We start from the raw sequence: 72,089 nt of genomic DNA, 5'->3' as shown, positions 1-72,089 counted from the left end.
CTTATCCTTGACTGCTGAACTGCAGACCTCTCCAGAAGAAGATGAGAGAGTTGACAGCAATGTGAATAGTACGGAGAACAAAAACTAATTAAATCTTGTCCCCTGGTTCCCTCAATGCCCACGTGGAGGTTGAAGGTCCTAGGTCTACCTCTCTCTCTTTATAAATCACGTGCTAATGTCCAAAGGCTGGATTGGGTGCTGGCTTGTGTCAAATGAAGCTGGAGTAACCCAAAGTGCCGGTACCAGCTCTGGCAACTCCAGCCTCCATGGGCTTGTAGTAGATCAGCAACCCTGGGGGTCCATTTAAATGGGTGGTGCTGAATGTGAATGGAACAAGCAATAACCAAAAAGCATTTGGTGCTGACTGGGAAGTTGTTTCATTAGCAATAAGGGAGGCAGCAAGCTGACGGAGTTGTGAGAAAGGGAACTTTACTAAACATACTCTGCTGTCTAACCCCTTTCAGGAGCAACCCCTACGTTCTCGTCTCTATGGTTCTAGGCTCACCCCAATACCAGCCCCTCCAGAAAACTGACCTGCTTTCTCCAGATCTATTCATTGTTCTACAGAACAGGATGCTGCCAGCATGACTAGTCAATATATTAATTCATTGCAGTCCCTGCCAATGAGGCCCCACAGCCTAACGCTCATCTCCTTTGTAGAACTCAGAAAGGATAACAGGTCTGAAAACACTGCCTGCCTTCCAGTGGACGGGCAGTGGTCCTCTCTCACTCGAATGTGGTGTGTAGTTTGTACTCCCTGTGTTAGCAGGAGTGACTTGGAGCCCCAAGATTGTTGGGGACAGATTTTTGTGTGCATTGTAACTGCTCTGTCCCCAGTCCACTGCATCGTTAGGTAGCTCATAATATTAAAAGTGCTTGCGGGAGAGTTTGGGCACAAAGAGCGCAATATAAAATAAAGCTGTATTCCTGCTGAACTGAAGAATTTTCATAGCAAATTCAGATCACTTCTATCATGTATCCGGATCTAAAAAAAAACCCTCCAGCAGGCCGCTTCACTTGGAAAATATCACATCACATTACAGTCTGCTATCCCCAGCTATAAATCATCTTTTGAGACTACCTGACTGAAATTTGGATAGCATCCATCTGTCAAACTCCATGTCTCCGGCCAAACACCCTCAAGTGTCCTTCTCCAATACTCACATTAACAGCTCAATTAATTATGAGTTAGCCAGATCAAACAGTTCAGTCTCAACCTTGGCAGCTGTCTGATTTTAGATATCCTACCCATGTAAACTTTACAAAGTCAAGCAAGTTCAAATCCCAGAGGGCTCGGATCAATACCACATTAAGATGCTGAGCCTATCTAGGCTCGAGAGAAGAAACAGAGAGCCTGCTATTTGTCAAGCCATTGACAGTAAAATAAAAATAAAATAAATAATGGTTCCCCAGATATTATCTGCTTCAGCCAATACTAGAGGACTGCAACCAGTGAGTTTGTCAGTACTGTGAAATGGTATGATTGCAAAATTATTGGGAGACAAGAGAAGATAGCTGATGATGCATGATGGATGTGTGAATTTTGAATGGCTACTCTCCGGGCCCTTACTGATTTCATTACAATGGCCACACTGGGTCAGACCAAAGGTCCATCCAGCCCGGTGTCCTGTCTTCCAACAGCGACCAATGCCAGGTGCCCCAGAGGGAATGAACAGAACAGGTAATCATCAAGTGATCCATCCCGTCGCCCATTCCCAGCTTCTGGAAGCTGAGGGCATGAAGCACATTGCTGAGGTGCTCAGCACCTCATAATATAGGGCCTTTTATAATAGGCATGGGATTTGCAAAGGAGCCTAGAGGAGTTAGGCACCCAACTCTGTTCAGCTCCTTTTAAATCCCAGCCTCGCTGTAGAGAGGTTCCACCAGGATGTAATGGGGTCTTCAAACCCTATACTGAGCAGATGCAGAAGGGGAAGGGGAGCCTCTCCTGCCTGCAGGCAATCAGTCTGACCATACCCCCATGCAGCTGCCACCACTGCTAGTCCTGGAGGCAGACACCTTCCACTGCAACCAATAAGGGAAACAAGGCCTGCTATAAGAGGAGAGAGCTCCGAGAAAGAGGGGAGGTAGAAAGGCGGAGACAGTGAAGGGGCAACACCATTGCACTAGGCTGCCTCCAGAAACAAGGTCCAAAAGGATCAAAGCAGACCCCTGGGCCAAATTAGAGGCCAGGGGCCAAGAATTGCCTTGATCTGGGACTAACCAAAGGAAACCAGACAGGGAGCAGTAGAGAACCCCTGCAAGACCACATCAGGGACTGCTGACCCAGGAGTTACCTGATATGGTGATTTCTACAGCCTATACCCCCTAAGCAACATTTTCAGTGCCATTAATCTTTGACAGCTGGTACTCACAAACGCTTCACTGAGCAAACAAACATACCATCTAGCTCCTCACCGCCTTCCCATATCCTTCCCAGGCTGAAGGTGGTGGACAGAGGCACAATGTTCTGTTGCTCCAAGTACATATTCAATAGCAAAGATCACATGGCAGAGAACTTCAGTAACTTATCTTATCACAGGCCTACCCAGATTCTTATTTCTCGTTCTGGCTCTAGGACAGTGCCTTCAGAATCATGATAATCCTCGCACTGTTGGCATGTGGAAAATCTGCATGCTAGAGAATGAAGCCTTTGCGGCCTGCCCTTTATCATGCGTAGAGATAGGCCCAATAAGACCTGGGGGTGGGGTGGGAGGTGGTTGACAGAATGTGCAGGGCCAGCCTTAGTGAAAATGTCGCCCTTTAAGGACTGCTCCTCGAGCAGCGGGCAGCCACTTGGCAGTCAGAAAGCAGCAGGTAGAGTGATAGCAGTGCGGTAGGTGTCATGGTGCTGGGAGGGCAGAGAGGGGACACTTGTGAGCTCCTGACTCCCTCCCCGCAGCCCGTTTTATCCTCCCTCCCTGCCTCCTGGGTGGGCACAGCCCTTCCGCAACCTCTTGACCATGGCACTGCCCTCACACCTGACCACGGCGCCCATGTCATGGCACTCACCCTAAGGCCGGCTCTGCACATGAGAATGCTAAGCCAGATCAGGAGCAGAGGAGTGGAGCCTGTGATGGACCCAGCCAAACCAGTGCTTCCCAACAGCCCTCAAATTCACAGTGTGCAAAATCTAAGTTTGAAACTTGGGCTTTCCTTCCTGTTCATGATTTTTAAGTGATTTTCATCAATGCAAATGGTAAGCACCAGTGCCAGGGGTATTTTTCAGTTTTTGTGACAAGGACTTTTATATAAAAAATGTGTGCAGGACTGGTTAACAGATGCCTTAGTAAGAACCGTACTTACCATTTACGGCAAATAACACTTCCCATCACTTTACAGACAAAATCATCTATCTTCCCGACACTCTTATGAGATGAGGAAGTATTAGCTCCATTACACATTACTGGCCAGATTTTACAGCCTTATGAATACTGCCTAATACTCATTCGTGCTCATAGCTCTATTAAATATCATGGAATAACTCTCAGGCAAAAACACAACTCAGTGTTTATAAGCCTGCAAAATCTGACCCTATATTATCATCATTTTACATGTGAGCAAACTAAAGCTGGGACTGTCATAGGACCCTAAGGGAGACAGGCACTCAGTTCCCATTGAATTTGGGCATCAGACTCAGCCTAAAACAGTCAAAATTTCCAAACATGTGCCAAAAGACAGGTGCCTACGTCCATATTCAGCAGAGCTGGTTAGAAAATTGGAGCGGTGGGAGGAGTCTGCAGACATTTTCCAACTTTTTTATTTCATTTTCTTTTGGAATTAAAAAATGAAGAAATAAGTATCTGTTTTTATAGAGTGTTTTTCCTCTATAAATGTCAAAGGCCCAGATCTTCCAATTGTTCTTTGCAGCATTGTAGTGGTGTTGGTCCCGGGAGATGAGAGAGACAAAGTGGGTGAGGTAATATATTTTATTGGACCAGCTTCTGTTGGTGAAACAGACAAGTGTTTGAGCTTCTCTCTTTCTAATCTCTCACCCATCTCATCTCTTGCAGATCCTCAAAAAGTATTTAAGCTCCTGACTTCCACTGAAATGAAATCAATGGCAGTTTAGATCCTAAAGACTTTCGAGGATCTGGTCCATAATGCTTTACAAAGGAGGTCAGCATACTTATCCCCATTTTACAGATGGGAAACTGAGGCACAGAGACTGGAAAGGATTTGTTCTAGGTTGCCCAGCAAGCCAGTGACAGGGCTGAAACAGAATTAAGGTCTCGAGTCACAGTCCAGTGATCTATCCATTAAGTCACACTGCCTCCAAATATTTCTGGTAAAAAACAAAACAAAGCCCAACATGCTGTAATATCTAAACACTTAAATACTTGATTGGGGTTAGATATCCCAGCAGATAGGAAAACATTACTAACCCAATTTTACAGAGATGCTCAAAGAAGTTAAGTGATTTTTCTAAGGTTACATAGGGAGTCTGTCAGAATTATGAACTGAAGCCAGACTATCTGAATTCCAATCCAGTGCTTTAACCACAAGGCCTGCCTTCCTTACAGTTCCATTGACTTTAATGGGACTGCTTAACTTTAAGCATGTACATAGGTGCTTTGCTGAATAAGAGGCTGAAAATTTACCACCACTGTCATTGGTTATAAATTGTTGTTATTTTTTTTAAAATCAGAAGTTAAACAGAGCAGGGGGAGCAAGGACACACACAATGAGGATGAAATTTTCAAAAAAAAGTCTAAGGGAATTTGATGCTCACATCCCATTGAAATTCAGAGAGAAACTGGCTGCCCAATTCCCTTAGGCTCATCTGAAAATCCCAGATCATTTGATTTCTCTGTATGTGAAATAAATTATCTGACAAATCACTTTTTCCCTTATTTGTCCAGCTATAGAATGGTGCAAAAATGTTTGATAACTAATTTGCCAAAATACAAATACAATAATACAATATTTGGGGCAAATTATGAACTGTGTTCACAAAAATACATGGCTAATTTTTATGTATTTGCATGCTTAATTTGTATGCACAATTGACATGATTGCATGCACAATTATGGTAATTGTGTATACCTGAGCTGTTCTGGCACAGCTGTTCAGCTCCTTATTTTATTGCAAATGTGCACCAGGAGTGAAAATGTGAGTTGATTCTTATTTACTCTAACAGGTTTACCTTTCCCTAAATTTCAATCTGCTCTTATATCTGTTAGTAAATCTACATTTCTGATACAAACCCAGTAATCCCATTGGGAAAGTCAATTTCCGCTCCCATTTGAAATTAAGTCAAGCAAAATGCAAACAAAAGAAAATAAATTTTCTATTGAAATTCGTTTTCCCTGCTTTACTTGTTTGCTTCATAATGTATTATCTGGTATGTTCTTTCACTAAAAACCTCTGTCTCATGCACAAGGGCTTTCTGTATGGCTGAAAGCACTATGGTAATTGTTTTCCTCTTCCATTATTATTTATCTTTTATAAACAGGTGTTAAGTCTGATACCTTTCAAGGGCAGTTTTTTCTTATTGAGGGCTCAGTTTCAGAACAAGGGAAAGTTTAAGAGGCCTTTAATTTATATAATTTCTTTAAAACACATGATAGTTAAATATATTTCACATAGAATGAGTGGGTTGACTAAGTATTTAAACCAAGTACAACAGATATGTTACCTACTGGATGCTTCAGAGTTCCCTGAATGTAGTTTGCTCAGAAGATCCTAACTCTTTATCTCTCTGTTCCAAAGCACATAACTCTGGAGGTCATGTAGGGCTTTCTATAAGGTTTTGGAGCACAGAAGTCAAATTATATAGGGATGAAGATGAATTACTAATAATTCAGACAAATCAAAGGACGCTTGGCACTTTTTGAACAAGTAAGTGTAGAGCCAGTCAGGAAATGATTCCCCATGAAATTGTCAAAATTTTATTTCATTTTTGGGGTGATTTAGACAAAATAGTCTCAAAATCTGAAAAACAAATTTTAAAAATATTTTTTTTTCCATTTTGAAGGGGTTTTTTTAATATAAATCTGAAAATTTTGGTAGCAAATGGATTTTTTCCCTTTCACTAACTCTCACTTTCTGTTAAAAGAGACGCTTAAATGGTGTGTGGTTTCTCCACGCGCTCCTGGCTGATGTAGCTATGTCAACCTAACTTTAAGTGTAGACCAATCCATAGTCTCGGTCTTCATGATTAATATCTTACTAAAGAAAAAAAATGCTTGGTCTACACTTAAAATATATTCCGTATAGCTCGGGCCCTCCCAAATTCACGGCCATGAAAAACGCGTCAGACCGTGAAATCTGGTCTCCACCCATGAAATCTGGTCTTTTTTGTGCTTTTACCCTATATTATATAGATTTCAAGGGGGACACCAGTGTTTTTCAAACTGGGGGTCCTGACCCAACAGGGAGTTGCAAGGGGGTTGGAAGGTTATTTTAGGGGGGTCCCAGTATTACCACCCTTACTTCTGTGCTGCCTTCAGAGCCGGGCGGCTTCAGAGCAGCGGCTGCTGGACGGAGGCCCGGCTCTGAAGGCAGCGCCCTGCCAGCAGCACTGCAGAAGTCAGGGTGGCAATACCAGACCACGCCACCCTTAGTTCTGCGCTGCTACCTTCAGAGCTGGGCGGCCGGCGAGTGGGGGCTGATGACTGAGGCCCCAGCTCTGCAGGCAACAGCCCAGAAGTAAGGGTGGCAATACCACACCAGGCCACCTTTACTTCTTTGCTGCTGCTGGCGTTGGCTCTGCCTTCAGAACAGAGATCCCGGCCAGCAGCTGCCGCTCCCCAACTGCCCAGCTCTGAAGGCAGGGCCACCACCAGCAGCAGTGCAGAGGTAAGGGTAGCAGTACCGCAACCCCCCCTACAATAATCTTGTGACACCCCCTCCCCCAACTCCTTTTTGAGTCAGGACCCCTACAATTACAACATTGTGAAATTTTAGATTTAAATAGCTGAAATCATGAAATTTATGATTTTTAAAACCCTATGACTGTGAAATTGACCAGAATGGACCGTGAATTTAGTAGGGCCCTGCGTATAGATATGGCAGTCAGAGGGGTGAAACAAACAACACAGACCCCCTAGCGACATAGCTATTCCAGCAACACCCCCCCGCCCCCATGTAGACTCAGCTATCTCAATAGAAGAGTGATTCTGTCAGCCCAGCTAACGTTGTTTGGGGAGGTGGTGTTCCAATACCAGCAGAAAACCTAATTCTGTCAGTGTAAACTGTGTCTAGACGAGGGAACAATACCGATGCCGACGCTGGCTACATCTACACTACAGAGCCGAAGAAAGAAATAAAATCTTCATGAGAGACTGTGGAGGCAGAGAGTGAGATGATCTGTTTTGAAAATACATAAAAACTCTGCCACCCCCAGCTGACCGTCAGGGTTCCTACCTTTAAGGGCACAGTACACACACAGCAGAATCACAGCTGGACAAGGCCATACCAAAAAAGGGGTTTACTGGACTAAAATGCTTTTCCAGGAGTCTTCTTCAACTGACCCCAAGAGGTGATAAGCCAAGAATTCAGAAGTGAAACTGACTGTACACACAGTGCTGTCAAATGCACAAAGCAATCAAATTGGGGCGGGGGGTGGGAAACAGAGAAGGATGTTTTTCCCCACTTCAAATCTGTTTCTGTGATGGTAAACGTCAAGGTCATCTGTAACAAAGTAGGTCACTTGAAAAAGACACTTCCGTCTGAAATGTTTGGACATTGTGTTCTCTTTACACATTTTCTTTCTGCTTCATGCACGTTTTGTTACACAGTTCTAATCCTTGATGCATTGGAATTTTCAGCAATCAGATTTATAGTTACTCGTTGGAACAGGTATCTTCTTTTTGTTCTCTGTTCATCAAGCATCTAGCCAAAGGGGTTCTGGTCCAGGAGTGGGGTGCCTGGGTGCGACTACAATACAAATAAATAAATAATCTGATGCACTACTGATTTCTGAAAAGAGAAGATTAGAATTTTTGGAAATGTTGAGCATCTGGAACTTCCAATGCTCTCAGTGGGAATTATGGGTGCTTATTCCTTTTGGGGGGTGGGGGTGGAAAATCACCTTGTTTTGTAACCAATTCACAATATAAATTGACTACTGCTAGAAGGAATCCAGTGGAAACAGTGTGGAGAACATGCTCTGAGTAACAGAAAATATTTGGTAATTTAAAAAAAATGTATATTTTATTTTTCTTACCAAATGAAGACATCTGTTCATTAGCACTCACGCCAAAAACTAATTGTGCTCATCTGAAATTAATCTACTTTATGGATACTATTTTATCTGACAGTAAGGTACAAATATATGTTAAAGTCCTCCAAGGAACAAACGTACTCTAATGAATGACAAGGAATTTAAAAGGATCAGAATGTAAAAGACTGTCCTGATCTTGAAATATAAAGTGCCCCCAAAACAAACATACATCATAGAAGTTTGGCTATAGAAATATGAGAATTAGTCAAAAGAATGATTTGTGTTGTTACAATCTATGCTAGAATTACTGTGCATCTGCCACACTGGAGAACAACATATTCTTTTTTCTTAGAATCATAGAATCATAGAATATCAGGGTTGGAAGGGACCTCAGGAGGTCATCTAGTCCAACCCCGGGCTCAAAGCAGGACCAATCCCCAATTAAATCATCCCAGCCAGGGCTTTGTCAAGCCTGACCTTAAAAACTTCTATGGAAGGAGATTCCACCACCTCCCTAGCTAACGCATTCGAGTGTTTCACCGCCCTCCTAGTGAAAAAGTTTTTCCTAATATCCAACCTAAACCTCCCCAACTGCAACTTGAGACCATTACTCCTCGTTCTGTCTTCTGACACCACTGAGAACAGTCTAGATCCAGCCTCTTTGGAACCCCTTTCAGGTAGTTGAAAGCAGCTATCAAATCCCCCCTCATTCTTCTCTTCCACAGACTAAACAATTCCAGTTCCCTCAGCCTCTCCTCATAAGTCATGTGTTCCAGTCCCCTAATCATTTTTCTTGCCCTCCGTTGGACTCTTTCCAATTTTTCCACATCCTTCTTGTAGTGTGGGGCCCAAAACTGGACACAGTACTCCAGATGAGGCCTCACCAATGTCAAATAGAGGGGAACGATCATGTCCCTCCATCTGCTGGCAATGCCCCTACTTATACATCCCAAAATGCCATTGGCCTTCTTGGCAACAAGGGCACACTGTTGACTCATATCCAGCTTCTCGTCCACTGTAACCCTTAGGTCCTTTTCTGCAGAACTGCTGCCTAGCCATTGGGTCCCTAATCTGTAGCGGTGCATGGAATTCTTCCATCCTAAGTGCAGGACTCTGCACTTGTCCTTGTTGAATCTCATCAGATTTCTTTTGGCCCAATCCTCCAATTTGTCTAGGTCCCTCTGTATCCTATCCCTACCCTCCAGCGTATCTACCTCGCCTCCCAGTTTAGTGTAATCTGCAAACTTGCTGAGGGTGCAATCCACACCATCTTCCAGATCATTTATGAAGATACTGAACAAAACCGGCCCGAGGACTGACCTTTGATACCAGCTGCCAAGTAGACGTGGAGCCATTGATCAGTATGCATTGAGCCCGACAATCTAGCCAACTTTCTATCCACCTTATAGTCCATTCATCCAGCCCATACTTCTTTAACTTGCTGACAAGAATACTGTGGGAGACCATGTCAAAAGTTTTGCTAAAGTTAAGGAACAACACATCCACTGCTTTCCCCTCATCCACAGAGCCAGTTATCTCATCATAGAAGGCCCTTGGTGAATCCATGCTGACTGTTCCTGATCACTTTCCTCTCCTCTAGGTGCTTCAGAATTGATTCCTTGAGGACCTGCTCCATGATTTTTCCAGGGACTGAGGTGAGGCTGACTGGCCTGTAATTCCCAGGATCCTCCTTCTTCCCTTTTTTAAAGATGGGCACTACATTAGCCTTTTTCCAGTAGTCCGGGACTTCCCCCGATCACCATGAGTTTTCAAAGATAATGGCCAATGGCTCTGCAATCACATCCGCCAACTCCTTTAGCACTCTCGGATGCAGCGCATCCGGCCCCATGGACTTGTGCTCGTCCAGCTTTTCTAAATAGTCCCAAACCACTTCTTTCTCCACAGAGGGCTGGTCACCTCCTCCCCATGCTGTGCTGCCCAGTGCAGCAGTCTGGGAGCTGACCTTGTTCGTGAAGACAGAGGCAAAAAAAGCATTGAGTACATTAGCTTTTTCCACATCCTCTGTCATGAGGTTGCCTCCCTCATTCAGTAAGGGGCCCACACTTTCCTTGACTTTCTTCTTGTTGCTAACATACCTGAAGAAACCCTTCTTGTTACTCTTAACATCTCTTGCTAGCTGCAACTCCAGGTGTGATTTAGCCTTCCTGATTTCACTCCTGCATGCCCAAGCAATATTTTTATACTCTTCCCTGGTCATCTGTCCAATTTGTAACCTTCTTTTTTGTGTTTAAGATCAGCAAGGATTTCACTGTTCAGCCAAGCTAGTCACCTGCCATATTTACTATTCTTTCTACACATCGAGATGGTTTGTCCCTGTAACCTCAATAAGGATTCTTTAAAATACAGCCAACTCTCCTGGACTCCTTTCCCCCTCATGTTATTCTCCCAGGGGATCCTGCCCATCAGTTCCCTGAAGGAGTCAAAGTCTGCTTTTCTGAATCCAGGGTCCGTATTCTGCTGCTCTCCTTTCTTCCCTGTGTCAGGATCCTGAACTCGACCATCTCACTGCCTCCCAGGTTCCCATCCACTTTTGCTTCCCCTACTAATTCTTCCCGGTTTGTGAGCAGCAGGTCAAGAACAGCTCTGCCCCTAGTTGGTTCCTCCAGCACTTGCACCAGGAAATTGTCCCCTACACTTTCCAAAAGCTTCCTGGATTGTCTGTGCACCGCTGTATTGCTCTCCCAGCAGATATCAGGGTGATTGAAGTCTCCCATGAGAACCAGGGCCTGCCATCTAGTAACTTCCGTGAGCTGCCGGAAGAAAGCCTTGTCCACCTCATCCCCCTGGTCTGGTGGTCTATAGCAGACTCCCACCACGACATCACCCTTGTTGCTCACACTTCTAAACTTAATCCAGAGACTCTCAGGTTTTTCTGCAGTTTCATACTTGAGCTGTGAGCATACTGCTCCCTTATATACAATGCAACTCCCCCATCTTTTCTGCCCTGCCTGTCCTTCCTGAACAGTTTATATCCATCCATGACAGTACTCCAGTCATGTGAGTTACCCCACCAAGTCTCTGTTATTCCAATCACATCATAATTCCTTGACTGTACCAGGACTTCCAGTTCTCCCTGCTTGTTTCCCAGGCTTCCTGCATTTGTGTATAGGCACTTGAGATAACTCACTGATCGTCCCTCTTTCTCAGTATGAGGCAGGAGCCCTGCCCTCTCAAGCGCTCCTGCTCGTGCTTCCTCCCGGTATCTCACTTCCCCACTTACTCAGGGCTTTGGTCTCCTTCCCCCGTGAACCTAGTTTAAAGCCCTCCTCACTAGGTTAGCCAGCCTGCTTGCGAAGATGCTCTTCCCTCTCTTCGTTAGATGGAGCCCGTCTCTGCCTAGCACTCCTCCTTCTTGGAACACCATCCCATGGTCAAAGAATCCAAAGCCTTCTCTCTGACACCACCTGCGCAGCCATTCGTTGACTTCCATGATTTGACGGTCTCTACCCAGGCCTTTTCCTTCCACGGGGAGGATGGACGAGAAGACCACTTGCACTTCCATGAAGAAGATTGATGCCTTCTTGACCAAAGTCATTACCCTCTGATAAAAGGTGGCTTATACCTAATCAGTCATTGTAAATAATATAATTGTTCTGGTTCCTAGTGGGCAGTTGTCTGCATCATAACCATCTGATGGTCTCATCAAAGAGGTCAAGGAATGGATGAATCCAGAGACTAAGGCTACGTCTACACTACAGCTCTGGCGATTGATGCACTAGTGGTCGATTTAGCGGGTCTAGTGAAGACCTGCCAAATCGACCGCAGATCGCATGCCGGTCAATGCCAGTACTCCATCCCAAACAAGAAGAGTATGGTAAATCTACAGGAGAGCATCTCCCGTCGACCCAGCATGATGCAGGCACCGTTGTAAGTTGACCTAAGTTATGTCGACTCCAGCTACGTTATTCACGTAACTGGAGTAGCATAACTTAGGGCGACTTACTGCACTAGTGCAGTCATAGCCTCAGATGTCTTGTCCAAAAAATCACAATGCAAAATATGTTATTTATTATTCTCCTGTTTAAAAATCTTTAGTCATCCAATCAGGAAGCAGAAACAATATCATGTCACCACTCATCAGGAATTGGGGATGGAAAACAGATGAGGTAAACAGTTCCTGTACAACATGTGGTCTGAAAATGAGTCCTCCAAACTATTCAAAAATAATTACAAATAACAAAACACATTCAAAGCAAAGGGGGTTGATTTGTGACCAGTTAACTAAAAAAGGCACTAAATTGCTCATATTATTTCTAATGAGTAGTTTGGCTGGCTCTAATTCTGAACACTTGTGGTTATCGTAGACTTCATAGCACATTTTGCAAGAACAGAAGAGCCAGCCAACGTATGCATCATAGCCAAATTACAATTTGGGTAGCTTCATCCTCATATCTGCTCCATGCAGTTTAATTGCTTACAGTGGGCCAGATCCTCAGCTGGTATAAATCAGCTTATCTCCATTAGAGACAATGGACCTACCCCAATTTACACCGAGGTTCTAACCCACTTTTGTTTGCTTTCTTTGATGAATATAAACCACACAGTTGCAACTGGCTTTGCCTCTACATTACCCCATCGTGGCCTGTCAGGGCATGACTCACCCAGTCACAGGTCTCTGCTGGTAGGTAACATCTCTTGCAAAGTCAGAGGTAGTGCTTCTTTACTCCTCTAGCCAAGGCAGACTTCAGTCCTACCCTTCCCAGGTTGTTAAGGCCCAAAAGTAATCAGGAACAAAAAACCCCAGAACTCAAAACAGGGTCATCCAATGACTCTGTGGTGGGACCCCACCCTTCTATTCAGGGCTTGTCTTCAAACTGATCCCTGCGCGTCAGGTCATCCCTTCTTGCAGGAGGCTCATTTAACCAACAAGCTAGCTCAGTCTCTCGGCTGCAACCAGGTTTCTCTCACATCAAGAGAAGAGCCCTGCTCTCCTTCCTGGGTAGCCCCAAACTGGTCTAGGTCTCATCCTTTTAACTCCTCTCTCTGCATCTGACATTTGCTGCTGGTGTAACTGGGTGGTATCCCTCACTGGCAATTATACATTACATTATTTAGGAGGGGCAGTTCCGATTTATTTAAAGTAAAATATCATTTCTTCCATTCTGTACTTCCAGAAAGGTCAACGTATTTGAAGTGGGTTGAATGGTGTCCCCCATTTTTGTCCTTATATATCTCTATTAGTAGCCTTGTAATGTTGGTTAAAGAGCGTCTAGATGTTACCACAGAGGTGGGCTGTGTTCACACGAGATGGAAGAAACTATGATACCGCTTCTTCTTCGCTAAGAACAATATTCCTGTTCCAAATCAGGTGTGGAAATGGCAGACCCCTTAGTTCCTGTGGCTCATGGTTGTTAAGCAATTCACAATTCCAAGTAGATTCATAGATTCCAAGGCCAGAAGGAACCACTGTGATCATCTAGTCTGATTTCTTGTATAACACAAGCCATGGAAACTTCCAAAACATAATTCTTAGAGCATAACTTTTAGGAAAAAACATCCAATATTTTGATTTAAAAATGGTCAGTGATTGAGAATCCACCACACCCTTGGTAAGTAGTTCCAATGGTTAATTACTCTCACTGTTAAAAATGTGTGCCTTATTTCCAGTCTGAATTTTTCTAGCTTCAACTTCCAGCCATTGAATAGTGTTATACCTTTCTCTGCTAGATTGAAGTGCCTATTATTAAATATTGTTCCCCATGTAAGTACTTATAGACTATAGTCAAGTCACCCTTACCCTTCTCTTTGTTAAGCTAAATATATCAAGCTCCTTAAGTCTATTGCTAGAAGACAAATATTCTAATGCTTTGCTAATTCTCATGGCTCTTTTCTGTATCATCTCTAATTTTTCAATGTCCTTTTTGAATTGTGGACACAAGAACTGGACATCATATTCCAGCAGTGACAAATACAGAAGTAAAATAGCCTCTCTAGTCTTACCTGAGATTCCCCTTTTTATGCATCCAAGGATTGCATTAGCCTTTTTGGCCACAGCATCATACTGGGAAGTTTGTGTTTAGCTGATTATCCACCATGACTCCCTCATATTTTTAGTTGCTACTTCTGAGGATAGAGTCCCCTATCCTATAAGGATGGCCTAACTAGTTTCATTTAAAAATATTAAAAGAGCATGGGTAAGTGAGAACAACAGGATGTAAGAACAGCATGGGCTTTTCTGTTGGACATGAGGGGATTTAATGGCTATTTCTGACTTGGCTTCCTCAGAACTCTAAATTACTATTCATTGAAACTAAGGGCTTGTCTACACTTACATTTTATAGCACTTTAACTTGCTGGTTCAGGGGTGTGAAAAATCACTCCCATGAGCACAGCAAGTCTGCGCGCTTTAAAGCGCTAGTGTAGACAGGCTCTGAGAGCTGGGAGCAGTGCTTGGAGCTAATCCCCTCGTGGAGGTGGATTACCAGGGAGCGCTGGGAGACTTCTCTCCCAGCGCTTGCATGCGACCACACTCGCACTTCAAAGCGCAGCTGTGGGAGCATTCCCATGGCAGTGCTTCTAAGTTTCCAGTGTAGCCATGCCCTAAAAAGATGTCTGCATTGCAACTGGTGGTGTTCTGTGTTGGTGAAATGGCTGGACACTAGGCATCCCGGAGGTGTGTGTCATCCCTCTTTCATCTTTATGGAAATTTCCCCCAGGAGCTTATGGAGAAAAGGTCACACAGACCAAGAACTTCTCTGTCACCAACAGATCCTGGATATTCTTCTCAACCCCTCTGTGGTAGCCCTGTTAACACCGAGTTTCAAATATGTTCTTTGTCAGAAATGTTTCCGATGGTTCATACCATGTTATACATGGAAAATAGTTAGGGTTAGGTAGATCGTATGCCATGATCCCTGCTTCAACAGTTTAATAAGTGAATCCCATACAACTTACGTTATTCACTTTTATCAAGACCCACCACATTATCATCTATTAACAATACAATTCTCTATTCATTTTTGTCGTGCTGGTGAAAGGGGTTGGATTGACGGCCCTGGAGACTGGACTCTTGTGTTTATCCCCATAGCAGGTACAACACAGTTAACCACACCAGCACACACTTCCCACCAACCCACACCTTCCAGTGGATCTTTGCACCTCCGCTGCTGCCTCCAGCTACCCATCTGCCACCCATAACAACGTCTGAATGCTCCATAAAACTGAACTAAACGAAGAAAGAGCCTAACAAGTGGGCTAGATTTTTCCCTCCTCCCTAGAGTTCTAGGATTCAGTTGCTAAACATGTGCGCGCGCTTATCCTCTTCTTATAATCTTTTTTCTAGCAGTGTCATTGCAGCTGTTGTGTGACTATCCTGCTCAGAATGTGGCAAGGTCTGGGGTTATTCTCTCCACCTCTGGGAGTTCCACAATCTTTTGGGCAGTTGTCAAGAAGACTGTTCTCCCCCTGTTCTCATGACCTTGACCCCTGAGGGTGACATTTTCATTGTTCCTGTGGAATGTCACTGTTGCAACCATTCAAAAAAAAAACTATATAAAAAGTCTCCAGACACGGCAGCTTTTATGCATGGTTTTCTTTTAATCTAGAGAAAGACTGAGGTTCCCATTTAAATGCTGGTGCCTCACACTTACCATGTAAAGGTCCCACCTGAATCCATGGTTTAGAATGGCAGAGTTTAAAACTTGCAGACAGTACGGAGGGAGGGAGAGAGAGAGAAAATAAGTAACAGAGTCAGCAACACACAGATACATCTATATTCTGCCACAGGGGCATGAATGTGGGACATGGCCTGGAGCTAAAAACATATCAAGTTATGCTGAAATATATTTCTACTACCTAAGCTGTCCTCCATCATCACACAGTGTGTTGGCTGAGATTGTTTGCCTACCAGAACCCAACAAACATAGCCACATCTAAGACATAAAAGATGCATTTCAGACTTTCAGAAAGCGCTGTGCAGGGTGACTTTGTGGCCTTCTCAAAATATTCTTGGCAAAGAAGGGAAGGGAGTAATAAGAAAATTGGTAAAATGTCCCCCAAAGCTACCAGAAATGTTATTATTATTCTCAAATATGTGCTATGTACTTTAGAGAATAGTGAAAAGACAAAGTCCATGTCCGCGTGGAGGTTTCATATTGGTTGCGATTTGCCCTCCAAACATCCATTGGTTCAATTTTGTATAAGAAGCTTATCTGAACCACCTACGTCTGCAAAGGTTCCAACTCTAAAGCCTTTCTTGATGCTTTTCAGTGCCTGCCCTTCCCACTGTGTGGGTAATGCTATGAGAATAGAGGTGATGGGCAAAGCAACAGGCAAAACAAGCAGACCACAATTTTTCTGAATCTCAAGAAAAAAATCAGTTCTAATTCAACTTTGGGCTGAGTATATATATATAGTGACAAAGTTCCTCCTCTGCTTTGGTGGGTCCTGTGCTTACTGGCGGATTTTTTTGCCTCAGAGGTTCACGGCAGGCCACAGTTTGGCCACTTTCATGGCTCAAATCTGCCGTCGACTCAGTTAGCCTCATCACGGGCCAGCATGGGGAAAGGAAGAACGACAATCCCCGCAGTCTCTGCTGATCCACCTAGTCGATCGGGGAACAGGCCAGAGACCTTCCCCTCTGGTGGAACCCACAGTCCAGTTCAACTCCTCCGATATCAAGTAGGGAGTTTGGGGGATGGAGGGAACCCAGGCCCACCCTCTACTCCGGGTTCCAGCCCAGGGCCCTGTGGCTCACAACTGTCTACAGTGGCTCCTGTAACACCTGCGTGACAGCTACAACTCCCTGAGCTACTTCCCCATGGCCTCCTCCCAACACCTTCTTTATTCTCAGCGGAGGACCTTCCTCCCGATGTCTGATAATGCTTGTACTTCTCAGTCTTCCAGCTGTTCGCCTTCTCACTCTCAGCTTCTTGCACCTCTTGCTCCCAGCTCTTCGCATGCACCACAAACTGAAGTAAGCTCCTTTTTAAACCCAGGTGCCCTGATTAGCCTGCCTTAATTGATTCTAGCAGCTTCTTAATTGGCTGCAGGTGTTCTAATCAGCCTGTCTGCCTTAATTGTTTCCAGAAAGTTCCTGATTGTTCTGGAACCTTCCCTGTTACCTTACCCAAGGAAAAGGGACCTACTTAACCTGGGACTAATATATCTGCCTTCTATCACTCTCCTGTAGCCATCTGGCCTAACCCTGTCATAATATATATATAATCTCCAAGCTGGTTCTTTGACTCTCTCTCTCTCTCTCTCTCTATATATATATATATAAAATTTCCAAGTTGGTTCTTCCATTCCATATGGATAGCATTAGGCCTGGCATAAAGTCAAGCAATACCACAGCATAATAAGGACTTGAAGAGTACAGAACAAGTATTAGGAGCCTTAAACATGATAAAACTGGAGAGAGGTGTCTAGCCCAGTTCAACAGTTGCGTGAAAAAAACCAGCATAATTCCTAAATTCCGCAAGGAAACAGTAAACTTTCATCCACCCAAAGGAACACCCTAACATAAAACCTGTCGGGACAGCCTCCTCCATCCTCTACCCTGGAGACTTGCAGTAGGCTCCAAAGTCATGTTTGCTACAGCCTTTGCATAGTCCACATGGGAAATCATAAATGGAAATCAACAAAGGCTAAAAACAACCCACCGCTGTGTCAATCCCCAGTTTTTGAAAAGATGCAGGAAATAGCCCCAGAAGGATGGGAAAACAAAAAAGCTGTGGGGAAAGATTCAAATAGGTTTCTTAATCATGTCCTCTTAATCCTACTTGGCAGCTGCCCATTTTCCAGAAACAAAAGTCATAGGAGAGCATGCATGCCACTCATTCCAGTGGCAACTACCCCCATTAAAAGAAGTAAAATTCCTGAGAGTCCCAAAAGGAAACGGAGAGAAAAATAAACATGAACAAGACATCAGTACTTGTGAGGCAGAGGGAATGCAACTAGAGTGGGATATTTGGAAAAAAAAATTATAGGGGACTTAGCCTCCGAACTTTAGCATCCTGTTGAGAACCAGGATAGAAGGGAATGGTCCTGTGTTTTTGGTTTCCTCCCCCTCCCCCTCCCCACTTCCCTAATGGAGTCAAAAGCATAATATCAGACACAGAGGAAAGAACAGATGGTGAAAGAAATACAGGAGAAGAGAGAGATGCAGAAGGATCCGCCCCTTCAAAAATATAGATAAGAATAATGGACCACATTATGAACACTCCTGAGTTCAGGTACAAGGAAAAGCATGGGTGTAAAGCACCAGTGCTTAGTGGTGTAGCTATGCTGGTGAATCACAGAACATACAGGTATGGACCCGGCCCCATTTACACCCCAAGGCCGTGACTCATCCCTTTCCTAGGCACAATCCCTTTCCTAGGCTAACCCTCCCTTTGGTTAGATCACAAACTATTATCTAGCCCAACGAGGAACTGATGGACACCCACATTAAAGTACTAACACCCATTTACTTCAAGCATCAATGTGGTGGTTACTGATGTGTTACGCCTGACAGGCATTGGCACATTTGGTTTTAGAACTCGAATGTGTTCTGCACTCACACACTTTTTAATCAGAGGCAGGGATTCTACTCAGTGTTCATAGGGTGACCAGATGTCCCAGTTTTATAGGGACAGTACTGATTTTTGGAGTCTTTTTCTTATATAGGCTCCTATTACCCCCACCCCCACCCCCAGCCCCGTCCCAATTTTTCACATTTCCTATCTGGTCACCCTACAGTTCTACATGCTGCACATCCACCCAACTGCCGTGTCTCTTAAGAAACGCTACTTCCTGTGGCCTATCTTTTCTTGTTAGGTACTTGACACAAGGAGATGACAGCAGGGTGTGTGGGAGAGGCAGTCAGAGAGAGACTCTAGAACAATAGGGTAAGTCTTTGTTTTTAAGGTTCTCTCTTTTGGTTTGTAAATTCCATTTCAGGAGGATTTAGCCCTTGTTCAGAGCTGCTGTAACAGGAATTTTAAAGACATATTCCAGTTCATATGTGCCAAATATCTGACCCCCCCCCCAAAACTTTTTTGGTAATTTAAACAAATGACCTCCCTGGCTCCTAGGTATTATCCAAATGTGCACTGGTTATTCCTCTTCGATGCATGATACTGAGCTTATCTATTTTATAAGCCTAAATAGTTGAGTCAACCCTTCTGGGATTCAAACCTGTTGGTCTAAGGATTCTTGGTGTTTTAACCACTCCCCCTCCCCAGCTTTGTATCACAATCATAGTGCAGTATTGGCAGTAGGAAAATGAAGGATTACAGTTTGTAATTTCCTATCTCAATCCTTCCATCTGATTTCATGACTATCAGAAAAGCTAGTTTCCTGGGGAAGTGGGCTCAAGTCACAGATATTGAAATCTGAACTGCCCCAAGGCTTTGGTTTGTTCAGATTAGGTTTCACAATTCAGGCCTATTGTAGTAATGGGTCTAAACTACAATGTTTGGTGGTAGATCTGGATGTAAGCGTCCCCAAGATTTGGTATGGGAATGTTGCCCAGTATTCAACAAAGAAACTTTAGCTCCTAGAGGACATTGGTTAACACTAGGGTGTATATTGGAAATTCTTCTTGAATAATCCAGGCAGAAAGCATGTCCTAGCTCCTGATTACCTTTTAAGAAGGATTTATGAACTGCAACTGGTGCTATTTTGCTTTGTAGCACTACAGACAGATAAACAGATTATTGGAGCAGGTAAACATCAGACTACAAATAAGACTATTACCCCGCACTTTTCAGGCATTTCTCATACATCTTATCACATGCTAATTTCCTAAATGATTTCTGTTTAAAATGCGCACCTTCCTGTTTGATGACACGTGATTGAGGTTATCATAGTGCTGTGACATCATGACTTTTCTGCATCAGCAGATGATGTCACAGAGAGACACGATTATGAATTCACCATGGGATCAAACCACAACAAGCTGAACTGCAAAGCAGAAAGCCCTTGTTCCAATACAAATGTGTGAAACATGATGCTAGCAAAGGACACAAGGTAACAAACATGTCCGACACATTTATTTCCAGACACTTATTCAAGTATGCAGCAGCATGAAGGTTTCCTTTAAAAAAAAATCTATCTTGAAGTCACGAATGGAACAGTTCAGACAGGATGCACAGTCTAGTGTTACTGATTAGCTGTATATTATGGGATCTTGCTACTCGGATAAAAAGTTAGTGAATTTTAATCCCATTTACAACGATAAACTGCCTAAGTGGTATCTTCCTTGGAAGTCTGAATTATTGCTTGTAGGGAGCCTGATAAGTGTATCTTCTAAAATTGCTTCTTTCAGAGGCAAGTACAACTTAGTAAGTGCAAAATAGCAGCTTTATTTCCCAGAAAAGGATTTATATCCAGGGATGATTTATTACCTCAGAAATTACTCCCGTGAGAGCATCAAAGGGACTGTGTGAAGGTTCTCAAGAAAGGCTGTCAATCTTGAGGATATATCTCACTGACCTCTCTGTTAGGCACAGAACAGCAGGGTTGCCTTTCAATTTATTATGGGGCTCCAAATCAGACAGGGACCTTGAGCTGCCATGGGCAGGTGAAGCAAATCAGACCTTTGGTTGTATCTCTTTTGGCTTCTCCTGCTGGAGTGGGGAGGTTGGGTCCTCCACTCTTATTTCTGGAAGGGGGTGATCAGGCAATGAGGGGGAGCTGGAGCTGGAGCTGGCCTGTGATTTGCTAAGTTTCGGCAGAACTCCCAGACAATCCCTTGTGTTGCCTGGCCTTTAAGATGTGCGACACAAGAGACAAAACAGTTTTGCAACTTGTACTCATGCCAGAAATCCAGCGGACATTGTGGGGGCTATTTAAGTGGGTTAGGACTGCAGAAGTGGGGTTAAGAAGGGGAAGACATAACAGGATATGACGTACTTGGAAGTGAATTGTTGGGATAAAGAGCACGAAGGAGAAGACTAATGTCTCTCTCGGACGTCAAATTCATACAGGAATAGCCATTAAATTATTTATCATTTCATCCTCCCTAATCTACCATCACAGGATGTTCTGCTAATGTTGGTGGAGTGCTTTCTCACAAGGCCACCCATCTTTACCCGGAGCACAATGTTTTTACATTTCCTGATACACCACTTAAAGATGGAGATGTCTGAACTGCAATACAGAATTTATTAGTAAATGCGATCGTTTGGCACCTTCATTCCAACCTGCCTTGCAAAAAATTTCCACACCCACTCATCTTGGATGAGTAATTTTTTTTGGATGGGGGAGCAAAGTATCATTAGTTTTGTCCATTATAATCCACTATCATTGCAAAAGGAAAGTGAGTAGATTTTGTGCCTGGGCTGTTAAGTTTTCAACAGTTTTTCAAGGCTGAATGAACCACAAGGCCAGCTCCTTTAACTCTTAACCCATGTTTAGCAGTACAGTGAAAGAAAGTGCTGTAAAGCAGATTCAGGGTGATCAGAATCTGGTCTAGAGTTTCTCAGCTAGAAGAAATTAAAAGTGATATGTTAATATATAGATTGAACCAGTTCAGATAACATAGCAATCTTAGCATTTACCCAAAACACAGTCTCAGCTGGAAACTGTTTTAGGGGTTTCTTTTTTTGGGGGGGGTGTTAAACTTCCAACTTTCATCCTGACGTATAAGTATCAAAATTAGAACAATCCAATGTTTATTATTCTGTATTAATAGGAGCATTCATTATGCGCCAGGCACGTTCCAAACATTCCAGGTGATCAGTCTGTATTCTAAGGAGGTCACAGAAAAGTAGACAGAGGTTAGGGGATGGGGAACAACCATGGGCAATTTTACAACTCAGCTCGATTCACTAGGAACAGCACTTGGAAGTGGGTCTTTAGAGAATGATCGTACCATGCCTACAGCGATAGGAGAGTTTTGCCTCTGACGATAGGGGAAGTTACAAAAGACTGTGACAGTTTGTTTGGTTTCAATAAGTACCAACAAGCTTCGATGCTGATCTGAATCTTGCTCAGGTTTATCCAAACCCCTTTGGTCTAGAAAATGGGCTGGAAATCTTATCAGTGCTGTCTAGGATTATTATGTAGGGTGGGATCCTCAAATGTATTCAAGTCCCCAAACCCCAGATTTAGTCCCATTTTTGGCTCCACTATGGTCCATAGAACTCCTGCCAAACCCTGTAGGTACCTGAACTAATGTGGTACCCAAGCTTTCAGGGTAAAAGTCCCCTTGCTACCTGTGTTCCTGCCTCTGGGTATGGGCACTGCTGCCTCATCTTAGGTGTCCGGACACCTACCTCCTGCCTAAACCCCAGAGTGATTCATGAACTGGGGAAGACAGAAGGATGATTGCCTGAGTTGCGTGTGGGGCCCAATCTGGTAGGCAGCCCCTCAGCATGTTGATTAGATTGGATCCATTTCAATATCCAGCTGGAGGTGGTAGAGTTACCCACCTTGTAATTTTTTAGCCCGGCAGTTAGAGCCTGGGGTGTGGGAGAGCCAGGTTCATTTCCCCCCTTTCTGCCAGAAGTCGTACAAGCAATGGAACAGGGGTCTACCACCTCTCAGGGTAGTGTACTAACCTCTGATCTCTGGGACATTCTGTGCTGGGGCTCCCTCAATCCCTTGTCATTCAGCCATAGAGCGAGCATGAGAGAGCATGTGAGAATGACTCTGTAGCCCAGTGGTGGGGTGGGAGACCCTGGGTCCAGTCCCCCATCTCCTGTCACTCTTGTTATTTATCCACAGTGGAACAGCTTCAGCAGGAGAGACTATGGGTGCCTCACATGAGAATATCCCCGATGTCAGGGGTTAGTGTGCTCTCCTGAGAGGGGGGAGACCCCGGTTCAAATCCTTGTTTCCCCTCTGGCAGAGAGGGGGGAAATGAACTTGGATCTACATCTTTTAGGATGCATTCCTGTTAAATTTGACATTGTTGCATGGCTGTTCCTGCCAAACTTTACAATAGTATAAATAAATCTTAATTTAAAAACTAGACAGAAAGAAACTCTCAAGCGAATGTGACATCAGATTGCAGAATATATTTTGTAAGAAATCTGTAAGAAAAAGGAGCCTCTCAGAAAAGAATTTAGACCCTATTTTTGGCCAGAAGAGAGAGGATTATGGTCACATAATCAAGCTTTCTGAGGTAATCCCTACATTGCTTTATGCTGCTGATGTTGTCGATGTTGTCAAGTGTTGCGCATAAGTGAAAAAATAAACTGATCTCCCAAATCCCAGGCAAGTGATCTAACCACTAGGCTAAAAGTTAGAAAGTGGGTACCATCTCCTCCTCTTCCAGTCAGTGTGTGTGGAGCAAGGCAGGCAGCTAACTCCTTCCTGCAAGAAACAGCTTAGGTGCCAAAGCCACCATACTCCAGGTGCCAAGGTCCCATTTGTGGCTGGCTAAGCAGAGCTAGGTGCCTCTCTGTGCCCTGACTTAGGCACCTATCTCTGTGAAAGGGCCGGGCTTTAGCACATCTACTGGTTGGCCTACATGGCTCCCCGCCTAGCATGCTGGCTTTTATGGATCACATTATAAGGGGACTACCTCTCCCCATCCATTGGATAGGGAGCCTGGGCACCTAACTCAGGCTTTGTGGATCACCATGTTATTTAGGTGTTTTAAGTGTGTCTCCAGTATTCCCTGCCTAGACTACAGTTCAGTGGAATTGTGCCTGTCTCAAGGTCTGGATTAGAACTGGTAGAAAAACCCAAAGAATGTCACTGAAAAAATTCCAGATTGTGAGAGTTTTATTATTTTGGAGGGAGAAGGGGCAGGGGGAATTGAACATTTTTGAGGGTGGATCACCATGTTATTTAGGTGTTTTAAGTGTGTCTCCAGTATTCCCCGGAGATGCTGAGCGGGGAATACCACCCTTATGCTTGCTACCAGACATATAGTGCTTACACCATTAGGAGTTTCATTGACTTCAATGAATTACTAATGATGATAACCACAACATTCAATGGGTAGGTATCTGTAGTATCAGGCCCAGACATTGGAAGGTCCTTGGAGGAGGGACAATGCCCTACCCTTGCTCTGTATGGCAGTTCGCACACCCTTGGCTCCCTACAAATAATAAGCAAAGACTGTTCCCAGGAGACTCCCAGCCCATTTTCTAGACCAAATAGGTTCATATAAACTTGAGCTAGCTTCAAAACTACCTGAGGACATGTCACTGCTTGGTGGAACAAAAACAAATCCTCAACATCTTTTTAAGTTCTATTACTATGGGCAAAATTCCCTCCTATCTACAGTGTGCATTGTACTACCTCCCTGAGTTGTTCCACAAGACACCTCTTCAAGACCCACTGCTCTATGCCACCTGCTGCCTCTGGCTGCATAGGTGGTATGGAGACAGGGAAGTGGCATCTAAAGGTAGGAAGGAGCAGGGGCTGAGCACATGGAAGCTGATCCTCAGCTGGCAGAGTGGCCTCTATGGGAATGATGCTGCCCGAGTAATTTAGAGCAGCCCTTAGGGCACTTTAAGTTAAACCACAGCCCCAAATGGCCTTTGATAGCCACATGATCAGAGGAGAAGAAAAGTGACTTAGAGACACCTTTCCTCTCTCCCACCCTTACTTCTAGTGAAGTATCTAAATAAATTAATTTGCAAAGTATGTGTGTGGGGCGGGACCCTTTACTCCCATTGACTTCAGTAAGAGCACAGACTGCAGCGTTAGGCTCAGAAAAGTGGACTCCTGTAGACTAAGAAGTTCTTAAGTGCTCCTATTACCTCAGGCATCACCAAAAACCTGCCCAGCAGGCGGATTGGATGTTCACGCTCAGGCCACTTTTGTCTCTTCTTCCTCCAGAAACGCTTGGTGGGTTTTCATCATCCTGCCAAGTGTTAGGAGCAGATGCAGCTCTATTCCCTGGATGCTGAAACCATCATCTTTGCCAAGAGGAGAAAGTCTGCTGAGGTCTGGGAATTGCATTGGCCCATTTCAATAATTGATGCTGATGTACAAAAAGTCTGGCCTGGCTCCTGTCAGAAAGACAGCAAGGAGGCATGCTTAATTTCATTGCTCCTGGAATAGAGTGGAGCATCACTAACCACTTTTGCTGATTGTGTCCATCTTCAAGTTGTTTTACAAAGATTGCAAGTATGTGGTTATGTTCTTCAAAAAGGATTTGATGTCTTTTTGAAATTTTTCTCCCTTTCACCCTGCCCAAAGGGTACACTTGGCTTTCTAGGAGCCATAGAGTGGTATAAACTTGGACTGCATAGGCAGACATGCTACCCATGTTGCAGTGCTTACTCAGCACAAACTACCTCCTCAGACCTCTAGGACTTGGTCCTTTTGGGACAAACAATGGTTCCTTCCCCCTCAGGATGAGAGAGTTTACTGGGCTACATTCTCCTCTTGCTTACACAGACGTTACCAGGAGTAAATCCGTGGAAGTCAGGACACTTTTACAGGTGTACATGAGAAGAGAACAAGGTCTTCTGCATCCATGCAGGCTGCAAGCATCAGCGCCCTGGTTGCCATTATGGCTCTAGGAAGTTGCTTCCCTCACTTGTGGTTAACTCAGACAGGGTGAAATTGAGCCCTGTGGAGAGCATCCTTCCAACACCTGTGCCTCACTTAAACTCTGAGGGCATGAAAAAATTATTCCTCCCTGCCTCCCTTCCAGCACCCATTCCCTGGTGATTCAGCAGGCAGTGAGAATTTTATCACACTGACTTAATTGCACAATCAGGTTTGATAGGGATCTGCAAGCCTACAAATGCACGAAGAATCCAGGGTGGAGGGAAAAATGAAAGAATCTCTGAGAAAGCCATTAAAAGAGAATGTGAAAGTGTCTAATTGAACTGAGTACTCTCAATTCACGTGAAAGAGCAGAGGGTAAAAGGTCCTGTTAGTTTTATTTTGTAACAGTCTGATTTGTCCTTTATATATAAGAATGTCATCGGGTTTCAAAGGGATAATGCCATTTACATCTCCCGGAATACTGATGCCTAGTATTTATTATGGATGAGAGGCTGTTCCACTAGGATAGGTTTCTTGAAAGGTGAGCGATCATTTTGCTCTCACAAGAGGCTCAATTCATCCCAATGCATGGAGGGTTGGAAAAGAGGAGGGGGTTATAAGGCAGTGGTAGGTTCAGTGATTAAACCCTCCAACACACATCTTCTGTATTTAAGTATACATTAAGTCCAAATGTATGGAAGGTGAGTTGGGCTCTGCTCACCAATATTTTGAGAACATGGTCACATCCTGGTAGGTACCCATGTCATTACAGAATAGTCACTAAGCCCTAGGGGTGGAGTTTGCTCCTGTGTCATGGTTTTCCATTAGAACTAGGCCATGGCAGCCTTCAGTTCCACTTCAGCTGTCAGAATAGGGTTTAAGTCGGACAGAAGTGGACCACAGACCTTGTCCACAACTGAGCAGGGTGGTGATTCTGCAAATATAAATCCTGCTTCATTAAGTGAAAGGAAACCATCTCATCTCATTTGAATCCTGGCTACCTGAGAGATTAGCTTTGTCTCCATATACTACCATGAGGACTAAAGTAATCTGAGGTGTTCAAGTTGGCTATCACTTCCTAGTATAAAGAGGAGTGTGTTGGTGGCAATGTGTTCTTGGCAAGGAATCATTCGCTCCAGAATAAGTTTCCATCCCTAGCTTGTCAGGGTGCAGATTTGGAAAACTTCAAGACATGCTGCAAGATGCAACCTGTTTGCCCTAGATTTTCCTGAGAGAGCTGATTTTGAAAGGGTAGATGCAGAGCTAGAATATGGCTGTTGATGTCTGGGGCTGGAAAGACACTGTAGCAGGCCTGTGTGGTTTTCTTTCAGATTTATGAAAAAAGAAAAGGAGTACTTGTGGCACTTTAGAGACTAATCAGTCTCTAAGTACTCCTTTTCTTTTTGCGAATACAGACTAACACGGCTGTTACTCTGAAACCTTTCAGATTTATGGGCATGGGCCGGGGCCATAAGTGGTTTTATATAAAAATTGTGCAATATACTAAGACAACAACTGGCTGAAAAACATTCTGAAGTTCAAATATTAGATTTTCATCCAAAACGACCACCCTCAAAAAGGTTCAATTCCCCCTGCCCCTCCCAAATAATAAAACTCACAATCTGAAATTTTTTCAGTGTCATTCTTTGGGTTTTTTTACCAGTTCTAATCCAGACCTTGAGCCGGGCACAATTCCACTGAACCGTAGTCTAGGCAGGGAATACTGGAGACACACTTAAAATATAAGGAGTGAGAAGAGTACACTCTGCAAAGTGCATGACGTGTCCTTAATACTTAATTCACTTAATAGGTGAATAAAATTCAATGCAGCCTTATACTACAGCTGCAGTATGCCTCTTTTCAAAAGTACCTTATTTGCATCTATTACAGCACTATTCAGACATACAAAAGGACCAGAGTGATGGAGTCCCAGGATACCCAAAATCAAATCCATTTTTTATGGCTGAATTTAGCAAGCTATTAAAAGACTGTCTTAGCTGGCTGCTACATTGCTAGGAAAGTTTTTTAAAAGGACAGGTTCTAGGCAAGGTCTTATCAAACCCCTGCATGTTAAAGCATTACCTGATCCTCACCCTTTCTTCCAAAACACTGTAGCATAAATTACATAGGAATGCCCAGTTCACTATGTTATAGTAAGCAAGAAATCCAAGCAATTTGTTCCAGATTTTAATCTAACCTTAGTAATTCCACTGGCCCAAATACTTAGCAACTGCAAATGGGTGCCTCTCCATTGACTTCAATGGAGATTTCCCCCTTTAGATCCAAAGAGAATTTGGTCCACAGACTTTAATGTCGTTACTCCTGATTTGCACTTATGTCAATGAGATCAGACCCACTTAATATGTCCAAGTAGGAAAGTAAGATGGTTATAAAAAGCTGTGATGAGCAATATCGGAACAAAGGGATGAATCTGAAATCAATAATGAAAATTTATCCCAACTGCAATGAAGCGGTGCCAATTACAGCTAGCTAAAGAGTCTTTCAATACATAAATTATCTTCAATACTAATATTTTTGGTTCTTGATATTTTTATGGAGGATTCGTTGTAAGGTACGAACCTGCCAAATAAGCAGCACTTTTAACAATATATATTACAACAGTTTTATAAAGTCTGCTCACTAATGTGAGATTCTGCCCAGATGAATTATGCTCCCTAACAAATTTACCTTTTAAAATGTTGGCATATTACATAAATGATTGAAAATGGTTAAAAGGTATCCCTTTTCTTAATGCAAAGTCTATTAGCCCGTGGAACTCACTACAACAGGATGTAATTTAAGCAAATGCCTCAGAAAGATTTTTTTTTTTTAAAAAAGGGAAGGATTAGACGTGAGGAATAAGAATTGAAAATTAAGTGCAACCCGAAATGAAATACCATCACAAAGCAATTAATCCTCATCTGTCAGTATATAAACTAGCCACAAGTAAGGGGTCAAGAAGGATTTCCTCCCCACGGAATAAATAGCCACGTGCAAGATGCAGGTTGTGTCACTTCTCTCTCATGCATGCAGCATTGGCCACCCTCAGAGACAGGATCAGATGAACTGTTGGTCTGTTCTTTTGTGGCAATTCCTATTTTATTGTGGAACATGAGAAGAATGTGATAATGGCTAATTGACTCTGGGTGACTCCACCATCATAAAAGCTCTCTGTGCAAGCTGATGAATTAGGGTTTGGTATGAGTAATATCTTGGTATGACTAAGCACTGAAGACAACTCAACAGTTTATCCTTCTGCAGAAGCAAGCTTAAACCACCATGTACTAGGCTTCTGATAGTCTTTTTCTGGAGAGAAGCCCCTATCTGATACTGCTGTGTGTATCAGGAGTAATAGGCCTATCCCTCAGGAGTCTGACCTCCCACCGTGAAAGCTGGAGAGAGATCAGTGTTTGTGGGAGATACATGATGAAATCCTGGCTCCACTGAAGTCAATGGGAGTTTTGCCATGGGCTTCAGTAACATAGGCGCCAACTCCATGGGTGCTCCACCCATGGAAAAAAGATTTGCGGGTGCTTAGCACCCACAGGCAGCCAGCTACCCCCTCCCCCCCACCAGATAGGGTGACCAGATGCTAAATACAAAATATTGGGACCGTCACATGGGGAGCGCCTTTTCAATTGTTACACTCACCCGGCACGTTCAGCGGTGGGAAATAAATCTTGCCGCCGAAAAAAGAAGTACCTGCAGCCGAAATGCTGCCGAAGTCCGTCAGCGACTGAAAGACCCGCCGCTGAAGACCTGGATGTGCCGGGTGAGTGTAACAATTAAAGGGGCGCGCCCCCTGCCTGTCACCGCCACCTAAGGGGGAAAAAAAAAAACGCTCCCGAAACAAAATATCAAGACAAATGGCGTCCCGACCATTGGTGGCATTGTGGCATTCTTGACAAACTGCTCAATATCGAGACGTCTGGTCACCCTACTGCCAGCAGCCCTGCTGATCAACTTCCTCCCATCCCTCCCAGCGCTTCCTGCCTGTGGCAGATCAGCTGTGGAGGGAGGAGAAGGAGCGGGGATGGGGTGCGCTCCAGGGAGAGGGTGGAAAGAGGCAGGGAAGAGACAGGGTGGGAGCAAGAAGAGGCGTGGTGGAGGTGTGGCCTTGGGAGAAGGGGTGGAGTGGGGGCGGAGACTGTGGCAGAGATCAAGCACCCCCTGGCCAAGATTTCACAGCTGGGCTCTAATCCTACTCCCTATTCAGAGGGCTGAGGAGATAAAGGGGCATCTCTTTTCCTTCAAGCATTAACATCAAGCTGGGAAGGAACTCTGTTCTTGATGGAAGCAGCACTATGTCCTGCCTTAGTCAGGAGATGGCTATGCCTGACTCTTCGGATCCCATGATGTCAATGCACAGCTCCAGGAAACAAGGACTCAGCAGAAACAGCAGATATCACAAAGCAAGAACTCATATCTGGGTTGAAGCCTTAGAGTCAGCAGTTGTGTGGAAGCCTCCAATGGCATGGACTTTCTGAGATATGCAGCAATGTATGCTGTAAGCCATGAATCAGATATTTGTGTCTGGGCCTCCCCCAGGTCCCTAATATTTTGTTTTCTTGGAAGAGGCTTACGGGTGATCGTGTGTAACTTTTAAAAATACATTATTTCTTTCAGGATTCGCTACGGGCTTGCGCTAAGCCAAAGAATTTGGCTCATGGATACAAAGCTTAGCAGACCCCGAACCACAGTGGAGATAACAATGACATTACAACATTAACCTCATCATACCCCTGATGCCAACTCATTACAGACTATGCTACTGCAGAGGAATGAAAAGACTAGAGTGAAAAGTGAAAGGACTAGAGTTCACTGTCGGGGGACAGGCTACCAGGCTAGATGGCCCTTTGGTCTGACCCAGTGTGGCCGTTCTTTATGTAGAGTTAAAAAATAAAAGCTCTTGAAAATAGTTTTTAATACTATGCCCTGTTCTCTTCAGCCCAGGAGGTCTCAGCTGTCTGACATTCAGCCGGTTGGAAGTTATCTGACAAAATGATTTTCCAGTCAAAAAATGATGATTTGCCAAACTGGAAGAGTTGGTGGGAAAGGGTCAAATTTCCCGATTTGGGGGGGGAAAAAGGGTTTTTTTGGGTGGGGGTTGGGAAGGAGGCGAAAGAGTGCTGAGACGGTTGAAACATCGTGTTTCAACCTTTTCAAAATTAAGTTGTGTTCTTTGGATTAAAAATGTTAGTTGATTTATAGTTTTAAAACAGGTTTGAAAAGGGGAAAATCAAAACAAAACAGGATTTCTTTCTCAGAGTATCCATTCAGAAAATGTTTCTGAATTTCAACTTTTTGTCCTAATTCAAGGTAGAAAAAATTGCCAACATCTTGAAAATTCTTCTGGGGTAGGAAAACCATTGCACGTCCAAGTTTCAGTTGAAGTCTCTCTCGTCTCATGTGGTATCAGCTGACTCTTGGTAGCCAAGGCCAGGTGCAAGGTTCCCTCTGCAGCAGGCGCGGTCTCATTTCTTCCCTGAATGGGAAATGCTCCAGCAAGCAGTTCTCCTCTTCACATCAAGGGGAATTCTGTGAGGCTTGCTATCTGTGCTTCTCTTGCAGCCAGGCTGGCTGTTTCCCATAAGAGCAATTAATCCTCTTTTTCTTTGTTTCTGTGCCAAAGGACTTCTGATCCCACCTCTCACTCTAGGGAGACCTGGGATAAGCCCAACCAGCTGCCCCTCCTTTGGGGTGGGCTCCAGGTGCCTCCCGATTGCATGAGGTCCATGTGCTCTTTTCACAAAGGAAGAGGAGAGGCCAGATAGCATGGAGCCCATGATCCTTTGACTAATCTTTTGCAGCCTTCACCTCCAGGCCTATAAAGGCCTTCAGATGGCATCTTATTTGTTGCCTTCGCTTTACCAGAGTCTCTGGGTGAGGGGTGTGTGGATTACATCATTGCAGGCAGAATCTGAAGAAGCTCTACCCTCATATCTAGTGATGCCCTGGGGTGGGGCGGGGGATTTCAGGAGCAGACTGTATTCTTTGAATTGTAACCCAGAATCAGCTCGGATTGATCCCTTTGGCAAAGCAGCTGTGTCTGCTGAACACCTAGGCAGACACACCTGCTTTGCCAAAGGGATCAATCCGAACTTGTTCTGGGTTACAAGTCAAAGAATACAGAGCACACAATCATCACTCTGAGAGCTAGAACCATGCTCAAGAGGACCCGAAAGGATGCCATCCGGTGCCAGTTTGTGGAAAACTGGAAGCTGAAGCCAGACAAAGGCAAGGCCTTCAAGGGGACATGCAAGTGGGATGCCAGCAACCACTTCCTCCCCAGGGGCAGCTTCACCCAATTTGCCAACTGGAGATTCATCCACAGGGCCCGGCTCAACTGCGTGTCGCTGAACGGAGCTGTCCATCTCAGGAATTGGGACAAGCGATGAAGGAAGTGCGGCTACGCCAACGAGACACTACCCCACCTCTGGTGTAGCTGCAAGCCCTATTCCAGAGCCTGGCAGCTGTGAGACAATGCCATTCAGAATTGCCTAGTCAGAGCCATCCCTCCACATGTGTGGAAGGTTGCAGTGAACTCCGCCATCCCCGTAACTGACAGCCAATTGCAACAAGACATTGACATCACTTATGAGGACCAGAAGAAGATTGTCATGAGGGAAGTCATAGTTCCCTTTGAGAACAGGACCCCGGCCTTCCATGATGCCCAATCTCGAAAGGTGGAGAAATATGCCCCTCTGGCCGACACCTTGAGAGAGCTAGGGACTACAAGGTTCAAAGTCACACCCTGATTGTCAGAGCCCTGTTCACATGGGACCCCAGTAATGAGTGTCGAGAGAATGCAGAATCGGTCAACGCTATGCTCGGCTGATGCAGCAACTCATGGTGTTGGACACCATCAGGTGATAGAGGGACATCTACATAGAACACCTCACCAGACATCGGCAATACCAGGGGAGAGGAGCTAGAGTGCCGATAAGAAACGAAGTCAGTAAAGTTTCAGAGTGGCAGCCGTGTTAGTCTATATCCACAAAAAGAAAAGGAGGACTTGTGGCACCTTAGAGGCTATCAAATTTATTTGAGCATAAGCATGAAGTGAGCTGTAGCTCATGAAAGCTTATGCTCAAATAAATTTGTTAGTCTCTAAGGTGCCACAAGTCCTCCTTTTCTTTTTTGAAGTCAGTAAAGTAACTGAAATACTTCCCTGATGGATTGTATTTTCTAAAGGACAATCTATCCTAATTTCTCAAAAAACTGAGGGACAATCTTCACTCATTGCTATGTTTGCTTTCCACAACCAACTCTCTGTATAACTTTTCATGAGTGATGTACCTGGATATTTGGATACTAATATCTAGACTGCATCTTTAGGTTTATTAATCTAAATTTGGGTTATTGCTGATTATGTACTATATGTATTGTATGACTTTTAAACCAAACTTCGTACTTTTGGAGAATTTAAGCACTATACCCAGATGTACAGACACTCCTTTCTTAACCTGTGTATTATATAATTTTAAAATCAGCTTTAATAGAATTTTTAAATTTGAACGTGGGTAATGGAATGTGGTTATCTTTATTGTATGTGTAAATGGCCGCAGAACTGTACTTAGCATGCCCTGATTGAGGGTGTCCCCTTCAACTGAACCTCACTTGCTAAGCAGGGTGCAGAGATGCCAGAAGATGAGAGGGGGTGGGGGCAGGCATTTTTACCTGGTGGTGTGGACTCTGCCTAAGGAGTCCTGTACACCATCACCGTTTGACCCTCCCCTCTGTAGTGTTTAAAGACAGAGCTGATTGGACTCCATTGAGAGAGAGTCCTTGTTTCTGTTCAGTGATTACTAGAGCTGAAATCACTGATGAGCAGGTCTAGGGGCTAAGCCATAGACTGGGTATGAGGTTCTCCACTGCTCAGAGAAATTGGTAAGAGCTGGGCCTATGTGGGGAACCTTAAAATATGACAGTCACAGAACTGGCAGCGAGTGGCAAGAAGTAGCAGTAAAAACAGTGGCAGAGATGAGCAACAGCAGAGGTGAGCGACAGCAACCAAGGCAGCAACAGTGGTGGAGGCATTGCTCAGTGCCTGCCCTCCTCCTCCCACACTTTCAGGGGTGGAGGTGGACCCATGTGAATGCATCTCTGAACTCTGGGTCTTCACTGCCTAAGGACAGCCAATGGTGAGCGGGGTGCAGCAGAGGGAAAGGGGAGGGCCGTGTTAAGGGGACATTTGATTGGACTTTCAAACCACAAGGTAGGAAACTGAGGCAAGGGACATTATCCAACATACTGTGGGGTGGGTATTTGCTTTTGAATGGAATCGTGGTGTTTTCCCAGCTACATTCCCTTTCCTTTTTTTAAAAAACCATTAAAAAGGGTTTTCTTTTGTTATACGCAGGCTATGCTTGTGAGTGGGGAAGTTTTGCCTCTTAGAGACACGTAGGGTTGGTGTTTAGTTTTCTAAACTAACATGATGGGGGCTTGAACTGGTTCCATTTTGTATTGTTAAGATGACCCCTAGATATTGAACTCAGCCCTTGTTGCTACCAACTCCACCTGGCCGAAGGGTTACATAAGCAAAATGTAAAAACCAAGTATTTTTCAGCATAATCCAGAGAGCAGTTGTAGGGCGCACTCTTTCTTCATCCTGCCACATACTCGACTGTTCTACAAAGAATGCAGGGACTACATAAAACCAAGAGGCCAAATCAACATTTCAGTTTGCCACAGATTATTGTGCGTTTTAATTCTGTGACCCTGCAACATTTTTACTGAGTGACTGAGTGAAGACAAAGTGAATATTTTCAAAGTGCTAAAATGAAATCAGTTAAAACACAGCAGATTATAGAGGAGGAATGTACCCCTCCAACAACAAGTGGATCAACCTCCACTGGCTTTTGTACTAAGCTGTCTCTGCCCTTGCCTGTAACAGGAACCAAATGCCAGTTGCTGCTATTCTTAGCATTTCTGAGATACCTCATCAAGCACCATTTAAATCTTTCCCTGTGTGTAACTTTGGAACACAAGGCTGTTCTTTCTGCTCACCCTGGTTTGATGATTTTCAATGACTCCATTATTCATAAGCCAATGAGTACATACTTTGTTTCTTCTGTTGCAAAGCTTTTGGGTGCAAATGACTGTTGTCTAAGTACATGGAAGAGGGTTTCATTCTCTAATTGGAAGAAGTCTTGACACAGATTTGAGAGGTACCAAACTTTTCCTTGTCACCACGAAATAGCTGATATTCTTGAAAAGACCACAAAGAAAGTTGGTGACATCCTACGATTTCAGTACTCTCAGAAAAAAGAAGAAAAAAGGAAGATCCTAATGAAAATATTAAATATATGTTATTTTGCCAGACAAGGACATGCACTGTGAGGTCATTATATTTAACAAACTGAAACCATGCCCTGAAGTGGAGAGGTTGACTGGAGCTTTATTCAACTGCTTTGTTTCCAGGCAGAATATGAGCCTGATAGTTCAAAGTTGCCGGAAAAGAGTCAAGACTAACTGATAAGTCCAGTTATTCAAAATGAGATAATGGAAATTGCGGCTCTTGAAATTGTGAGGGATATTTCTGAGAGTTTCTGGAAAGTGTTATACAGCGATGGTAGATGAAACAGACCTTTCTGACAAAGAACAAGTGGTTTTATGCTTGCGATATGTGGGTGAGATGCGTGTTCATGGAGAGTTCGATGGATTGCAGAATGTAGTCTGTAAAGTGGAGTAATTGCATCAGTAATTAAAAATATATTATTGCTCTAAATCTGAGGATCAACAACTGTCACTGACAAAGCTATGCTGGTGCTGGCTTATGGCAGATTTAGTACTAGGTAAAGCAACTACATTGCAACAGAAGAAACCACAAGCTGCATAATACACTCATTGCTATGGGCGTGCTTTGAATTTGGCATGCCAGGACACGATTAAAATACTACTATTCTAAGAAACACTCTTGAAACTATTTACCAAAGCTCACATAAAAGATTCATTTTAAAAAAAAAATCACCCAAATGAGAGGTGATTTCAGGACATAAAATATGAAGTGTTAAATACATCACTAGGTATCTGCAAAAAGAAAAGGAGTCTCTAAGGTGCCACAAGTACTCCTTTTCTTTTTGCGAATACAGACTAACACGGCTGTTACTCTGAAACCTGTCACTAGGTATCTGTGTCCTCTGTCCAGCAAGATGCGCTCTGCACATGCCATATCTTCAATTTCTGAGAGGGACCTTGCACTAGGTGCAGCTTGGGAAGTTGTGAAGGATTCAGTAAAAGATCTTGAAATGTGAGCTTGACTTAGAGGCCTAGCAATTCAAATGGAAAAGTTTAACTTTCTGGTCTTGAACTAGGTTGAAAAGTCCTAAACACAGTAGACAGCCTGTCCAAAACTTTGAAAGGTGTTTCAGCAACAGAAAGTCAATCTCTTTTGAAAAGGACTCTTAATTCACTACGGTCCATTCAATCAGATGAAATTTACAACTTATTCTGGGAGCAAATCCAGCAGAAAAGCTTAAAGTTGGAGACAGTCAGTCAAAAAGGCTGAACTTTCAAAGAAAAGAAAAGTTCCCAAGAAAGTGCAAATAGGGACAGGTGAACCCAGTTCCCCAAGTTCAACAAAGGAGTTTTAGAAGTACATCTACTTCCCAGTAATTGATTTTCAATGTTTATATTCTGTGAGGACTGGAACAGAAAGGCTACAACATTATTCAACATCTTGAAAAACTCTCATAACTATAAACATAAAAGAAATGCAAGTTCTAAATGTTCTTCACGTGTTCCCGTTTCAACCATAATCAACTGGTTATTCAGGTTAATCTGTTGAAAGCCAGCTGTCAGTTTACAGAAAAACCATTACGGTCAGTTCAGAAATACCTCAGTTCTCTCAGCCAAACAGAACATCAGCTCTTTTCCGAAGTGGTGGAGTTGATCGAGAATTACTTTGATGGTATGCATGCTCAAATAAATTGGTTAGTCTCTAAGGTGCCACAAGTCCTCCTTTTCTTTTTGCGGATACAGACTAACGGCGGCTGCTACTCTGAAACCTTTGATGGTATGGCACCCTATGCTGTGAGTGTAATTCCAGTGCTCTGTGCTGTATTAAACAATGGCTTTGATCCACAGTGGGTTGTCACAGCTCAGCTGGTATGTGATATTGCAAATTTGTACGTCATTCTTTACACTCTTGTTTTAAAAAGGCATGCTTTAATGAGTAGTTTTCTACAATGAGTAAATGTGTCCACTTTTAATAAAGTGTTCCAAATTCAGAGGCTCCTTTATTTATAATGGAATCCCTAATTTTTTTTCTGGGGTAGGTCTAAAGCTCTCTCCCCAGCCATCTATGCCTATGTACTGTAGAAAAGAGAACCAGCTAGAGAAGGAAGCATCTGGTCTTCTCTTTGCACACCCAGGGAGTGGGCTCAGGGAACACAGAGCTCTTATCATCAGTCAATTCTCTACTTCCTCTTACCAACTTCATCCATGGGATCCCAACATTAGATCCTATGGGCTGGCATCATGACAGGATGGCATTGCCATCCTGTTATGATCCGAAATGTTCTACCCCTGGGGCACAGAGGTTGCTACCCAATCAGAAAAAAACAAATGCAATGAAACTAAAGTAAAATAAATTAACCCTCATGTCAGTTTTGTCATATGTACCATTTACAACTGTTTATTTAACATCCGTCATATTTCTAATTCCATTCACTGCTGTCAGTTTAACACTCCATTCTTCTTTCTTCCAGATGAAGGATTTATGTGGGGACAGCAGCAAGTTACCATACAGTGTACCCTCTTCTATTATGATACATGTATATGTTGTCTTGGCAGAATTAGTTATTTAAAATAATTTTGACAGATAATATTGAAGTTTATTTTAAGCACTTTGTCTATTTTCAACATTTAAATTTTCACAGGTATGGAAATCATGGGGGGCTGTCACACAATGGGGGTACAGACAATTATTTAATGACAGTAGATGTTGAGGTTTAAAAAGATTAAAACTTTATAACCATTAAAAAACAAAGGAAAGGGAAGCTGAGATTTTTAGGTGACAACCTGATTCCAGCAGTTGATTCTTAGAAGAAAGTACCCAAATATCATGAGTCTTACAGTAAACGCAGTGCGTGTTGTTAATGCTGTTAATGATCAAAGATTAAAACACAGCGTGTGAATCCAGACAATGGAAGTGGGTAGGGAAAGGAGGTCGTTAGAGGATAAAACCTATGGGAATCATATTATCTAGCCATTGGATCCACGCTGAAATCTATGAGACTCTTTCCATTTAGTGTAAGGGGGACTGGATGAGGCCAATGGTAAGCAATTCTTGTGAATTCCAATGTTTTAAAATAGAGACTGAGGTAGGCAAGAAGACATCATGGGAGTAGAAGCCCATGGCAGAAGGTAAGGTCAAAAGAGTGACTTGGAAGAGGAGTTAGACAGCGCAGAGTGAGGATCCCTGGCTCACAAGCTGCGGGATATGGCTCCAGGCAAAGGGAGCAACAGGCAATGGGCTGAAAAGGTGAGAGTGGGAAGAGACAAAGGCAGAAAAGTAGCTGGGGGAGGGACAGAGGGAGATCCCTTTAGCTGCTGAATGTTGAGTAGACTTAACTGGGAAGATGTGAAAGTCGAAGAGGAGGTTACAATATCTTGCTAGTTACTTAGGTGACCTTCTCTCATCACAGGTTTCAGAGTAGCAGCCATGTTAGTCTGTATCTGCAAAAAGAAAAGGAGGACTTGTGGCACCTGAGAGACTAACAAATTTATTTGAGCATCACATCTCATCACAGTATCCTAGTGTTTCACAAGCATGAATGAATTCATTTTTCTTACATCACAAAGGTGTGGAAAAGTGCTAACATCCCCTTTGTACTGATGAGGAACTCAGGTGCAGAGACTTGCCCAAGGCCAGAGAAGTCTGTGACAAAAAGGGCTACTTCCTGCAGGTGTGCATCTTTTCTGGAGCACTTGCCATTCTCCTGCTCTAATATACAGCAAAACCTGCACCTGAGACCACCAAAATCAAGCAACTGCCAATCTGTCCCAAAGTATGACTAAACATCCCAAGGCAAGCTGGTCACGCACCCACCCACATCTTTTTTGCAAAAAAAAATTCAGAGTTGAAAATTTTCTGATGTGGAACAAAACCCAAATTCTCAAACCTCGATTTTTTGTGAAATGGCATTCTCGTTTTCCAGACAGCCTGAATACCAAATACAAATCTTCAACATCTTTTATTTAGAAAACAACCTCTATTAAGGAACTCATTGTTGGTCCAAGAGCAGAAAATTACAACAGGTTCAATATTACTTCAGTCTTCCAGCATATAGGGTATTCATCTGAAGAGCTCGTCACTTCCCAAAGGTGGTTGGAATGATGAGCCCTGTCTTATGGATTGGAGAATTGAGACACAGAAGTATTAATAACCATTTAAAAAAAACCCAACATCCTCCCACTGATTTTGGGTGCCTCAGTTTTTGAGAGCCCAGTAAGAGACTCCTTGGCTTAGATTAACAGAGGTGTTGAGCACTTGCAGCTCCCATTGATTTCCAAGGGAGTTGCGTGTGGTCAGCACTTTTGAAAGATCAGGGTCTTCAAATGGACTCCCCAAAATGGAAGCACACAAACTCAGTAGCCACTTTTGACAATCCTGGCCTAAACAACCTCTCCAAGAGCACAAAGCGAGACAACAGCAGGCATCTCTCCTAACTTCCAGTCCTCCATCTATTTCTATTTTATAGACAGTCTCATACCACCGTCATAACCACAGTATCTGAGCACCTCCCAGTTGCGCATAAAGCAAAGTGACCAATATGTGCCACATGAGGGTCAATTTTTCCTTCCATTGTACTCTGTCCACTAGACCACTCTGCTTCTGTTTCATTTTATTGCTTCCAAATTCATCCTTGGTTGCTCTCTCTCAAGGACTACTGTAGCCCTGCTTAAAAACCCTGCACATCTCAGCAAATACATCATCTTTCAGTTCTGAGACGGTCATGGATTTTTTTTTTAATTATTATTATTTTTTAAGTGTTCCTGCCAGTTTCCATTGCAAATCATGCAATGTCTGGTAAGCAAATGAAAGGGTAAAATGTTCTCATGCTTGTGAGAAATATTCACTGTGGGTTGAAAGGAATGTTTCTTAGAAGTAGTAACATTACTTACAAAATACACATACATGCTTGGAAGCAAGTGAGCAGTAAGTGTGGGCAATGGATGTGAGGAAAGGGGAATAGGGGACATTTTGAACATTGCCTTGGGAGAGAAGGCTGTTTCTCAATTGCACAGGGCAGAGTGATCTATGGAGTAAGAAGGATCTGGTAATAAAAAGAAACCTTTATTATAAAGTCCTTGGGCAAGACAGGAATATTTACTTGCTAATGAGGATATGATGAGGTTTCCAATTCCATTCACATGGAAAGCCATTATTAATGCTTTTACATTATGTCTGCCAAGCACCGATATAGAAAAGCTCCAAACTAAATTGACTTTACAAAAAAAAAAAACCCACCTCCTTTCATGTGCAGCTTTGTGCAATACTTCAACTCTAGACTCAGTGCAATAGGTCTTTACAGACCTCACATGCTCTGAGGCTGGGATTTTTTTTTTAAATCTATCATTCCCTCATCAGAATTGACAACTTCTGTTGGCAGAGGACGTGGGCTAGAAATCCCTCCTTTCTGATGTCTCAGTGGGTTGATCCCGGGACCGTCGAAGCTCTGAGCTGTATGCCAAGAGGTTGTGTCCTAGGTGGAAGAGTCTTAACCATGCGGCGTGCCTGGTATGATGGTAACCCAGGGTACCCTCATGCTCTCATAGGTTGGGCCTCATTTAAACAAAGGCATTATAGAAGGCATAAATACTAGAGGGGGCCGCACACCTCGTAGCTTGTATAGGCCAAGCTTATTGTATGCTCCAAGGGCTCTTTGCTTTTTTGTTGTAGCAACCAGGCAAGGTACTAACAAACTTCAACAGGACTTTATTTTTAAAGTGGAAACCTCTTTACCAAGCTGCTGCTGCACCCTCGGTAGCTCTCACTCTGCCTCCTCAACTGCCCCCCCCCGCTCCTTCCTGTTTCCTGTCCTTTCAGACTCCCAACAGCCAGTGCTCCCAGTTCTAATAATTACAAGCAGCATCTAAACACCACATTCCCTCCTCTCTTAAGAAACTCTCCCAATTAAAATAAACATTGTTGTTCTAACCACAGGAACAAATATGAAACAAGACACTATACTGTTGGCAGAAATATTACACTGAAAACACCGTAGATACCACATAACATAGTCTCTAGTCCAGACAGGTGGTCGTCTGGGTCTGACAGGCCATCTCTCAAGCCCCGGTTCCAGTGCAATGTCTTGTTGTGTTGATACTACGGTGAAGTCAGCCAATGCAGACTGGGTATTGGCATAATCTCCTCTTGGTGCATAGGCAGGTGCAAGATAAGAAGCATTCCATACTGTGACAAAGCTCTGTCCTTGCCTCCATGGGTCCCGCGTTTCCTGGTGGATTTCGCTAGCCTCAGAGGCTCACTGTGACCCTCCACGTAACCCTTCTTTCTCTAGAGACAAGGGTCGCAGTCTACTGAGCCATTTTCATCATAAGCCAGCAAGGGAGGTGAGGAGAAGTTATCCTTCCTTGCACAGTCTCTGTTGTCTCCCAGTCTCAGTGATTAATCAGGGGGGCAAAGGTGGGGGGGGAACCCGGGCCCACCCTCTACTCCAGGCTCCAGCCCAGGGACCCTAATAGTATCAGCTATGGTAGCTGACCTTTTAGAAACATGACATGTACAATTCCCTGGGCTACTTCCCCCACAGCAGCCCTCACTTCCTCAAGCTCCACTTCACCCTTACCTCAGGGCCTCCTTCCTTGTGCCTGATACAGTGTGTACTACTCAACCTCTCCAACAGCACAACTTCCTCCCACAGCTCCTGACATGCACACCCACCTGACTGACTGGGCGGCTTTTAACTAGTTTCAGCCAGCCCCTGACTGGCTTCAGGTGTTCCAATCAACCTAGCATTCTCCCTGCCTTCTGGAAAGTTCTTAATTGGCCCCAGGTGTCTTAATTGACCTGGAGCAGCTTCCATTTCACTTAACCTGGTACCAGGGATTTGTTTAGCCTGGAGCTAATAGATCTATCTCCCACTACTTTTCTATAGCCATCTGGTCTTGCCCCATCACAATACCCACCCTTCAGAAAGTCGATAGGTGTAAGGTCCCTTCTTCTCTATGGTTTTAAAAAGAGCTGTGAATTTACAGTCCGCTTTGCACAAAATTCCAGGTTTTCATATTCTAACAAAGGAACCACACTCAAACTTTGGTTCCTTAGCACCCCGCTGCTTGTCTGTGAAAGCCTTAGACTTTGCTTTGTTCTGTTCAACTGTTTTTCTCACATCATCCTTGTTTGGGGCATCAGGTCATGGCTTTAACAATCCAACAATGTTCAGTTTAGTATTCATCTGTTTCCATGCAGTAACTCTGTGGGTGATCTTTGCGTTGTGGCATGTCGTGTAGCCCGGTATGCTTGCAAGAAATCAGTAGTGAAGGTTATTCACAATCGCCCTTCCAGTTTAGCCATTTACAAACTCTCTTTCAAACTTCTGTTAAACCATTCAATTTCCCCATTGGCTTGAGGTTAATATAGGGATGACCTTCTGTGTAAAATGTTCCTCTCTGCTAGAAAAGTTTCAAACTCCAGGGAAGTAAACTGACTACCATTATCTGAAACCAGTTCTTTGGGGTTACCTTCCCTGCTAAAAACTGAAGAGAGGAACTTAATTACTGTAGCAGAAGAGATTTGCGATGTAAATGCTATGTCAAGCCATTTACTGAAATAGTCTATTAAAGTGATGGCATAACGGCAGTCACTTGGAGCAGCATCAAAGGGTCCTACAATGTCAGTTGCCACTTTTTCCCATGCAGATTCAGGAAGAGGAACAGGCTGTAATGGAGGGGTACATATCACTGCTGTCTTATCATGCATTTGGCAAGTGACACAGGATTTTACGAGTGCTTCAGTTTGAGAGTCCATCCCTGGTCACCAATACAGATCCCGTAGTTGTTGTTTGGTTCTGACAATTCCTTGATCAGTATCGTGTGCCAGGTGTATGAGTTTTGACTGTAATTATTCTGGCACAAGTAGCCGGTGTGTACTTCGTAGCACACAGCCATCAAGCAAAGAAAGTTCATCCCAAATTCTAAAATAAGGCAGCAGAACTGGGTCAAGGTTTTTAGGGTTACTGGGCCATCTCTTTGTCAGAAATTCCCCTAGTTTTTGTTGAATTTTACATGCTGAACAAGCAGCTTGAAATGGTTCTTTTGTAACTGCAGTAAGAGTGCTCGTAATAAGCGCAACGACTACATCCTCATCCTCCGGTGGACCATCTGGTGAAGGCAAAGACAGGCAAGAAAGGCAATCAGCTACCACATTTTGGTTTCCAGGCTTATATTCCAGTTCATAATTGAAAGAGAATAGTCTTGCAAACCATCTAGCAATACGATATCCTGCTCTTCCCAGTCCTTTCGTGGTGAGCAACATCAAAGGGTTGTGGTCTGTGCCCAACCCCACAGGTAAGTTCTCCATTTTTCAGTAGCCCAGACACAAGCAAGTGCTTCTTTTTCGACTGTAGAATATTTCTTCTCAACATTACTTAGTGTCCTTGAAGCAAATGCAACAGCCCTCTCTGTGTTGTCCTCATGAAGTTGTGTGAGGACAGCCCCAAGTCCATAATCAGAAGCATCAGTAGTTACAATTGTGGGCAATGCAGGAGTGAATAGTGCAAGTACTGGACTATGTACAATCAAGTCTTTCACCATTTCGAAACTAGCCTGTGCATCCGTTGTCCACACTAAGGTTGAACTTCTCTGTAGTAATTCCCATAACGATTCAATGACAGAAGCATAATTGGGAATGAGTTTTGCATACCAGGAGGTTAGACCCAAAAAGGAATGTAAGGTTTGCAAATCTGTTGGAGGAGGAGCATTTGAAATTGCCAGGATATGATCTGGATCAGGTTTTAGTCCAGCCTGTGATATTTTATGCCTCAGAAAGGAGAGTTCAGTTTGTCTAAATTTGCATTTGGACCTATTGAGCTTGAGGCCTGCTTTGCTGATGCAGTTTAGTACAGCCTGCAGGTTATTGTCATGCTCCTCAGAAGTATTTCCAAACACGATAAGATCATCCAGATAACACTGAATTCCATGTTGAGTCTTCAGAATCAATTAATCATTTTTTGGAAGGCACTTGGGGCAGATGCGAGACCATATGGAACACGTTTAAAACAAAATAGTCTCTCATGTGTAATGAATGTTGTGAGGTCTCTGCTATCTTCATGCAACATAACCTGGTAGTATGCGGTCTGCAAATCAAGAGTAGAAAACAATTTTGCTCCACGGAGTTCTGCAAATACTTCTTCTATGTGAGGAAGAGGATGGCTGTCAATCACAATAGCTTTATTTGGCTCCCTTAAGTCCACACAAAGGCAAATGCCTCCATCCTTCTTCTGCATCACTACTATAGGTGAAACCCATTCCGAGGAGTCTCTCTCTTCAATAATGTCCTTTTGAACAAGTTTTCTAACTTCCTCTGAAACAGCTTCCCTGACTGAAAATGGTAAGTGCCGTAACTTCTGTCATACAGGCATCACATTATTCTGCATTTTAACTTTACACAGAAACCCATAAGCACAGCCGAGTTTCTCCTCAACCTAGTGTTGGGTCCCAGCTGAAACTGGTGTGTGTACCAAAAGAGTGCTTTGCTGAGGAAGATCAATTTGTCTATTAACTACCCTGAGATTTAAAGCAGCCAATAAATCTCTGCCAAGGATAGGAGTGCCTTTGTGGACAATGTAGAACTCTGCAGTTACACAGCAATCACCAAAAGTACTATTGCTGGCAGGCAGCCATGTACTGGAATATGGTTTTTCAAAAAGCACACCAAGTGAAGTTTGAGTTCAGTAAGAGGCACATCTTTAAAGTAATGCAAATAGATGGAATCAGGTGGCATAGATACTGCTAAGTCAGTGTCCAACATTAGCTGAATAGAGTGTGATTTGCCTGAGGGTACGGCGGAAATGTTTACAGTGCACTTTATTTGTTCTGGAATATGTACAGTAGTGATTTTGTCCACGCTCAGCACAATAAATGTGGTTTTGTAACCTGTTGATTGAACTGGCTGCTGTGACATACTTTAGCAAAATGTCCAATCTTTTTGCAATGATTGCACTGAGCTACTTTTGCTGGACATCCTGTGTAGCTTGCAAAGTGTTGTAGGGATCTACAACGAAAGCATGCTTTTACTGTATTTTGAATTTGCTGATTTGGTGGTTTTCCATTAGTTTTCCTCTTGTAATCATTTGTCTGCAGTGATAGTGAACTTTTCTGCAAAGGAGTCACAGCCTGGATTGTGCCTCCTGTATCCATGCTAATTATTTTGGCTTCAGCTGTAGCTGACTCAATCTGAGTAGCAATGGTTATTGCTTTTTCTAGTGTAAGTTGTTGTCAAGGTTCCCTCCCCACTCTGAACCCTAGGGTACAGATGTGGGGACCTGCATGAAAACCTCCTAAGCTTACTTTTACCAGCTTAGGTTAAAACTTCCCCAAGGTACAAACTATTTTACCCTTTGCTCTTGGACTTCCACTGCCACCACCAAACGTTTATATGGGTTTATTTATTAGGAAAGCATTGTTTGGAAACATCTTTCCCCGCAAAATCCTCCCTACCCTTGCACCCCACTTCCTGGGGAAGGTTTGGTAAAAATCCTCACCAATTTGCATAGGTGACCACAGACTCAAACCCTTGGATCTTAAGAACAATGAAAAAGCATTCAGTTTCTGAAAAGAAGGATTTTAATAGAAGTAAAAAGTAAAAAAGAATCACCTCTGTAAAATCAGGATGGTAAATACCTTACAGGGTAATCAGATTCAAAACATAGAGAATCCCTCTGGGCAAAACCTTAAGTTACAAAATGACACACAGACAGGAATATCCATTCTATTCAGCACAGCTTAATTTCTCAGCCATTTAATCATAATCTAACACATATCTAACTAGATTACTTACTAAATTCTAAGACTCCATTCCTGTTTTGTCCCCGGCAAAAGCATCACACAGACAGACACAGACCCTTTGTTTTTCTCCCTCCTCCCAGCTTTTGAAAGTATCTTGTCTCCTCATTGGTCATTTTGGTCAGGTGCCAGCGAGGTTATCTTAGCTTCTTAACCCTTTACAGGTGAAAGGATTTTTCCTCTGGTCAGGAGGGATTTTAAAGGTGTTTACCCTTCCCTTTATATTTATGACAGTTGTGGTTCTAGCAGTAAGCATTCTCTTACATGAAGCATGTTTGTTTTCTCAATGAGCTCATCTCTAATCATCTCATCTGCCATATTCCCAAAGTCAGAAGTTACAATCAGACTCCTCAGGGAAGCAATATACTGCATTATAGTCTCCCCTTCTTTTCTGCTCACGCTAGCAAAATCTGTAGCGATTAGCTACTACATTCACTTTTGGCACAAAAAAGTTCTTTAATGCAGTGAGTGCAGTCTCACATTTATCATCTGCAAGGGGAAAAGTGTAAAATATACGCTGCCCTTCTGCTCCAAGGCAGTGGATTAGCAGAGCACGCTTTCTTATTTCAGAAATTTCTGTAGCAGTGATTACAAGCAGATAAGTCTCAAACATATGGATCCAGGCAGTAAAAGCAATTGGAGGCTAACCTGGGCTTTGCAGAAAGGGTGCAGGTGGGTTCAGAGGCAGAAGATTCCACCCTCGTCACCAAAATGTTGTAGCAACCAGGCAAGGTACTAACAAACTTCAACAGGACTTTATTTTTAAAGTGAAAAGCTCTTTACCAGGCTGCTGCTGCACCTTCGGTAGCTCTCACTCCACCTCCTCAACTTCCCCCTGCCCTTCCAGACTCCCAACAGCCAGTGCTCCCACTTCTAATAATTACAAGCAGCATCTAAACACCACATTTATCCATTCCCCACCCATACTCCCTTTGTGCCACCCTCCCCCTCTACTTCAAGGACTCCCTGCAACTCCCCCAGCCAGGTTCTGAGGGCTCCCTATTCCCTTTTCCTCCCCCCATACCAGGATCCCCCAATTTCCTCCATCAGAGGTTCTGTACACCCCATTTTACCTACCCCCATGCAAATATCCCTCATTCTCCCCCCTCAAGGCAGGGGTTCTGAGTGTTCCCCACTCTCCCCTCCCCTCATTAGCAGGATTCCCCATTCTTCTCCCATCATAGGGGTTCTCTGTAAACCCTCATTACCCCTTTCCTTCCATAGTCCCCTTCAGAAGTTCCTTGAGGTGTACTAACATATTCCCCTTTCAAACAGTACTACGTTAATGCACACTAGGGGACTTTTAGTGCATGCCAGCAGGGTCTACATGGGTCACTTAGCACATGAGGCATATCAGAATTCACAGACCAGTGGTGTACACTTACACTGAAGGCTTGCCTATATGGTGTGTTAATGAAAATCAGAAGCCAGGTGTAGTGCAGTCTTCACACTAGTGTAAAGTGAGCATAACCATTGCCATTCTGATTTTAGAATGGTTTATACCAGCAGCTCTCAAACTGTTGGTCAGGACCCCAAAGTGGGTCGCGACCCCGTTTTAATGGGGCCGCCAAGGCTGGAGTTAGATGTGCCTGGGCCCGGGGCTGAAGCCCGAGCCCCAACACCTAGGGCTGAAGCCAAAGCCCAAGGGTTTCAGCCCTGGGTGGAGGGGCTCAGGTTACAGGCCCCCAGCCTGGGGCTGAAGCCCTTGGGCTTCAGCTTTGATCCCCCACCTGGGGCAGTATGGCTTGGGCAGGCTTAGGTTTCGGTCCCCCCTCCTGGGCTTGTGTAGAAATTTTTGTTGTCAGAAGGTGGTTGCAGTGCAACCAAGTTTGAAAACCCCTGGTTTATACAGATTGTGCACTCACTGTGCATTGGTGTAAGTGACTATGCCATGCAGGACAGTGGAGAATCAGGTCCCAGCACAGTCACCGATTCAGAGGAGAACACAGGCTCAGATTTAAATGATCATTGTGGTATCTTTGACCTTCTATTTGTCCTTTCAGTAATTATAAGCAGAGTATGTAACTTACACCACCAACCATGGTATGGAACAGAAGACTTGAGGTTCAAAGAGCTTTCAGTTAGGCATCTTTCATGCACATGAAATTGGATGAACTAAATATTTCAGGGATCAAGAAGGGCGTGGGGCAATGTATTTTTTCTATTCAAAGAACTTCTGAATATGTTCAGACTTGGGAGCTAAACACAAGCTAAGAACAATTTCACATAAATAAATATAGGAAAAAGCAATGACAGCACTTGGGAATAAGCACGATGAGTCAAAATTGCAGAAGCCTTCCCACAGCTGCAGCACTGCTTGGAAAAACACTCACTCATTTTCCAAAGGCAGTCAGTGAGGACACTTTATTAGGAGGGAACTTTGCAGGCAATTTTCCTCCCTTGAATCAGAGCAGAGGATTAGGGTCTGTGCTTATTTCAAATGCAAGAGTTTTGACGTGTTCATAAGGCTACAATGGCTCTCAAACTTTTAGACAGATTTGCTTAACGCCTTGAAGGAGTTTGCATTGCTAGAAAGCAAGCAGGACAGCTATTTAAAAGAAAGCTGCCACATTTTATTTAGCCTTTGAGAGATGCCAAGGGGAGAAATATGGGTGCCTACAGGGAAGTTGTTAAAAAGTGTCATAAAATAAAAATTTAATTTAAATTGGCATTTTTGTGGGCACTGAGGGCTTTCTGATGCATCTGTCAACCCACATATAGACATAACAGTGAACTTAAGTCAAGAACCTCCCTGCCTACAACCTATTCACTGATTTATGGAACAAACCACAATTGAATGGTGAGAACAGGGCACTGAGAGTCAGGGACCTGTTTTTTCTTCCATGCACTGCAGCAGACGTTCTGCATGATGGTAATCTCCCTGTGTCTCAGTTCCCCCCATTTATGGGACAGGGATAACAATTCCTATGGAGAGCTGTTGTAAAGTTGAATTAATTCATGTTGGTTGAGATTCTTGAAGGGAAGGCAATATGGGAATGTAGAGAGTGTTACTCTTGTTGGGTGACACAGGACTGCTGCCGAAACTCAAACCAAGTTGCTCAGGCTGGCTAGACAGACGTCCTAACCAAAGGAGAACCTCTGGTAAAATCAGCAGGGGTCAAAAATACTGAGCACTGTTTCACCTGCAAGTTGCTCTCTGTACCTCAGGAACCATTATGTGAAAAGAGGGATGTCATTGGTACCACCAGCAATGTGGGAGGCCCAATGCCTAATACTATGAACCAGCTGTCCCAGGGTCATCCAATTCTAATAAAACTAAAAGCCCCCAAGCCAAGTTCAAATTTCAGCCCCCCCCTTTAAAAAAATTAGAAAGATGTTCTCATCCTCTATTTTTCATTTTTATACCCACTTAACATTTCTTGGACCAGATTAGCTGACGTAAATTAGCCTAGCTCCATTGAATCCAGTGGCACAGTCATTGACCTGAAGTTGAAATACATCCACATTATACCTCACCATTTGCTTTACCCAATGCCTACTGAAGTCAATGGCAAGCATCCCACTTCCGTCAACGGTCTGTGTGCCTCACCCTGCAAGGCATTGGCTTCACACAGGCAGGTTTTTAATAAAAAACAAACCTGACAATTTTATTTCTGGACAGCTTGGGCTCTCTCATTAACTGGAAACAGATCTTGCCCAAGGGATCCTAAACCTTCCCCATTCTGCTGTAAAGAAGAATGAGTGTCTCTCTGGAGGGTTAAATGAACCCCAGAGTGCCAGTTTGTTTTATTGATCATCCTTCTGGGAAATTTCATGTCAATTTTGATTTCCAAACAGGGGCACAGTTGGCTGGTGTAAATAATGTAGCTTTGTACTTCCCAATGATTCAGCGAGGCAAGCAGTGTGGGATATGAGATAGATATGCTTGTCATTAAAGAAGGCAGGAGCAGGTCCCCTATCCCTAACTAATTTATCTTGTCTAGATAGGTATTTCTTGGGTTCCCATCACCATATTATGGTGATGGTCATACATGTGAAGTGTCTGCAAAGCAGAAACATTATAGATACTAAGATCAGAAGGGACCATTATGATCATCTAGTCCGACCTCCTGCACAACGCAGGCCACAGAATCTCACGAACCCACTCCTGCAAAAAACCTCTCACCTGTGTCTGAGCTATTGAAGTCCTCAAATCGTGGTTTAAAGACTTCAAGGAGCAGAGAATCCTGCAGCAAGTGACCCGTGCCCCATGCTACAGAGGAAGGCGAAAAAATTCCAGGGCCTCTTCCAATCTGCCCTGGAGGAAAATTCCTTCCCGACCCCATATATGGTGCTCAGCTAAACCCTGAGCATATGGGCAGGATTCACCAACCAGATACCCAGGAAAGAATTCTCCGTAGTAACTCAGATCCTGCCCCATCTAACATCCCATCACAGGCCATTAGGCCTATTTACCATGAATATTTAAAGATTAATTACCAGGAAGAATAACTAAAAAAAGCCTTGTGTATGTCACTATACAAGCAAAAGAGGAGGAGAGGGGCATTCTATGTCAAAAGTGACATTTGTTTCTGGATCACTGACAACATGGAAGCAAATGACCTTGAATGTGTATGGATCAATGTCCTAAAGACAGAGCACAAGATGGGTACTTGTTGGTGTCTGCTCCAGGGCATCAAATCACACTAGGGAACATGACAACTAACTCCTAACCAATGATCTGTTTCCTTTCTGAAAGGTAGGGTTGCCAACCCTCCAGGATTGTCCCAGAGTCTCCAGGAATTAAAGATTATGTCATGTGATGAAACCTCCAGGAATATGTCCAACCACAATTGGCAACATGAGGAGAAGGGCCAAAGATGACATGAGAACCAGGGCAGGACCAAAACAAAAAGGAAAGGACTCATTTCTGCCTACTAAGCTACAATTTGGTTAGGTGAACTAGCAGCAAGCTGTATTATCCTGGATGCAGCTAGATCATAGGTGATTAGATCAGGGATTCTCAGATGTTCTTTTACTGGGACTTTTGCATCTCCAGGATCTAGCCAAGACTCCACTTTCATTTAGCAATATAGAAAGGGCAGGGTGCTCCTGCCTCTCCCCCAATACCTCCTGACTGATTGGTAAAGAACCCATGCCTTAGATTATTCTGGATATCAAAAAACATTTATAGTTTGTCACAGTCTCAGACAGTCACTGATGGGAAATGATAACCGCTTCCTTGTTTCTTTATAAATTTAGAAGTGGATCAAAACTTTCCCAGAGTTCTAATGCTGTTCAGATTTGGGTGTTTGATGTGGCTCTGTCTAGAGACGGGAGCCAGCTGAAAAAAAAAAAAGATACAACACCCCCCTGTCCCCCCCCCCAATATTGTGCTTCCCTGAAGCCTATGGGGCACTTCCATCAGGAGTTTTGATTTGGGACCATTTTGCCTAATCCTGCTTATTTACAGGATGCCACTTGGTTACCAACAGAATATTGTGGACTGAAAGTGGAGTCCTGCCCAAGCAATCATATGCCCTTTACAAACCAATGCACCTTCAGAAAGTGGTTCTGGTCCATTTTTAGCTACTTATGATTTATTGACAGAGAACTTGCCTCCAGCAACATTAAAAAAAATATTCACACCCTATGATCTATTTGGTTTATAAAATCCAAGCCATTTGTCAAACCTGCTCCCTGTCAAAGGAGGCTTCTGTCCTCAGTGTAAGGTCTCAAGATCTAAAATTAGTTAGTTGCATTTCTGAATATCATGCTATGCATACATTGTGTACCCATCTAAAAAAAAAATAAAAATAAAATAAATGAGTGGTCTCATTTCCTTAGATTTACAAGCTGTGAAAACCATGAATAAACTTCAACTTTAAGACTTTTTTTTCCCTCAAGGGGTGGGGGAGAATCTTGGAGTAAACTGGAGATTTGTAACTTGGCAGACGGGAATACTTCATTTAACCACTGCAGACATTTACTAAATGCTTGAGTTTAAAATCTCAGAAAGCACAAAGTTTCAAGTTTAACATTTCAAAGCTGCTTAGATAGATGTTTGGGTGGCTTCCAAATTCTCCTACCAAGGCTGGTCACAGTGTGCAGAAGCTTCATAAATTCTCCACTCTCCCAGATGGCGAGTTATCATAGCAAATGTGGGTGCACTGGCTGGTGTGGTAGGATTTACTGCACTAACTCCACTTTCAGTCAAAAGTCAAAGGGAACAGAGTGTATGGGACTTCTGGGGGATTACAGCCTCTTTGTACTCAGCTGATTGCACCATGGTCCTTAACACCCTGGTAGATGCAGAGATTGCACAGCTTGTCCTAGCAGTGATCATGCTAATTATTCATACTACAGTAGTACCTAGAGGCCACAGCTGAAGTCAGGGCCCTATTGTGCTAGGCACTTCATGTATACATACTAGGAAATGACCCCTACCTTGAAGAGATTTAGGTAGAAGAACAGAAGTATTGTTACCCATATTTTATGGGGGAGAATTGAAGCGACTTTCTAAGGTCACATAACAAGTCAGCAGTAGAACCAGGAACTGAACCCAGGTGTTGAGTCCTTGGCATGGGCCCTACCCACGACACCATCCTTCATCTCCTGTAAAAGGAAGCAAAAAGAGAAGCACTCAAATTTCTGCAGTCAAGAGACAGAACATCCAGGAAAATATTATAAATACAGGAAAAGCTTGATATGGTACGGATTCGCCTTTCTTGGAGTCTTCCCAAAAGCCCTGCTGTCTGAGATTCCACAGACTGATTTCATGGCATTTTCACACTCCAGTTCATTACCTAAATTTATTTAGGCTCTGACCTGTTTAATGTCTTCCATATAAGCCATAACAGCGTGCAGCAGGCCTGATCCAAAGGCCATTGCTGTGAATGGGTGTCTTTCCACTGTTGGCATCGGGCTTCAGATCAGGATCCCAGTGCTTGAGCTCTGCTGGTTGACCCCTGCCCCAGATAGCCAGGGAAACACCGAACATATGTCATCAGGGAACTCCCTTTGCATGCCAGAGTAGAGCAAACATGTTAGGCCTCAGAATAAGCGAGTAGCCAGCCACGGCTAAAATGGTCAGTTCAGCAGCAGTACAAATAAACTGACATTGCTTGGAAGTGAGCTCACAGGCAATTTATCCTTGCCTCAAATCCTACAAGAAAACAGTGTTTTATGTTGTTGATTTTCTTCCCTCTCTCATCTTTCTTTATTTCCATTTGCTTTCTACCACACCACGACTGATCTTTCTTAAAGCCTGGGGGACTGGAGCAAAGAGGGATCAAAGACCCTACACAGAGCTGGTTAGAATCCACCCCAACCTACATGGAAATATAACATTCCAAGAGAACATTTTCCATCCTCAGAAATAAATTATAAAGACATAGAACTTTTGCAGCTCATTAGTAATTCATTATAGATATTCCCTTAAATCTCACCACCACCAAACCCTGCCCTAAGCCACTCCCAAAGTCTGAAAGAATTTTGCTTTTCAGATATTGATAAGTCATAGAATCACAGACATGTAGCACTGGAAGGGAACTCTGTAGGTCATCTAGGCCAGTCCCCTGCACCAAGGCAGGACTAAGTATTATTAGACCCTCTTAGACAGGATGATCCAAACTCCAGTTTCCCATTTGCTGCATAAAATTCTTCAACAGCCAAATTCAAACACTGGATAAGTATGGGCTGCTTCTTTTGCCATTGAGTCAACTGGAGATTTGTCATTGGTTTGAATGGAACCAACATCTCATCTTAGGCCTGGTCTACAATGCGTTGGAGGTAGCTGTGCCAACTGGGTCTACATTAGAGGGTTATGCCAGCATAGCAACACAGGTGATTTAGGAGCCTAAGTCTAAATCAGTTAGACCCAGATTATCAAAAGAGACTCAAGCTCCTAGAGTGCCAAAGGCCCAGATCCTCAGTGGTGCTTGAGCTTCAGTGACACTTCAGCTCCTAATCACCTAAGTGATTTTGAAAACGGGATTAAGGTTAGGTCTACACTAGAAACTGTTGCCAGCATAGCAAGGCCAGTTAGGTGTGATTTTTGGAGACATTTCTATGCCTACCGGACCCCTAACAGACTCGGTTATACCACCACAAAAGCATCGCTTTTTGATGGTATTGTTTATTTTATCAAACTGGTCGATGCTATACCATCAAAAGCAATTTTTTGCTGATAAAAACTGAGTCTACACTAGTATGATCATGATGGTATAGCTATACCTTTGAAATTATAAGTGTAGAATTGGTTGTAGGATCCTACACAGGGCTGTGTGAACAGATTTTTTGTTTGGTGACAGTTCTGAAAAATTGGGGGCAGGAGGGGAGCTATTTTAGGTTGACCCAAAACAAAATATTTTTGAAATGTTCAGTGAACCAACCATCTAACAAAACATACATGTTACATGTTTCAGGTCAAATGAAATGATTCGAATCAAAACATTTTTTTAAACTTATTTAACAGTTAAAAATTGAAAGACATTTTTAAATTTCCACCAAAAATAAAGCTAACTTTGAATCATTTCATTTAGAAAATAACGTGAAATGAATTTTAAAAACAAAAAAAAAATTTCCAACTGAAACAATTTGGCAAAATCAGTATAAATTTGTGAAGTGTTTTGGTTGACCAAAATCTACATTTTTTGCTGGAATTTTTCCCCCCCCCGCAACTTTATTCTTAACTCTGATGTGCTTTTGATTCAGTTTCAGATCTGAACTTCTTGAGATTTCTGATAGTCCTTGCTTTTGGCCAAACCAGAAATAGTGCAGTAAAGAAACCACCTCACTCATGGGATTTTGGCACTTCTGTTTCTAGCCCCAGCCAGAACTTCTCTGTACTCCTCAGCATGTACAAAGTGTTCTATTTTCTTGGGTGTGTGTGTGGGGGGGTGTCAACTGTCATTTTAAAAACACTTGTTATTGTTTAATCCTGGTGCTTGCAGCATCACCATAAAATGCAAATACTGCACATGGATAACTCTCCTCCCCACCCCAATATAGCCCCATTGGGCTCCTGGAAATGTTCAATTCAAGTTTTAGATAATGTTTTTAATTCATTCTTAAATATAGGGATTGAAGTCAGAGAGTCTTTACAAAGCATTTGCTAATAGAAATGGTTTGGAACATTTTTCATTAAATTAAAGTTTGCAGAAGTATGCTGTTTTATTTAACCCAAAATGTTTTGTGGAGATGTGTCAGTTTTGCTGAAGTATTCATTGGGAAAGGTTTTAGAGAATAGGAGAGCTCAATCGCTCACATTCTATAGCCTGTATATTAGGGCTCTGGCCTGGTATGTGGGAGACTGCAGTTTGAATCCCGCCTCTGCCTGATTCAGAGTGATTAAAAAGAAAGAAAGAAAGAAAAAAGAAAGAAAGAGCAACACCCTCTGCTCTTTAACCTAGACCTCCCACATCACAGACCACGTCCCGAGCCTCATGGCTCTAGACAGGCCTTCCCAACTTGAAAAGCTCAAGTTCTGATCCAAAAACCCAGACATTAGACGATTCCATTTTTTCTGAAAGGTTCGAACGGTTGTTTCCATTCCAAGGCAGAACAGAAAAATTTGAAAACCTCAAAAGAGGCCATGAAACCTCAAAAGATGCCATGTCATCCTCTGGCCAGCTCCATCCCCCAGTAGCTTTTGTTCCTCTTCCCAAATGAGCTCATGTACGCTTTGCTCCGAGGTGGAAATGGGGAAGTACATGAAGAAAAGGATGCTAATTTCTCACTCTACAAACAATTTCTGTTGGCTGATTTCATGAAGGACATTGTGTTAAGGCCAAAGTTCAACATGCAGTGGTATCTTATCACACCACCTCTGTTTTCTAGAGTCTCAGCTTTCATTGAAAAATAAAAAAGGCAAATCCCAACCTCAAAGAGGATAGGTATTTCAGCAGGACAAGGATCTCACCCTAAGTCTCTAGCTGTGATAGTTGCGAAGAAAGCCTTGATAATGCAGAGTGAATGTAATGGAATCAACCATGTCTATTTGGATTTGCAGTGTGGTAAAGTATCCAGAATCCTTGTAATAAAGAGTGTGCAATCCAGCAATTGAGCTGTGCAACTTCTATTGAATGTTGCAAACACTTTGTCTTTTAAAGGTTGGGACCTAAATAGACTCCTACATAAATAAAAGGACATGCCAGCAATCTCTTTAAGATATTTGGCTTGTCAGCACATTTTAGGATGGCAGCTGCCACCCCCAACGGCCCCCACCCCCTTTTTTTTTTTTTTTTTTTTTTTTTTTTTAAAAAGAGATAGCTTATTAATGCACCCTAGTTATTTAGTGGGGAGAAAAATCACAGCATCGTCTTTTTCTACATGCAAAAGTGAGGCGAGTGAAACCAAATGAGATAAAAATCAACAATCTTACCTTGACAATGATAGGAAATCTTTTCTAATGGAAGTGCATCCAAAGTCAGAGAGATCTTGTCAGGATAAATGCGTTCTGGTTGATTTCTCCATCAAAGTCATGACAATATCAAAGCACAATTGGAAAACGCTCATTCACATTTTGTTGTTCCAAGTCTAATGCTCAACTATTTGCAGGAAATAAGTTCTAAGTTCTTGTCCTCACCTTCAAGACCCTTCACAACTCTGCCCTTCCTTACCTGCTTATTCTAGTCTGCATGGGCTAGAGTCACTGGTCTGCTGCAGCATAAAGTGGTCTTCAACTACATGGAGATTTCCAGCTGAAGTTTCCCCCATGTAAGGGGGAAACCTGTACTATCCCTGATCCTCCACTAATAGAAGCTCTCTTATAGAATTTACAGCAAAGGCAGAAGTTAAAGCAGGAAGTCTGAGCATCCAGGGACCATCAGGACTGGGAGGCAAAGGATCAGGGAGCTACACCTGGCTCTGTAGGTGTGGACAGAGTAGAGAATCTAGAACAAGTAAAAGAGGCTTTAAAAATGTAGTTATGTAATTCAATTTAGCTAACATGATACCAAACATGCCTTGACACCTAGCATAGACAGTTGAGCATCTTTACAATCATGTTAGCTGGTCATGTTGTAAAGTCTCTGCCAGTTATTTTCCCCCTCGCCCCATCCATTGAAGGCTAAACCCTTCCAGAACATGTGTAAAACAAGTTCCCTTTTAATCCAAAGAGAACACACAGCAATGGCAAGAATGAAAGGAAATAGTAGGGTTAAAATCAGTCACTGGGCAGAGCCCCATTTAGTTTCACAAATGCCTTAGAAACACTGGCAAAGAGAGACAAAATAAGAGTCATGGCAATCTTTAAAAGCCAGTTTGGTGCAGATATGTTTAAGATCTCTGGTCCAAGGTATTGAGCAGTATTAGTCTATGCAATGCCGACATTGGGCTATGTACTGTACATACATTCAAGAAGGCACAGTCCTTGCCCCAATTAGCACACAATCCAAGGACAGACAGGGGAAGCAGAACAAGAAGATTTGCAGAAGGGACTAAACTGTAGAGAGGATAAAAGCCCTACAGATGAGCTGAGGCAGACTGTACCAGGCATAGGGAACTATTTGGAAGGAGGCCAATAAATAAATCAATCAGCAAACACAGATGAAGTTGGAAACATTCCGACGGTGAAAACAAAGTCAAGTTCAGGAAAGAATAATTCAGGTACTTAGGGGTCAGGGGTTTAAACGGATAGCAGGTAGAGCTGGTAGAAAGAGATGGAGACATTTTGAAAATTCAAAGTGCTTCTATTTTGCAGGGGTCGAAATGGATTCACGTTTGGTATTTTTGCGAAGTTTTTCATGATATTTTAATCAAAATTGTTCATTTACCAAGTACCATATTTTCTTACTGAAAAAAAATATCAGGCTTTTGGTAATCAAAAATATTCTATGAGGATTTTGAAACTGGTTTTGATAAAGATTCCAATTAAAAATGTGTGCATGATGACATCTACAAAATGGAATCTATTGATCACCTTGACAATTTTTCCTAAAATGTTTAATTTTGTAAAACGTGTCATTGACAAAAAAAATCGTGTGAGAGAGATCTCAACCAGCTCTAGTGACAGCTGTAAGAACAGCCATGTGGTTGAGACTAGGAGAGTCACTAAACCTGCAGGGACATGGAGAAGGAAGACACATGGAGAAGGAAGTTAAGGAACTCAAGCCATTTTCCCCCACATTCCAGGCAGAATACTCAGTTCTGCAATATACACAAACTCCTCTTTTTCCAGCAGTATTTCCTCCCCTCCAAGTGAATTTAGAAAGTCACTGAAAAAAAATTATATCTGAGTCTGTTGTTAACAATGCAACAAAGATATAACAAGAGCTAGTGGCTGGAAGTGGAGGCTGAACAAGTTAGCCCATATAGGGTGCTCTAAAAAACCCCTCAAAACTACAGCTATTGCCCAGCCATTGGAGGAAGAGGATCAGAATAAATAGCAAGGATCAAACCATCTCACTCTACTGCTGTCTCAGTCTACATATGCGCTAAAATGAGCATTTTCCTCAGCTTCTGTGATGCTCATGCTGCTTCCCCCCCCCATCCTCTGCAGGGTGGGCCTTAACTTTTAATAAATATAAAGTAATAAAGTTATACTTCTACAGTAGCTTCCATTCCGTTCTAAAGGTGTCAAAGAGCTTTATAAACATCACTAGTCAATTAAGCCTCAGGAAGGGAGTGATAAGAAAAATAATTCTCTTTTACAAATGGAGAAACTGAGGCAGGTTAAGTCTCCTGCCTGAGGTCAAACAGCTAGTCAGTGGCAGAGCTGGGAAAAGAATCTGGGGTCCCCTGCTTTACCCTCTAGATCATACCTCCTCTGATGTACTTCAGGGTGACAAGGCAGGTGCTTAGTGTCATCTGATGAAGTGAGCTGTAGCTCACGAAAGCTTATGCTCAAATAAATTGGTTAGTCTCTAAGGTGCCACAAGTACTCCTTTTCTTTTTGTGAATACAGACTAACACGGCTGTTACTCTGAAATTAGTGTCACATGTTATTAAATACCTTGTTGAATCAAGGTTCCACATTTTCTGGGTTTGTAGTTCTAGGACATAAAACAGTACCCTCCCAGCCTTTTCCCTTCCAGTCTGTTTTTCCTCTTCCTTCTTTGTGCCTCCATCCCGTCTCCCGCCACCTCCCTGTCCTAAGAAATCTAAGTAAGGCTCAAAGCCGCTAACATTTTGATTACCCCTCCCAGCAAACAAAGAACTAGGATTTCTTTCCCCATGTCCCCTCTGACATTACTCCTGCTTCCCCCATCATCCTTCCCATATTGCCACAAATAATTTTGCTTATCCAGGCCCTTTGGACCATCTCTTGGTTTCCACAGACTCACCTAAGGTTTGGGGCCACCCCTCACACCACCAGGTCTAGATCCCAAGAGTCCTGCCTTAAAGCCATCCATACCCACCACCTTGGTCATAACTCCCATCTCTACTTCTCTGTCCTTCCCTCTTTCTGCCCACTCAGTCTCCCTTTCTCCGCACATCATTCCTTACATGCTTTCCCCTATATTCTCCCTTCCCTTTGTATGACCTTTGTAGCATACTGTAGAATCCACGTGACTATCATTAACACACATCTAACTTTTGTTTAAATGGGGGAAGACATGTCAGGGAACTCAGACAGAAAAACAGCAGTCTAACCAACCTCAAAGCCAGCCCAGTCCTCTCTAGCAGTTCTCCAGCTTTTCTCCTCCACAGGTATCACATCAAAACTAAATTGGAGACAGGTGCAAACTGCAGGCATTTATTCTCTAATGAACCAATTTGCTAAACATTGAAAGATAATTAATCCAATATTGCTGGGGTAGAATTTTGTACAAGGCACTTGCCTCTGCCCCTCTTCAAATGAAGCCCCACTCTCTGCCACTTACAAATAATCTGATCACACTGCACTGCTTCTCCAATTGTATTCCTGAAGTGGAAACAAAATCCCCCAATTATTGGCTACATCAAAATGGGAAGCTGTGATTGTTTTCTTGATTTAATTTAAATTAGAAGCTGATGATTAAAATAGTTTGATGCTACAATATTTGCAAAAACAAAGCAGCAATAGGCAATTGCTGATAGCAACAAGTTAAAAAAACACAAACCCAAAAGCTGAAACAAATGTCCACCACCTGAGTTTTGCCTTCATATGAACAGCCCCCATACATTCTAAAGCCGTATAGTAATAGTAACATTAGCTCCATAAGACAGTACAAAAGGCTAGAACAATAATCTGTGGGCAGACTAGGCCAGATGCACACAGGCAAAGCCATATTTAATATGGATAATTTCCTGCAGCACCAGGTTGGGTGCAATAGAGGGTGGGCATTAGAACACTCTGACCTTCCTTTCTTTTTTATTATTACAGTAGCATTTAAAAGCCCCAATTGAGATCAGGGACCTGTCTGTGCTCTAAACACATTGTAAGCTGACCATTGTTCCAAATACCTTATGGACAAGTCACGCCCCCTCTCTGCCTCAGTTTCCCCATCTATAAAATAGGGATAATGATACTGACCTCTATATAAGAGCTTGATAAAGAAGAGAAGTGACTTGTCTATAGCCACAGAGCAGGTCAATACCAGAGCCAAGTCTAGAACTTAAGTTTCCTAACGCCTAGTCTAGTGCCCTAACTACTAGACCACATTATCTACACTTCTGCCCTTACCCAAAATTTGCAGAGTCTTCTGTGGTGGACTGACTTTGCCTGAGCTAAAGTGATCTTGCCTGCAGAGCAGCACCATTACTGCCTGCTGATAACTGGTCAGTAAAGTAGTCCATGAAATAAAGATATTAAGTTTGCTAGCTACCCTTTGACATCATGTACCACAGGGGCAACACGTTAGAGAAAGTTTCAGAGATGCTAAGAGTCTTCAGTGGAAGAAGCTTAAAAAAATGGGGCCAGATCCTCAACTGATATAAATTGGCCTAGCTCTACTGATTTCAGATTAAATAGCCGCTGCAGTCAAACTAGCTCAAAATTTGGCCCAGAGTTTAAGTTCAAAAGTTTGGAAACCTATCAAAAAAAATGTATCCGAACATCTTGAATCTTCAGGCTGGAAATCTTCCTTGGGTAGCCTTTCTTGATCAGACCAGTTAATCATAATTGTTCCTTCTGACCTTAACATCTACAAATAAATGTACGAAACTATGTTTGTGACTCATGTTTTTTGGTCAGCCCACTGTGACAGGCTGGGTCACAGAAACCCCCTTGGGACTGCCACTTGATGTGCTGAGACTACCTCTAAGCCCATTTTCCCTGGCAGCTTGGGACTTCAGTACCTTGCCTGGTTGTGCCAGACACACTAGCCTCTTACAAACACAAACCCAGGCCTGAACCATGTCCACCAAAACTTCAGGCTTAACTGAAAACAGCTTAAGAAGTGTTCCTGTCTCCAGCACTCAGATATCCAGTTCCCAATGGGATCTAAACCCAAATAAATCCATTTTACTCTGTATAAAGCTTATACAGGGTAAACTCAAATTGTCCACCCTCTATAACACTGAGAGCGCGAACAGTTGTGCATCTCTCTCTGTCTCCCAGGTATTAAGACTTGCTCTGGGTTAATTAATAAGTAAAAAGTGATTTTATTAAATATAAAAAATAGGATTTAAGTGGTTCCAAGTAATAACAGACAGAACAAAGTATGTTACCAAGCAAAAATAAAACACATGCAAGTCTAAGCCTAATACTGTAGAAAACTGAATACAGATAAAATCTCACCCTCAGAGATGTTTCAATAAGCTTCTTTCAGACTGGACTCCTCCCTAGTCTGGGCCCAATCTTTTCCCCTGGTACAGTCCTTGTTCCAGTTTCTTTCAGGCATCTCTTTGGGGTGGAGAGGCTATTTTTTGAGCCAGCTGAAGACAAAATGGAGTGGTTTACCAGGGCCTTATATAGTCTCGCTCTTGTGGGTGGAGAGCTCTTGTGTTCTCCTGTGCAGAATCACAGCTACAAGATGGAGTTTTGGAGTCACATGGGCAAGTCACATGCCCATGCATGACTCAGTTCTTTACAGGCTGACTCCATTGTTTACATGTTAGTTTGAACGTTCCCAGGAAAGCTCAGATGTGGACTGGTGTCTCTCAAGGTCCATTGTTACCTAAGTACTCCCAATTACTTGAATAATCCCTTCACACTATATTGACCAAATCTGCCTTATGTGCTTCCTACAGTAAGCACTTTAAATACAAGCCTAGAGCCAATCCTCATAACTTCAGATATAAAAATGATACATGCATACAAATTGGATGAATACATTCAGTAGAACACAACCTTTGCAAAGAAATGTTACATGGCATATCTAGCATAAAACATATACCAGTGATGTCATATTTACTCTCATAAGCATATTTCTATAAAGCATTATGGGGTGCAACGTCACACCCACAAACACCATAGCAACAGGCATTCCTGGGTTATCTTGGTGCTTTCACTTTTGGTGGTCATTAGAAACAGAAAGTGCAGTGCATATGGACATAAACAAAGTATTTGAACTTTTTCAAGCATCAGAATGGTTTGTGTCTGATTCAGTTCCAGTTTTGGGTGAAGACTTGGTTGACTATTATTAGAGCTCCTCAAACTTTGTTGGTCAAAACTTCTGTTTGACAGAAATGGCTTTTGTTTAGCCAAAACTGAAATATCTGGGGAATTTCTGTTCTTAAATGACATTTTTCAGGGTTTTCCCGTCAGTAAAACCCCCAATTTTTGTCAAACTGGCTTAAATATTTGGTTCACAAAAACTGAAAGTATTCCAATTTAAAAAAAATTCCAGGTCTTTGGGTTTTGATTAAAACCCAGGAAAAAACGTTTCCTAACCATTCTGGTTATGATACAATCAGTTTGCCCATTCCAGAAATATCACAATTAACCTTACTCTGAACAGGATCTGATCTCTCACTGGTTTGACTCCAGTGGGGACAGTACGAGATTCTCAGCAGTGTCCCCTTCTGGATCCCTCATTTTGAACCTGTTCTTGTTTCTTCACCTTTTGATACCAACCCCTCACATCTAGCTGATGCCCACATGGGTTGGTACATTTCACATCCATCCAGGTAAAGTTCTCTGGACAGGATCCATCATTTCCTTGATTCCTTTTCTGGGCAAATTTGATTAAATTTTATTTTTAAAAATGAAAGCATTTCTGTTAACAATTTTGGGCTGTCAGCTCTAGATATAATATCCTTGAATGTGGCTCAGTTACTCTGATATTGGTGAAATCTTAGAGCATCATGCCAAAGAGAGCCTGTATCACTGAAAATACCATGGTGTTTTTCATTCCTCCCCGCCCCCATGGGCGCTATATCAGGCCAGGGAAGAATTTCTGGAAGAGGGAATGAAAGCTAGATAGAGACAAGGGAATGTGCAGGTGCAAGTGCAAGAATGTAATCCAATAATAGGATAAACGTCTCAAAAGTACCTGTGATTTAAGAGACTAAGTCCCATTTTTAAAAGTAATTTAGTCACCTAGGAACCTAAATCTCATGGTCTTTCAAGGGGCTCCTAAGTATTTAGGCACTTCTGAATTTTTCTTCTCTATATGCTCCTTCTGCTTTATCTGAAACAAAGAACTGTAGAAGTAGAGTACAAACTTTTTCCTATGCCACAGGTCAGACACAGCTGGTTATGGTAAAGCTCATCTGCCATCCATGCTCTGAACTGATTAGTGCTGTGACTGATAGCAATGGGGACTTTTTTCTTTTCAAATCCAGGTAAACCATGTCTTTTGAACATTATAATGAAGACCCTGGGAACTGAAGGAGATCAAATGTTTAGTGTTAGTTACTAATGTGTGGAGCCAACTGGTTATAGAAGGAATAGCTACTATGGTTAAAATCTTAACCCCTGCTCCAAAAAAAGCTTGAGAGGGAACATATGGAATGGATTTTATCTGTAAAACAAGGATAATATTGACATAGTTTTCCTATGGTTCCTTTTTTTCTTCGAACTCGTTTGCATAACATTTCCTAGAAATATACTCCATATGTGCATCCCCACTGGCTGAACAGCACAGTTCCCTGAGGTATTGCATGTAATATGAGGAAGCTGACATTTCATTTGGGGAAGGTGATCGTGGAAAAGAACCCTACTCTGAGTTAAACATCACTGAGACTCCCATTAGGGCTCATTTCAATCCAACTAACTAGATGAGTTGTTTCAAACCATCCAGACAACACACACTGGGGATACACAACTGGATCTGAAAAGATCACATCTAGCACAAAACAGACACCTAGATTGGGAAATATCTTCATTTAGCATCTGGTGTGGAGCATCAGATTCTGTTTGCGGGACTGGGCTTGGGAGATGGTGAGGGAAATGACAAGCTCCAGAGAACATGTGTAACCCGAGGAGTTAATCCCACATATATATTTGACAGTTTTGGAGCATGTACTTATAATTTCCATAATGTTTGAAAACATACTGGCGCTCTCGCTCAGTGTCACAATGTCCTGACTTCTAAGACCCTTTTCATGACACCAAAAAAAACTTCTCCATGGAAACACAGCATGTCAGAAACTGTAACAATCCAAGAGGTGAAGAGTAAGGCTGTGGGACCATTCGACTAGCTTTTTCTGGCTTTATTTTTTATTTTGATCTAAGAACATTTTGTACATTCTCTATACAGGGGTGCCTTTTGTATGAGGGCAGATTCTGTTTTCTGGACTTTTGGTCCTCTGTACTCACATGAAAAAGGAAACATCACATACAATGAAGCTAGTGATGTGTTATCATCTAAGGCTCCCATGAATTCTATTTCTGTCTTTTATTCACTGAGACTGCTTTGAGTTACAGTCAAATAGTCATCCACTACAACTTGATAAAAAACATTCTGAGTTTTCAAGAATGATCTTGGAGTTTTAAAATATCTGTCTTGTGTATCGCCTGCATATACTGTATGGTGGGCATGGCAGTGCTCGTTAGAATTAAGATTTAAGTTAACCTTCCACTGTCACCTGCTTTTTCAGTTGTAACCTTGTCGGAAAATCGCAACTCTAGGAACTTGTTTATGCTTGTGTACACATATATAGATACACACTCACAGCAAAATCATAGAATCATAGAATATCAGGGTTGGAAGGGACCTCAGGAGGTCATCTAGTCCAACCCCCTGCTCAAAGCAGGACCAATCCCCAATCAAATCATCCCAGCCAAGGCTTTGTCAAGCCTGACCTTAAAAACTTCCAAGGAAGGAGATTCTACCACCTCCCTAGGTAACGCATTCCAGTGTTTCACCACCCTCCTAGTGAAAAAGTTTTTCCTAATATCCAACCTAAACCTCCCCCACTGCAACTTGAGACCATTACTCCTTGTCCTGTCCTCTTCTACCACTGAGAATAGTCTAGAACCATCCTCTCTGGAACCACCTCTCAGGTAGTTGAAAGCAGCTATCAAATCCCCCCTCATTCTTCTCTTCCGCAGACTAAACAATCCCAGTTCCCTCAGCCTCTCCTCATAAGTCATGTGTTCCAGACCCCTAATCATTTTTGTTGCCCTTCGCTGGACTCCCTCCAATTTATCCACATCCTTCTTGTAGTGTGGGGCCCAAAACTGGACACAGTACTCCAGATGAGGCCTCACCAATGTCGAATAGAGGGGAACGATCACGTCCCTCGATCTGCTCGCTATGCCCCTACTTATACATCCCAAAATGCCATTGGCCTTCTTGGCAACAAGGGCACACTGCTGACTCATATCCAGCTTCTCGTCCACTGTAACCCCTAGGTCCTTTTCCGCAGAACTGCTGCCTAGCCATTCGGTCCCTAGTCTGTAGCTGTGCATTGGGTTCTTCCGTCCTAAGTGCAGGACCCTGCACTTAGATCATAGAATATCAGGGTTGGAAGGGACCTCAGGAGGTCATCTAGTCCAACCCCTTGCCCAATTGCCCAATTTTTGCCCCAGATCCCTAAATGGCCCCCTCAAGGATTGAACTCACAACCCTGGGTTTAGCAGGCCATTGCTCAAACCACTGAGCTATCTCTCCCCCCCCCACTTATCCTTATTGAACCGCAACAGGTTTCTTTTGGCCCAATCCTCCAATTTGTCTAGGTCCCTCTGTATCCTATCCCTGTCCTCCAGCATATCTACCACTCCTCCCAGTTTAGTATCATCCGCAAATTTGCTGAGAGTGCAATCCACACCATCCTCCAGATCATTTATGAAGATATTGAACAAAACCGGCCCCAGGACTGACCCCTGGGGCACTCCACTTGACACCGGCTGCCAACTAGACATGGAGCCATTGATCACTACCCGTTGAGCCCGACAATCTAGCCAGCTTTCTACCCACCTTATAAAATGATTGACCAAGTATTATTTTATCAACTATAATTGGTTAATAGCATAGTAAAAGCATCCTGATTGGTTAATAACTAAATCACACGGTGTTTTAATATCATGTCCTGCAAAGAGCCACAGGAGACCCATTAAAGAGTCATTTGCAGTTCAAGAGCCTCAGTCTGAGTATCGCTGCTGTGTCATAGTGCAGATGCACAAGACGGGCAAATTAAGGTTGCACAGGCAGCCTTAATTCTGCCATTTCCTGACTTTCCAACATTCCCAGTTCCTGCTGGCTCCCAGTTCCAATCTTCCTCCCAGGATCCTCATCCAATCACAGTGTCTCTCCCCCTATTCTCCTTTGGTTCCTTACCCCAGTGTCTGCCCAGCCAGTCCCAGTTCTCTCCCCATACCTCAGCTTCTTGTCAGACTTGTCTTAACTCCCCCCTCCCCTTCTTGTTCCCCCAACTGGTCTCAGTCCCAGTCTCCTTGCTCAGCAAGTTCCAATTTTCCCCTTGGCTCCTCATCCAATCTCAGTGTCTCCTCCACCCACTGGGTCACACTCCCCTCACCATTTCCTTCCCCGGCTTCCAGTCCTAATCTCCTTTCCCAGAGAAGCCCAGTCTGCCTTGGCTCTCTGTACCATTTTTTTCTCCTTCTGCCAACCTCCAGTCCCAGTTTCTTTCCCCCACTGTTCCTTGTCTTAGTCTCCTCTCTTCACCCCCTCCCTCCAGGTCTGTCAGGCAACTTCTTCTTCCATGCTGCTTCAGCCTACGGTTAGGGTTGGAGCCTGGGGGAGACAGGTCCTGCTCCCAGGACCCACCACAACTCACAGCAGCCTAGAACTGTAGTTGCAGGGAAAGTCCTGTTCAGCCTCCGTCTGGATCATGCTCAGTGAGGAAGGACTCTTTGGGAAATTTAGCTGCTAAAATCTAAGTCTCCACTTAGCATATGCAAACTGATTTTTTCAGAGGCCAAATTTGGCCTGATTTTCACAGTGATATCAAAAGGCACAGCCTAAGACAAAGGCCACCCCTGCCAAATTTCAAGTCCCACTCCTAAAGAATGGGGGTGTTAAAGTTTGTCCACAAAAGGTTGTCAAATATTAGACATGGGCAAAAGAACATTTGGTCTCTTATCCAAATTCTCAGATCCAGCCAAAATGGTTTAGCTATAATGGTCAATAAATAAATACGGAGCTTGAGGCAGAAATCTGCCATGGAAAATTTCAGCTAAAATGGTTAAATCATAGAATTATATATTTGGCAAAGTTACAATAAACTGAAAATAGGATCTCATAATGGGAAATGTTGGACAACCTTAATAGGTGGTGGTACCAGCCTCACCTATAATAAAGCAGAGTAGGCTGGTGTAAGAACTGATGGGATTTGGCCATAGGAAGTTTGAGTAGCCAACACTTCCACATTGGAAGCTCAAGGCTGGGTTTCTGCTGGAGAACCCTGTGAAGCTAGACGCTGCAGGAAGTACCACCCAGGAGGGCCTGAGTGGTAGCCCCCCATAGCCCACTGATTGGGTCATGCAGGAATATAAACCAGGAAGCCATCACGGGGAATTCTCTGAATAATGATGCAGACTGCCTGCTTGCTTGCTTCCACTCCTGACCTTGCCTTGTTGTGAACCCTAGGGCTTGTCTACACTAGTGGGTCTGGTGAAGACGTGATAAGTCAATGGGAGAGCGTTCTCCCATTGACTTCAGTTCTCCACTTCCCTGAGAGGCAGAAGCTAAGTCGTCAGGAGAGTGTGGTGTAGACACTATGTTATGTCGCTGTAAACTATGTTGCTCGTGGGGAGGGGGGATGTTTTTTCACACCCCTGAGTGATGTAACTTACATCGACTTAAGTGGCAGCATAGACTGGATCCTAGACTCCAGATCCTGACCTTGATTCATCCCTGGCCTCCTGTCTACAACCTGGTACTTGATTCAGCTCAACCTTGACTGTGCGACTTGTCTGCTGCCTATAACCTAGTATCCTGACCTAGCTTGACCCCACTACTCATCCCTTGACTGCAACTTGGTAACTGACTGGTGCACACAGGCTGTCCACATCCTGGCCCTGACAGCTGGGATTTTCAAAAGACTCAAGTTTTGATGAAGTTGAGTGCATTTTGAGCACATAGTTGCTTTTGGCTTCTTTGAAATTCCCAGTCATAGGGACAATGCCTTGCAGAATTACATCTATAGACACATGCAGTGCATCTCAACACATCACAGTGATATATACATGCCCACAAACACAAAAGTATTCTTAACAACACAGGTGTAGTTTGGTTGAAGTCTGACTTTAAAAAAAAACAATTTGATTTTAGAAGCACAGTATGTCTCCATATTGCAAACGAAGGGTCTGGAAAAAACAGATTGTGTTCCTGTTTCTGTCTCTATGACTTTTTAGTTTGATATTTTTCACCATGGTTAACAGAGAGGCAGGGGGTGGGTTGTATTTCAGACTGTAATTAGGCAGACACAATGAGGTGAGTTCTCAGCACGCTACAAGGGAAAATTAAGCTTCCCTAGCTTCCGTTACTGCTAATTTCCCCACACACATGGGAATAATATTTACTCCTCTATGTACAATGGAACGGAGTTAATTTTAAAAAAAAGCTCAAGCCCATACAAGCATCCCAGGCCCCTAGAACATTATTAATGAAACAAAACACAGCTAACGCCCTGTTTCGGGAAATGTGTCCTTAACGTGAAGTGCATGAAATTATTTCAGTGCAACATAAGCATATGCTTAAGTGCTTTGCTGAATCAGAGCCTAAGTGAATACACAACTATGTCAAATTTCAATTGGTCAGTTTTACATAATTTTGAGTCAAAACAATGAGTTTCACTAGCTATCAGTTTGAAATTAAAAAAAATGAGTTCAGGTTCCCTCATAAAATGACATTCTTCCTGATTTTGGCTCTCATTATGAAAGTTTTGCACAGTTCTAATGTTACAAGGGATGAATTCAGATCACGTTCATACCTATGGACTTCAGTGAGATTGGATGGCTGGAACGGAGAGCACAAGTTGGCCCATTATATTAGAGCCATACATCATAATCCACAACGCTGTTGCTGGAAAAGGAAATCAAAGCACCCCACCCAGTTTGCACTATTTACAATGGTGCACTCATGCTCCCCTCTTTGTTCTCAGGAGCATAGGAATAGCCATACTGGATTAGACCCGAGATCCATTGAGTTCAGTACCCTTCACCGTTAGCCAGTAACGGTTGCTACAAAGGAAGGGGCAAACCCTGCAAAAGGCAATTGAGGTGGACACAACAGAAACACGAGGACGGACACATACATGGAATTAAGTGTCAGGCCACAACTTTTATTAAACTTTCACACAGGGGAGGGGCGCTATCTGCCCATCACCCCTACTTTCCTATACCAGGTATTTAATTGGTTTGGTGCAAGCGCCAGGGTTACACGGCTCCTTACCATAGTATAACCCACAACATGGGGTACGCTCTCCTTAGCCTACCCAGATGTCTTAGCTCTGAGTCCAAGTACCCTCCCCCATAAGAAGAAGACAGAGGGTGCAGCAGGGTGGGGACCTCAGCCCTCAAGGGCCACAAGGTCTGACCTTGGCCCATGAAGGCCACAAGGTCTCACCCTATCATGAGCCCAAGGCCCATCACCCAAATCCCAGGTCTTTTACCGCTGGGAACCATTCATTTTATTCTCTTAACTGCACTAGAAAGTAGCTGCAAGTTGCACCAGATAAACAACTCCACCCCAGTACCTCATCCAGGTACTAAGCATGTTCCTACTTAACCCAATGTGGCTTGAAGGGGCTGCAAGGAAGCAAAAAATTCCCTGGTCCTTCACCAATTGGCCCACGGGAGAAACAAAATTCCTTCCTAATGCCTCAATGGGCAATCCACAGCATCTTGTCAGGCTAGGTCCCTATTCCTAACTCAGATGTATAGGGCAGGCTGCTGGAATAGAGATGAAAGACTTTACATGGCTCCAGCACTGGGTTAAATCCTGGGAGCTGGGGAATGCTGGCCAATGAGCACCCTCTCCCCCAGCTGATCCAATGGGCACCAGAGACTCCCAGTGGGAGGAGCTACCTATTGTTCCTTGGTGTGTCTCCCTCCATTGCTGCTGGGATTGTTCCCCTTTCACTGCTGGCCCCTTCAAGTTCTCCTAGCCGTTGATGTGGGTGATATTTATGGAACAACTGGCTCACAGGGAAAGTTTCCTTTTCATGCCCTAGCAGCCTGAGGTTGGCTTATGACTTCAATTGCAGCAAACATAGGAATGTCTGCACAGGGAAGTCATTGCAAAGTAAATGAATTTAAAGCACAATATCTATTCCATACTGGCTCCCTATGGGGGGCACTCTTACTCTGCACTTTAACTTAATCCACTTCCAATGAGTGGAATAAGTGTCTACATGGGGAGCTAGTGTGCAATAGCTATTTTGGGAAGTTCTAAATCCCTGCTTCATGAAAGCACTTACACCCATGCTTAATTTTAAGCATGTGCCCAAGCCCCATTGAACAAGAAGGATGTTCATAAATTGGAGAGAGTTCAGAGAAGACCCACAAGAATGATTAAAGGATTAGAAAATATACTAGTGGTAGATTCAAAGAGCTCAATCTATTTAGTTTAACAAAGAAAAGGTTAAGAGGAGACATGATTATAAGTGTCTACATGGGGAACAAATATTTAATAGTGGGCTCTTCAATCTAGGAGTGAATGGTATAACAAGATCCAATGACTGGAAGTTGAAGCTTGACAAATTCAGACTGGAAATAGCACATAAATTGTTAATGGTGAAAGTAATTCACCTATGGAAGAGTGCACCTGGGGTTGTGGTGGATTCTTCATCACTGAAAATTTTTAAAACAAGATTGGATATTTTTTCTTAAAGAGTTCCAGGAGTTATTTGGGGAAGTTCTGTGGCCTGTGTTATACAGAGGGTCAGACTAGATGATCGCAGTGGTCCTTTTTGCCTTTGGAATCTATGAATTTCAATGGTACATAAGCATATGAATAAGTGCTTCCCTGCATGGGATTGTGTAATAGGGTGCACTCACCTATCATGAGCACCCCTTTGGCCAAGTGCACACACCTGCACACTCTCTGTCTCCAGGGAGGGAGCCCTGGGGCACTGTTCTATCCCAGAGCAGGGACAATGTCTTCACCCTCTTGGCACTTGCTGGCTACTGCTCTCCAGCTGGGCCACTATAGTTCAGTTCCCTCTCTGGGTGCCTCAGTGTCAAGGCCACTTCCCCCAGTGGCTAATGTGGGGGGGACCCAAGCTCCCAACTACTCCAGGTCCCAGCCCAGGTACCCTGTAGTTCACAGCCATCAGCTGTGTCCCTTTAACTATGCTGCACAGCTTCTCCAATTCCCTGGACCACTTCACTGCAGCCCCACCCCATCTTCCCCCTTACCTCAGGGCATTGTCCTAATGGAGTTCCAGCAATCAGCTCAAGGATCCTCCTCACTCTCCCTGGCTTCTGTCAGCACTGCCCTGTCCAGGGTTCTGTAGCTCTATCAGCCAATCACACACCACCCACACTCCTACAGCTCCAGCAAGGAACTGAACTCCCACTGGCCCTGTAGCTCTTCTTATACTAGGCTTCGGGGCCCTGATTGGCTGTGTCCCACACAGCCACTCTAGGCAGCCCGGAGGACCCTCTCCACTGCCCTTTTTGGGGCTGGATGTGGCAGGGCCACAAGGCCTTCAGCAGGGGGCCTCAGAGGGTCTGATATACCCTGTCACAGGCTGCTTTCCTGAACTGGAGTCTACTGGCTCAATTCTGTGGAACGCTGTGGATCCTCAATTCACTTTCAGCACCACACAAGTGCGACTCAGCTCCTCCCGTGATCAAATATGGTTCTCAGCATCAGGGAGACCAATGTACCAAGAAGGAAGTAAAAAAAAAAAAAAAGACATTAGACAAAGAGGGCCAAATCCCTAGACAATGTAACGTTACATAGTTCCATTGACTTCTGTAAAGCTACTCCAGTTTAAGGTGCGACCACAAGTAATAACCTACATACACACAAACACTCTCCTGGGAATTAGATATTAATCATAAGCTACACATAAAAAATAGTAATTAAAACTTGATGGATGAATGGAAGGCAGGGGGGAATCTCAGCCACCCTGAAATCAATGAGAGTTTTATCATTTACTTCAGTGGTGCCAGGATTTTTGCCTAGATTTTCAAAGCAGCTCCGCGCCCGACATGTACACACCATACTGAGCTCTTTTGAAAATGTGTCCCTGATTGTGGGTGCTGACACCATTGATAAATAGATATCAACAGTATCTGATAGTGTCTTTTAAATTTCTCCTG

The 72,089-nt window shown here is 43.4% G+C and overlaps 1 long non-coding RNA gene across 1 annotated transcript; it reads right to left on the bottom strand.

Annotated features, from left to right (window-relative positions):
• Positions 1 to 38,121: 38,121 nt before the first annotated feature.
• LOC122463147 lies at positions 38,122 to 55,958 on the bottom strand. The gene is made up of 4 exons (XR_006286209.1): positions 55,926 to 55,958; positions 52,370 to 52,559; positions 51,989 to 52,156; positions 38,122 to 38,251 (listed from the first exon to the last, which is right to left on the bottom strand). It is a non-coding gene; the product is annotated as an uncharacterized LOC122463147 (long non-coding RNA).
• Positions 55,959 to 72,089: the final 16,131 nt, after the last annotated feature.

The sequence above is a fragment of the Chelonia mydas genome, chromosome 16 (assembly GCF_015237465.2).
Source record: "Chelonia mydas isolate rCheMyd1 chromosome 16, rCheMyd1.pri.v2, whole genome shotgun sequence".
Taxonomy (NCBI): domain Eukaryota; kingdom Metazoa; phylum Chordata; order Testudines; family Cheloniidae; genus Chelonia; species Chelonia mydas.
This window is presented reverse-complemented; position numbering and strand designations above follow the sequence as displayed.